Source organism: Bufo bufo, chromosome 9, assembly GCF_905171765.1.
Source record: "Bufo bufo chromosome 9, aBufBuf1.1, whole genome shotgun sequence".
Classification (NCBI taxonomy): Eukaryota; Metazoa; Chordata; class Amphibia; order Anura; family Bufonidae; genus Bufo; species Bufo bufo.
In genome coordinates this window covers 228406034-228466236 of record NC_053397.1, presented here as the reverse complement: position 1 = coordinate 228466236, position 60203 = coordinate 228406034, and the positions used below count along the sequence as shown (strand labels likewise).

The window sequence follows — 60203 nt, the reverse complement described above, 5'->3', positions numbered from 1 at the left end:
CCACATAATACCACCATACAGTGCTCTAATAATACCACCATACAGTGCTCTAATAATACCACCATACAGTGCCCACATAATAGCACCATACAGTGCCCACATAATAGCACCATACAGTGCCCACATAATACCACCATACAGTGCCCACATAATAGCACCATACAGTGCCCACATAATACCACCATACAGTGCTCTAATAATACCACCATACAGTGCCCACATAATAGCACCATACAGTGCCCACATAATAGCACCATACAGTGCCCACATAATACCACCATACAGTGCCCACATAATAGCACCATACAGTGCCCACATAATACCACCATACAGTGCTCTAATAATACCACCATGCAGTGCTCTAATAATACCACCATACAGTGCTCTAATAATACCACCATACGGTGCTCTAATAATACCACCATGCAGTGTTCTAATAATACCACCATGCAGTGCTCTAATAATACCACCATGCAGTGCTCTAATAATACCACCATGCAGTGCTCTAATAATACCACCATACAGTGCTCTAAATACCACCATACAGTGCTCTAATAATACCACCATGCAGTGCTCTAATAATACCACCATGCAGTGCTCTAATAATACCACCATGCAGTGCTCTAATAATACCACCATACAGTGCTCTAAATACCACCATACAGTGCTCTAATAATACCACCATGCAGTGCTCTAATAATACCACCATGCAGTGCTCTAATAATACCACCATACAGTGCTCTAATAATGCCACCATACAGTGCTCTAATAATACCACCATGCAGTGCTCTAATAATACCACCATACAGTGCCCACATAATAGCACCATACAGTGCTCTAATACCACCATACAGTGCTCTAATAATACCACCATACAGTGCTCTAATAATACCACCATACAGTGCTCTAATAATACCACCATGCAGTGCTCTAATAATACCACCATGCAGTGCTCTAATAATACCACCATACAGTGCCCACATAATAGCACCATACAGTGCCCAAATAATACCACCATACAGTGCTCTAATAATACCACCATACAGTGCTCTAATAATACCACCATACAGTGCTCTAATAATACCACCATGCAGTGCTCTAATAATACCACCATGCAGTGCTCTAATAATACCACCATACAGTGCCCACACAATAGCACCATACAGTGCCCAAATAATACCACCATACAGTGCTCTAATAATACCACCATGCAGTGCTCTAATAATACCACCATACAGTGCTCTAATAATACCACCATGCAGTGCTCTAATAATACCACCATGCAGTGCTCTAATAATACCACCATGCAGTGCTCTAATAATACCACCATACAGTGCCCACATAATAGCACCATACAGTGCCCACATAATAGCACCATACAGTGCTCTAAATACCACCATACAGTGCTCTAATAATACCACCATACAGTGCTCTAATAATACCACCACACAGTGCCCAAATAATACCACCATACAGTGCTCTAATAATACCACCATACAGTGCTCTAATAATACCACCATGCAGAGCTCTAATAATACCACCATGCAGTGCTCTAATAATACCACCATATAGTGCTCTAAATACCACCATACAGTGCTCTAATAATACCACCATACAGTGCTCTAATAATACCACCATACAGTGCTCTAATAATACCACCATACAGTGCTCTAATAATACCACCATGCAGTGCTCTAATAATACCACCATACAGTGCTCTAAATACCACCATACAGTGCTCTAATAATACCACCATACAGTGCTCTAATAATACCACCATACAGTGCCCACATAATAGCACCATACAGTGCCCACATAATAGCACCATACAGTGCTCTAAATACCACCATACAGTGCTCTAATAATACCACCATACAGTGCCCACATAATACCACCATACAGTGCTCTAATAATACTACCATGCAGTGCTCTAATAATACCACCATGCAGTGCTCTAATAATACCACCATACAGTGCTCTAATAATACCACCATACAGTGCTCTAATAATACTACCATGCAGTGCTCTAATAATACCACCATACAGTGCTCTAATAATACCACCATGCAGTGCTCTAATAATACCACCATACAGTGCTCTAATAATACCACCATACAGTGCTCTAATAATACCACCATGCAGTGCTCTAATAATACCACCATGCAGTGCTCTAATAATACCACCATGCAGTGCTCTAAATACCACCATACAGTGCTCTAATAATACCACCATGCAGTGCTCTAATAATACCACCATGCAGTGCTCTAATAATACCACCATGCAGTGCTCTAATAATACCACCATACAGTGCTCTAAATACCACCATACAGTGCTCTCATAATACCACCATACAGTGCTCTAATAATACCACCATGCAGTGCTCTAATAATACCACCATACAGTGCTCTAAATACCACCATACAGTGCTCTAATAATACCACCATACAGTGCTCTAAATACCACCATACAGTGCTCTAATAATACCACCATACAGTGCTCTAATAATACCACCATACAGTGCTCTAATAATACCACCATGCAGTGCTCTAATAATACCACCATGCAGTGCTCTAATAATACCACCATACAGTGCTCTAATAATACCACCATGCAGTGCTCTAATAATACCACCATACAGTGCTCTAATAATACCACCATACAGTGCTCTAATAATACCACCATACAGTGCTCTAATAATACCACCATGCAGTGCTCTAATAATACCACCATACAGTGCTCTAATAATACCACCATACAGTGCCCACACAATAGCACCATACAGTGCCCAAATAATACCACCATACAGTGCTCTAATAATACCACCATACAGTGCTCTAATAATACCACCATACAGTCCTCTAATAATACCACCATACAGTGCTCTAATAATACCACCATACAGTGCTCTAATAATACCACCATACAGTGCTCTAATAATACCACCATACAGTGCTCTAATAATACCACCATACAGTGCTCTAATAATACCACCATACAGTGCTCTAAATACCACCATACAGTGCTCTAATAATACCACCATACAGTGCTCTAATAATACCACCATGCAGTGCTCTAATAATACCACCATGCAGTGCTCTAATAATACCACCATGCAGTGCTCTAATAATACCACCATACAGTGCTCTAAATACCACCATACAGTGCTCTAATAATACCACCACACAGTGCTCTAATAATACCACCATACAGTGCTCTAATAATACCACCATGCAGTGCTCTAATAATACCACCATACAGTGCTCTAATAATACCACCATACAGTGCTCTAATAATACCACCATACAGTGCTCTAATAATACCACCATACAGTGCTCTAATAATACCACCATACAGTGCTCTAATAATACCACCATACAGTGCTCTAATAATACCACCATACAGTGCTCTAATAATACCACCATGCAGTGCTCTAATAATACCACCATGCAGTGCTCTAATAATACCACCATACAGTGCTCTAATAATACGAGCAAGTACCTGGATAATACATCCATACTGTACCCAAAGAACAGCTCAATACATTACTCAATTAATACCAAATTACTCACTGAAATAATACCACTATACGGTGCCCATATAACAGCTCCATACAGCTGTAGGAAATATTACTGCCATACTGGGCCCTAAAAATACCACCATGTCCAAATAACAGCTCACACATTGCCCTAATATTATCACCATAGGGTATCCTGCACACATTATTTCGTCACACAGTACCTATGTAAAAAATACCACTATACCATTAGAGTCCTTCCTCCTTTAACAGGTCGAAGAACCCTAAGGCCGACCCGACCCTCCCCATTGCCCTGACCACCGGAGTAACATCTAGCACCTCTGTCCCCAATACGGAGATGAGGTCACCTGTGGGGCCCCCTCATTGTAGTATAAATACATCTCCCCTATCCTATAGCGTGGGGCTCACTGGGAGCAGGATCCAGCCCACCCCCTGAAAGGAGGGATCTTCTTGGTCCTCAGTCATCCCAGTGTCGTCGTCCCCCCCACCAGGGACACCGCGTCCGGAAACTGATCCCCCCCCCCCATCCCGCGTGGGATCGGTAGTGTTTGCGTCATGTCCTTCACTTTTGGTTCTACAAATATTGAAAACCATCAGAGATATGCAAATCCCCAGAGAACATGTATATGGGGGACGGTCCCCAGTATCAGGACACTGTTATGGGGGGCACTGTGGATGTCACTGTTATGGGGGCACTGTGGATGTCACTGTTATGGGGGCACTGTGGAGGTCAGTGTTATGGGGGCACTGTGGAGGTCACTGTTATGGGGGGCACTGTGGAGGTCACTGTTATGGGGGGCACTGTGGAGGTCACTGTTATGGGGGGGCACTGTGGAGGTCACTGTTATGGGGGGCACTGTGGATGTCACTGTTATGGGGGCACTGTGGATGTCATTGTTATGGGGGCGCTGTGGAGGTCACTGTTATGGGGGCGCTGTGGAGGTCACTGTTATGGGGGCGCTGTGGAGGTCACTGTTATGGGGGGCACTGTGGATGTCACTGTTATGGGGCACTGTGGATGTCACTGTTATGGGGGCGCTGTGGAGGTCACTGTTATGGGGGCGCTGTGGAGGTCACTGTTATGGGGGGCACTGTGGAGGTCACTGTTATGGGGGCGCTGTGGAGGTCACTGTTATGGGGCACTGTGGAGGTCACTGTTATGGGGGGAACTGTGGAGGTCACTGTTATGGGGCGCTGTGGAGGTCACTGTTATGGGGGCACTGTGGAGGTCACTGTTATGAGAGCACTGTGGATGTCACTGTTATAGGGGCACTGTGGAGGTTACTGTTATGGGGCGCTGTGGAGGTCACTGTTATGGGGGCGCTGTGGAGGTCACTGTTATGGGGGCGCTGTGGAGGTCACTGTTATGGGGGCGCTGTGGAGGTCACTGTTATGGGGGCGCTGTGGAGGTCACTGTTATGGGGGGCACTGTGGATGTCACTGTTATGGGGCGCTGTGGATGTCACTGTTATGGGGGGCGCTGTGGATGTCACTGTTATGGGGCACTGTGGATGTCACTGTTATGGGGGCACTGTGGATGTCACTGTTATGGGGGCGCTGTGGAGGTCACTGTTATGGGGGCGCTGTGGAGGTCACTGTTATGGGGGGCACTGTGGAGGTCACTGTTATGGGGCACTGTGGAGGTCACTGTTATGGGGGGCACTGTGGAGGTCACTGTTATGGGGCGCTGTGGAGGTCACTGTTATGGGGGCACTGTGGAGGTCACTGTTATGGGGGCACTGTGGATGTCACTGTTATGGGGGCGCTGTGGAGGTCACTGTTATGGGGGCACTGTGGAGGTCACTGTTATGGGGGCACTGTGGAGGTCACTGTTATGGGGGGCACTGTGGAGGTCACTGTTATGGGGGGCACTGTGGATGTCACTGTTATGGGGCACTGTGGATGTCACTGTTATGGGGGCACTGTGGATGTCACTGTTATGGGGGCGCTGTGGAGGTCACTGTTATGGGGGCGCTGTGGAGGTCACTGTTATGGGGGGCACTGTGGAGGTCACTGTTATGGGGCACTGTGGAGGTCACTGTTATGGGGGGCACTGTGGAGGTCACTGTTATGGGGCGCTGTGGAGGTCACTGTTATGGGGGCACTGTGGAGGTCACTGTTATGAGAGCACTGTGGATGTCACTGTTATAGGGGCACTGTGGAGGTCACTGTTATGGGGCGCTGTGGAGGTCACTGTTAGGGGGGGGGCGCTGTGGAGGTCACTGTTATGGGGCGCTGTGGAGGTCACTGTTATGGGGGCGCTGTGGAGGTCACTGTTATGGGGGCGCTGTGGAGGTCACTGTTATGGGGCACTGTGGAGGTCACTGTTATGGGGGGCACTGTGGAGGTTACTGTTATGGGGGCACTGTGGAGGTCACTGTTATGGGGGGCGCTGTGGAGGTCACTGTTATGGGGGCGCTGTGGATGTCACTGTTATGGGGGATCTGTGAAGGTCACTGTTATGGGGGCGCTGTGGATGTCACTCTTATGGGGCACTGTGGAGGTCACTGTTATGGGGCACTGTGGAGGTCACTGTTATGGGGGCGCTGTGGAGGTCACTGTTATGGGGGCGCTGTGGAGGTCACTGTTATGGAGGCGGTGTGGAGGTCCCTGTTATGGGGGCACTGTGGAGGTCACTGTATGGGGGGCACTGTGGAGGTCACTGTTATGGGGCACTGTGGAGGTCACTGTTATGGGGGCGCTGTGGAGGTCACTGTTATGGGGGCACTGTGGAGGTCACTGTTATGGGGGCGCTGTGGAGGTCACTGTTATAGGGGCGCTGTGGAGGTCACTGTTATGGGGCGCTGTGGAGGTCACTGTTATGGGGGCGCTGTGGAGGTCACTGTTATGGGGGCACTGTGGAGGTCACTGTTATGGGGGCACTGCGGATGTCACTGTTATGGGGGCGCTGTGGAGGTCACTGTTATGGGGGCGTTGCGGATGTCACTGTTATGGGGGTGCTGCGGATGTCACTGTTATGGGGGCGCTGCGGATGTCACTGTTATGGGGGCACTGTGGAGGTCACTGTTATGGGGCACTGTGGAGGTCACTGTTATGGGAGCACTGTGGATGTCACTGTTATGGGGGCACTGTGGAGGTCACTGTTATGGGAGCACTGTGGATGTCACTGTTATGGGGGCGCTGTGGAGGTCACTGTTATGGGGGCGCTGTGGAGGTCACTGTTATGGGGCACTGTGGAGGTCACTGTTATGGGGGGCACTGTGGAGGTCACTGTTATAGGGCGCTGTGGAGGTCACTGTTATGGGGGCGCTGTGGAGGTCACTGTTATGGAGGGGATCTGTGGATGTCACTGTTATGGGGGCTCTGTGGATGTCACTGTTATGGGGGCGTTGCGGATGTCACTGTTATGGGGGCGCTGCAGAGGTCACTGTTATGGGGGCGCTGCGGAGGTCACTGTTATGGGGTGCTGCGGATGTCACTGTTATGGGGGCACTGTGGAGGTCACTGTTATGGGGGCACTGTGGAGGTCACTGTTATGGGAGCGCTGTGGAGGTCACTGTTATGGGGGCACTGTGGAGGTCACTGTTATGGGGGGCACTGTGGAGGTCACTGTTATGGGAGCACTGTGGAGGTCACTGTTATGGGGGGCACTGTGGAGGTCACTGTTATGGGGGCACTGTGGAGGTCACTGTTATGGGGGCGCTGTGGAGGTCACTGTTATGGGGGCGCTGTGGATGTCACTGTTATGGGGGCAATGTGGATGTCACTGTTATGGGGGGCACTGCAGATGTCACTGTTATGGAGCGCTGTGGATGTTACTGTTATGGGGCGCTGTGGAGGTCACTGTTATGGGGGCAATGTGGATGTCACTGTTATGGAGGAGCACTGTGGATGTTACTATTATGAGGCTCTAGGGGTGTCACTGTTTAGGAAGCGCTGTTTTCAGTGGAGTGGGGTATTATCATACATGTAATAATGGTGGCCCCTGAAATCTGACACTCTGGGACTTCGTGTCCTCCGGAGCAGACGGTCAGCAGCTTTATGACTTATGACCCCTGACACAATCACCAAGTGTAAAGAGGACAAGGAAAGCAAACAGACAGAGGATTATAAATTGTGGGGGCTGAGACCAGCTGACAATCCACACTGCAAGCTAAGGTAAGAGGGGACAGACCACCACAGGCTGCCGTCAGTCTGCAGATCCCTATTCACTACAATATACAAAACGCAGGGATCATGGGGGGAGAGGGCTCTGAGATTCCTGTCACTCATCCACTGACGAACACTGCCCCCTATCCAGTCTGAAATGGCTGATAACAGGGAGACTGCACAGGACAAGGAGAGATGACCGTGTACAGGTACTTCTCCGACAAATGTCGACTTATATATTAAGGAAGTGCATTATAAAGATAGGGATAAGAGGGTATATACAGGAGAGGAGGGGGATAATATACAGGACAAGATGGTATATACATGAGAGGAGGGGGATAATATACAGGACAAGAGGGTATATACAGGAGAGGAGGGGGGATAATATACAGGAGAAGAGGGTATGTACAGGAGAGGAGGGGGATAATATACAAGACAAGAGGGTATATACAGGAGAGGAGGGGGATAATATACAGGACAAGAGGGTATATACAGGAGAGGAGGGGATAATATACAGGACAAGAGGGTATATACAGGAGAGGAGGGGGATAATATACAGGACAAGAGGGTATATACAGGAGAGGAGGGGGATTATATACAGGACAAGATGGTATATACAGGAGAGGAGGGGGATAATATACAGGACAAGAGGGTATATACAGGAAAGGAGGGGGATAATATACAGGACAAGAGGGTATATACAGGAGAGGAGGGGATAATACACAGGACAAGAGGGTATATACAGGAGAGGAGGGGGATAATATACAGGACAAGAGGGTATATACAGGAGAGGAGGGGATAATACACAGGACAAGAGGGTATATACATGAGAGGGGGGGATAATATACAGGACAAGAGGGTATATACAGGAGAGGAGGGGGATAATATACAGGACAAGAGGGTATATACAGGAGAGGAGGGGATAATACACAGGACAAGAGGGTATATACAGGAGAGGAGGGGGATAATATACAGGACAAGAGGGTATATACAGGAGAGGAGGGGGATAATATACAGGACAAGAGGGTATATACAGGAGAGGAGGGGATAATACACAGGACAAGAGGGTATATACAGGAGAGGAGGAGATAATACACAGGACAAGAGGGTATATACAGGAGAAGAGGGGGATAATATACAGGACAAGAGGGTATATACAGGAGAGGAGGGGATAATACACAGGACAAGAGGGTATATACAGGAGAAGAGGGGGATAATATACAGGACAAGAGGGTATATACAGGAGAGGAGGGGGATAATATACAGAATTTCAATGGCGCCAATAAAGTAGTGGGGAAAATAAATGTTGTGGCAGTCCAAACAGATGCTTATTATTCCCTTCTGTTAGCTGTAGATTTACTGTGCGTCAGTATTACAGGTCACTGTTACCATCAGGCCTAATTTATCGCCGTGGACTTTACCATGCAGTGCGCTCAGATTCAAGTAGTGAATGACAGAGGGGGAGGAGAGCAGCAGCAGTGGCAATAGTGTCCCCATGACAGAGTGTGGGGGGGCAGCAGTGACAATAGTGGCCCCATGACAGAGTGTGGGGGGGGGGGGGGGCAGCAGTGACAATAGTGGCTGCATGACAGAGTGTGAGGGGGCAGCAGTGGCAGTGACGAGCGTGGCTTGTCAGATTGCTTGCCTGTGTGTTCTGTCTCTTCCTTGCCTTCCCCTCCCTGTTTCCTGGTCATGGTGTGGTCAGTGGTCACTAGGTGCTATATATTCCTGCTAGCTGTGGGCCTGGGTGTCTGTCTCCAGCCTTCCTGGGTGCAGGAGATTTGCACCTGACCTGGTTCTGTGTCTTGTCTGTGACGGTGACCGCCATGTGTTGTTCCGCATAGGTTCCAGACCTCTGCCTGTCTGTGCAGCTCTGCCAGTGACTGCCATGTGTCTTTCCGCATGGGTTCCAGACCTCTGCCTGTCTGTGCAGCTCTGCCAGTGACCGCCATGTGTTGTTCCGCATAGGTTCCAGACCTCTGCCTGTCTGTGCAGCTCTGCCAGTGACTGCCATGTGTCTTTCCGCATGGGTTCCAGACCTCTGCCTGTCTGTGCAGCTCTGCCAGTGACTGCCATGTGTCTTTCCGCATGGGGTCCAGGCATCTGCTTGTCTGGTTCCATTTCTTGTCTGTGACCGCCATGTGTCGACCCGCATGGGTCCAGACTTCTGCCTGTCATTGTCTTTTGGTAGGGCTGTCAGTTCGCCCATGGACTAAATCTGCATGGGGAACAGACAACTGCTAGTCCTGACTGCGCCTTCAGTGAGAGGGCTCCTGGGTTCTCCAGAAAGAGGGTATCTAGTCATGTGTCGTTCCTCATGGGGTCCAGGCATCTACTTGTCTGCCTGTTTGAGCAGCTCGGCCTGTGACCACCATGTGTCGTTCCGCATGGGGTCCAGGCAGCTGCTTGTGTGCTGGTTCCTGTTTGTCTTGTCTGTATTGTGTCCTGTGTGGTTATGTTCGGGTTCCAGTCCTTATTTTGTGTGGACCGATGGTGCAAGCACCGTCAGTCTCTACAGGTAAGTGGCCAAGTGCACTGGGACCATCCTGGAGGTGTGACCAGTGAGCCCTCGGCTAAGTTCATCCCCACCATCAGGGACTCTGTGAAGAACAGGGCTCACTGGGTCTCTGCCCTTTAGGTTTGGTCCCATGTTAATCCGGTGCACTTGGTCTAGTGGTATTACCTGCCACTGGTCCCTTACCTGCTGACCCACTTTCCGTCTGTTCTCTGTAAGTATAGAATTGGTGTTAGTCCTTGCCTTGTCAGATTGCTTGCCTCGTGTTTGTCTGAGATGTTCTCGTGGTCAGTAGGACCCTCGCTAGAACTAGCATGCTAGTGCTGGGTATCCCACCAGTCATTGCAGTGGAATGTGAGCGCAGAGGGCCTCTTCCCAGTCAGAACTTTCTGAGGACGGGCAATGGCGCTCGTAGGCAGTGACCAACCAACTACAGAGCAAGTCTCTATATGGTTGTCCATTTTTGCATCCCTCTCAGGTCTAACAAAATGCTCTCATTTTTGACCAATAGTGAGGAAGCAGAGCAGCTCCTCCCCGGTGTGGCACCGTTCGCCCATGTTGACCAGGTATAGAACTGCGTGACAACGCCGTGTTCTGCATAGGTGGTATACTGGAGGACCACTGTGAACTGTTCCTACATTGGAGGCTGAGGACAAGGTGGAGGATGAGGAGGCAGGTGAGGACATTGGCGCCAGAATCACAGCTTGAGAACGCAGGGGTGGCAGTGCCATCAGTTGGCCAAGTTGCTGGTGTGCCTGGTCTGGAATGTACCTAGTAGGCTGTGAATGAAATATATTGACCTTGACCATAGTTACAGCTCCACATGTCAGCGCTGCCGTGAACTGTACCAGACGCTGACAGGCTCAAGGACTGGCCCACCTTCTGTTCTATATGTGTGTGCAGCGCTGGTACTGCCTTATTGGCAAAGAAGTGACGGCTTGGGACTCTCCACCTCGGCTCGGCACAAGCCATCAGTTCTCTGAAAGGTGCAGAGTCCACCACATGGAAAGGGAGGGACTGCAGCACCAGCAACTTGGCCAGGAGCACCTTCAGCTTCTGCGCCGTTGGATGCGTGCGCGCAGACTGCTGTCTTTTTGCAGTTGCCTCTGTAATCGATTGCTGGTGAAACGAGTGACGAGGAGGAGCAAAAGATGACATTGAGGTCAATGGGAAGAAAAGACAGCTTCCTTCTGCTGACTCCTGGAGAGGGGGTGCGGGCCGGTGGGAGATAGAGCGGTGCTGCATCAGGCTGTAAAACTAAACGCGTGACACGGTTTTCTCAGACCACTTCATGGTGATGCACACACGGCTGTTGTGCCAACATCGGCACCCTGGCCGCGGCTCACGTTCTGCCCACACATCCTGAATACTACCACGCTAACGTCCCCCAGCGACTTGGTGAAAAGTTCTCACACTGGCAAGCATGGCTTTTTTCCCTCCAACACTATGTGATGCCTGCCTGCCGCTGCTTTTATGAACCCGTGCACTGCTAGTTTGTTCTTCACAGATAGTCTTCCGAGTTGCAGAAGGTGTAATCTCCCACTGATTCCACCCTGCTGTCTCGCAGGCACGCTGCCACCCTGCTGTCTTGCAGGCACGCTGCCACCCTGCTGTCTCGCAGGCACGCTGCCACCCTCGTCCTCCGATGATGATAATGTCCCCTTTTCATCCGGCTCCCACGTGCGATCGGCTACATCAGTGTTGCACACCTAGAGGACTCCTCCAAGTCTGTGATGGCCTGTAGCTGCTGACTGTCCTCACTAAGCTTGTCCTCGCTGAATATAATACTTCCCAAGCAGAAAATGAAAGAGGCAGCTTGAGGACAGGTGGGGCACAGAGGTGGCAGCATCAGTGGGGGTACCTCACAAGTACAGGTATTTAGCTCCTATAAGTAAAACAGATGAAAGGTCCTCCTGCAGTGTTCATATGCTCTACCTACAATCTCCCTGCACTGTCCCTGCAGTCTCTCTGCACTGTCCCTGCAGTCTCCCTACACTGTCCCTGCAGTCTCCCTGCACTGTCCCTGCAGTCTCCCTGCACTGTCCCTGCAGTCTCCCTGCAGTCTCCCTGCACTGTCCCTGCAGTCTCCCTGCACTGTCCCTGCAGTCTCCCTGCACTGTCCCTGCAGTCTCCCTGCACTGTCCCTGCAGTCTCCCTGCACTGTCCCTGCAGTCTCTCTGCACTGTCCCTGCAGTCTCCCTACACTGTCCCTGCAGTCTCCCTGCACTGTCCCTGCAGTCTCCCTGCACTGTCCCTGCAGTCTCCCTGCACTGTCCCTGCAGTCTCCCTGCACTGTCCCTGCAGTCTCCCTGCACTGTCCCTGCACTGTCCCTGCAGTCTCCCTGCACTGTCCCTGCAGTCTCCCTGCACTGTCCCTGCAGTCTCCCTGCACTGTCCCTGCAGTCTCCCTGCACTGTCCCTGCAGTCTCCCTGCACTGTCCCTGCAGTCTCCCTGCACTGTCCCTGCAGTCTCCCTGCACTGTCCCTGCAGTCTCCCTGCACTGTCCCTGCAGTCTCCCTATCCAATATTCTTCTATTAACAGCTTTCTGAAACACTGTCCCTAGCGTTTGTCACATCTCTCCCTATTCTCAACTCACAGGACAATGTTGGAGCCCATGTGGGATGAGGCTCTTATAGGGGACGGCTATCTGCTGATTGGCTGGCTGCATGGCATTATGGGGGATCTCGTGTACTTTCACTGTGTAACACATGCAACTGCCATTTTAGAAAAAAAATGATTCATTACCACGAAGAGTAAGGAAATTTGGGATTTGTGACGAATTGAATTTTTCCTAAACTTCGGATTAAATTCCACTTCGGAGGCTTTGATTGGCTCCGCACTTATAATAATGCAGGGACAAGCAGTATAATAGATATAGCGGTTATACACCCGACGCTGTAGCCACGAGAAGCAGGAGAGGCACGGCATGCTTATGGGAAGGAAAGGTGCCTGCTGCTGCCCCTCGGATCCGGGAGCTGTGAGTAGCAGTAGAATTATTGGGGGAGATGGTGTGTGTCCAGATACAGACTGGCCATAGACCCGGTGGGCCGCCCGAGTCCTCCTCACACCCGCTGTCCAGGTACATAACGATCTCAGCATCAGGTAGTAATGCACCGGGTCGGCACCGCAGGTCCCTCCTGAACTCAACTGCATCAGCCTCCGGATGGTGATAGCGGAGACCGCTATGTGGGTCTGCTGGGGCGGTATTTTGTGCTGCAGGTATTGCTGGCCCCTTCTGTCAATCTGGACCTTTTTTAGAGCATGGGGCCATATTTAGTTTCATATAAGTTCCCAGTCGGCCCCCGCCTGTATCGCAGCCCTGGCACCCCACTTCTGCTACACCGGCGCCTCGTGTCCCGCACCGCCCAGTAATAGACTCGCTTCTTTTCTGCAGGATAAACATGAAGGCCGTGATCATCCTCGTGGCCCTCAGCTTCCTGTCTGCCGTTTTGTGTCACCATGGAGGATGTCTGCATGGAAAATATCACAAAGTGGCCCCGGGACCCGAGCCCAACATGCAAGAGTGTCAGCTGTACTCTAAATGTAAGTGTTCAAAGCACAAAGATTAAATAATACCGCCATACAGTGCTCCAATAATACCGCCATATGGTCCTCTAATACCACCATACAGTGCTCCAATAATACCACCATACAGTGCTCCAATATTACCGCCATACGGTCCTCTAATAATACCGCCATACAGTGCTCAAATATTATACCATACGGTCATCTAATAATACCGCCATACTGTCCTCTAATAATACCACTATACAGTACTCTAATAATACCGCCTTACGGCCCTCTAATAATACCACCATATGGTCCCCTAATAATACCATCATACAGTGCTCTAATAATACAGCCATATGGTCCCCTAATAATACCACCATACAGTGCTCTAATAATACCGCCATATGGTCCTCTAATAATACCACCATATGGTCCCCTAATAATACCACCATACGGTCCTCTAATAATACCAATGTGCGATGCTCTAATAATACCACCATACGTTCCTCTAATAATACCACCATACGGTCCTCTAATAATACCAATGTGCGATGCTCTAATAATACCACCATACGTTCCTCTAATAATACCGCCATACGGTGCTCTAATAATACCACCATATGGTCCTCTAATAATACCGCCATACAGTCCTCTAATAATACCAATGTGTGATGCTCTAATAATACCACCATACGTTCCTCTAATAATACCAATGTGCGATGCTCTAATAATACCACCATACGTTCCTCTAATAATACCCCCCTACAGTCCTCTAATAATACCACCATGCAGTGCTCTAATAATACCACCATACAGTGCTCTAATAATACCACCATACGTTCCTCTAATAATACCACCATACAGTGCTCTAATAATACCACCATACGTTCCTCTAATAATACAGCCTTACGGTCCTCTAATAATACCGCCATACGGTCCTCTAATAATACCGCCATACGGTCCTCTAATAATACCACCATACAGTGCTCTAATAATACCCCCCTACGGTCCTCTAATAATACCGCCTTACGTTCCTCTAATAATACTACCATACAGTCCTCTAATAATACCTCCATACGGTCCTCTAATAATACCACCATACAGTGCTCTAATAATACCACCATACAGTGCTCTAATAATACTACCATACGGTCCACTGATAATACTGCCATACAGTCCTCTAATAATACCGCCTTACGTTCCTCTAATAATACTACCATACAGTCCTCTAATAATACCACCATACGTTCCTCTAATAATACAGCCTTACGGTCCTCTAATAATATCGGCATACGGTCCTCTAATAATACCGCCTTACGGTCCTCTAATAATACCACCATACGGTCCTCTAATAATACCACCATACGGTCCTCTAATAATACCACCATACGTTCCTCTAATAATACAGCCTTACGGTCCTCTAATAATACCGCCATACGGTCCTCTAATAATACGGCCTTACGGTCCTCTAATAATACCACCATACGGTCCTCTAATAATACAGCCTTACGGTCCTCTAATAATACCGCCATACGGTCCTCTAATAATACCACCATACGGTCCTCTAATAATACCACCATACAGTGCTCTAATAATACCACCATACGTTCCTCTAATAATACAGCCTTACGGTCCTCTAATAATACCGCCATACGGTCCTCTAATAATACCGCCTTACGGTCCTCTAATAATACCACTATATGGTCCTCTAATAATACCACCATACAATGCTCTAATAATACTACCATACGGTCCTCTAATAATACCGCCATACGGTCCTCTAATAATACCGCCATACGGTCCTCTAATAAAACCACCATACAGTGCTCTAATACCACCATACAGTGCTCTAATAATACTACCATACGGTCCTCTAATAATACCGCCATACGGTCCTCTAATAATACCACCATACAGTGCTCTAATAATACTACCATACGGCCCTCTAATAATACCGCCATACGGTCCTCTAATAATACCACCATACAGTGCTCTAATAATACCACCATACAGTGCTCTAATAATACTACCATACGGTCCTCTAATAATACCGCCATACGGTCCTCTAATAATACCACCATACAGTGCTCTAATAATACTACCATACGGTCCTCTAATAATACCGCCATACGGTCCTCTAATAATACCACCATACAGTGCTCTAATAATACTACCATACGGTCCTCTAATAATACCGCCATACGGTCCTCTAATAATACCGCCATACGGTGCTCTAATATTATACCACACTAGGGTATACAATGTAGTCCCATGGAGCAGTGTGTATGTATATGTCACGTCTGTACTATATGGAGTGATACACCGATTCCTCTCTATCGCGCAGCCGCCTGTTGTCCCGCCAACTTCACAGAGAAACTTTCTGCATCTCCTCTGATCCAGGTGGATAATCATTACTGGAACCGATGTGGGAACCTCAGCAAGATGTAAGTGTCACTCCACATTCATACAACGCAGGTGAATTGTGGCCCCTCATGGGCGGGTCTTATCTGCCAAAATAAACCTGGGCTGCCCTGAGCGATGCTCTGCAGATCTGCAGTGCCTCAATCAGGTCACCTCTCTTCAATGCCTCATGCCCCAGATGTCCAGACTGAACGCCACAATGTGGAGGACATGATCTGAGAGGCTGAGGGGCCAGAACCTAAGATGGAGGTCAGCGGCCGGTCCAGCACCCTGTGATCCTAGGAAGGGGGGGTTCTGACCCCACATCAAGGACTCTGTTCTCTTGAATATAATTTATTTCCCGCCAGTGTCAGGCACATGCACCGGCCGCGCGGCCTTTCTCTTCCCAGGATGTTAGGACACGTGACAGTCTGTGGGTTTCCTTTTTCCAGGACGGTAGGACACGTGACGGTCTGAGGTCAGAAAGATGGACGCCATATGGTCCTGATTATAAGAGAACACAAGATCAGATTTTCTAATAGTGCCGCACTTTACACTGTCTACGAATACGGATCACGGCCTTCATATCAGACAAATTGTAAATCATGTGGCAGCTTTATACTGAAATTCTATCCGTGCACCAAAAAACTGTCCTATAACACCTGTAAATTGGACGACAGCAGGACACTGAGGACCGGGGACGGTGGGGAGAGTGCAACAGCAGGACACTGAGGACCGTGGACGGTGGGGAGAGTGCAACAGCAGGACACTGAGGACCGGGGGGAGAGTACAACAGCAGGACACTGAGGACCGGGGACAGTGGGGAGAGTGCAACAGCAGGACACTGAGGACCGGGGGGAGAGTACAACAGCAGGACACTGAGGACCGGGGACAGTGGGGAGAGTGCAACAGCAGGACACTGAGGACCGGGGACAGAAGGGAGAGGATGACAGCAGGACACTGAGGACCGGGGGGAGAGTACAACAGCAGGACACTGAGGACCGGGGACGGTGGGGAGAGTGCAACAGCAGGACACTGAGGACCGTGGACGGTGGGGAGAGTGCAACAGCAGGACACTGAGGACCGGGGGGAGAGTACAACAGCAGGACACTGAGGACCGGGGACAGTGGGGAGAGTGCAACAGCAGGACACTGAGGACCGGGGACAGAAGGGAGAGGATGACAGCAGGACACTGAGGACCGGGGGGAGAGTACAACAGCAGGACACTGAGGACCGGGGACGGTGGGGAGAGTACAACAGCAGGACACTGAGGACCGGGGGGAGAGTACAACAGCAGGACACTGAGGACCGGGGACAGTGGGGAGAGTGCAACAGCAGGACACTGAGGACCGGGGACAGAAGGGAGAGGATGACAGCAGGACACTGAGGACCGGGGGGAGAGTACAACAGCAGGACACTGAGGACCGGGGGCAGAAGGGAGAGGATGACAGCAGGACACTGAGGACCGGGGGCAGAAGGGAGAGGATGACAGCAGGACACTGAGGACCGGGGGCAGAAGGGAGAGGATGACAGCAGGACACTGAGGACCGGGGGCAGAGGGGTGAGGACAACAGCAGGACACTGAGGACCGGGGGCAGAAAGGAGAGGATGACAGCAGGACACTGAGGACCAGGGGCAGTGGGGAGAGTACAACAGCAGGACACTGAGGACCGGGGACGGTGGGGAGAGTACAACAGCAGGACACTGAGGACCAGGGACGGTGGGGAGAGTACAACAGCAGGACACTGAGGACCGGGGACGGTGGGGAGAGTGCAACAGCAGGACACTGAGGACCGAGGGCGGTAGGGAGAGTGCAACAGCAGGACACTGAGGACCGGGGGCAGTGGGGAGAGTACAACAGCAGGACACTGAGGACCGGGGACGGTGGGGAGAGTACAACAGCAGGACACTGAGGACCGGGGACGGTGGGGAGAGTACAACAGCAGGACACTGAGGACCGGGGGGAGAGTACAACAGCAGGACACTGAGGACCGGGGACGGTGGGGAGAGTACAACAGCAGGACACTGAGGACCGGGGACAGAAGGGAGAGGATAACAGCAGGACAATGAGGACCGGGGACGGTGGGGACAGTGCAACAGCAGGACACTGAGGACCGGGGACGGTGGGAAGAGTACAACAGCAGGACACTGAGGACCGGGGACTGTGGGGAGAGTACAACAGCAGGACACTGAGGACCGGGGACGGTGGGGAGAGTGCAACAGCAGGACACTGAGGACCGGGGACGGTGGGGAGAGTGCAACAGCAGGACACTGAGGACCGTGGACGGTGGGGAGAGTACAACAGCCGGACACTGAGGACCGGGGGGAGAGTACAACAGCAGGACACTGAGGACCGGGGACGGTGGGGAGAGTGCAACAGCAGGACACTGAGGACCGGGGACAGAAGGGAGAGGATGACAGCAGGACACTGAGGACCGGGGACGGTGGGGAGAGTGCAACAGCAGGACACTGAGGATCGGGGACAGAAGGGAGAGGATGACAGCAGGACACTGAGGACCGGGGACGGTGGGGAGAGTGCAACAGCAGGACACTGAGGACCGGGGACAGAAGGGAGAGGATGACAGCAGGACAATGAGGACCGGGGACGGTGGGGACAGTGCAACAGCAGGACACTGAGGACCGGGGACGGTGGGAAGAGTACAACAGCAGGACACTGAGGACCGGGGACTGTGGGGAGAGTACAACAGCAGGACACTGAGGACCGGGGACGGTGGGGAGAGTGCAACAGCAGGACACTGAGGACCGGGGGCAGTGGGGAGAGTACAACAGCAGGACACTGAGGACCAGGGACGGTGGGGAGAGTACAACAGCAGGACACTGAGGACCGGGGACGGTGGGGAGAGTACAACAGCAGGACACTGAGGACCGGGGGGAGAGTACAACAGCAGGACACTGAGGACCGGGGGCGGTGGGGAGAGTGCAACAGCAGGACACTGAGGACCGGGGGCAGTGGGGAGAGTACAACAGCAGGACACTGAGGACCGGGGACGGTGGGGAGAGTACAACAGCAGGACACTGAGGACCGGGGACGGTGGGGAGAGTACAACAGCAGGACACTGAGGACCGGGGACGGTGGGGACAGTGCAACAGCAGGACACTGAGGACCGGGGACAGAAGGGAGAGGACGACAGCAGGACACTGAGGACCGGGGACGGTGGGGAGAGTGCAACAGCAGGACACTAAGGACCGGGGACAGAAGGGAGAGGATGACAGCAGGACAATGAGGACCGGGGACGGTGGGGACAGTGCAACAGCAGGACACTGAGGACCGGCGACAGTGGGAAGAGTACAACAGCAGGACACTGAGGACCGGGGACAGAAGGGAGAGGATGACAGCAGGACAATGAGGACCGGGGACGGTGGGGACAGTGCAACAGCAGGACACTGAGGACCGGCGACAGTGGGAAGAGTACAACAGCAGGACACTGAGGACCGGGGCAGCGGTTTCAGTGGCTCAGGTCTCTTCTGCTCAGCCCCCCATTATCTGATGGTCAGATTGGGACACGCATCTCCTCCAGTAGAGAAGTCCCAACACTGAGACGTCTCTCAGCCATAATGTGAGAATAATAAGGAGTTTTTTCAGAAATACTGCCCCCCCCCCTTTCTTGCTTGTTGAATTGTAAGCGACAAGCAGGTTCCTGTTCACACAAGAGGGTTTTGCGGTGGGAGGAAGGAAGGGATCGCGGTGGACCAGCGAATTATCATTTGGCATTTCATGCATCTCGTGCATGTTTATGTCAGACTGATTGTGAGCGGTGATTTGGGTGATTATCGGCCAATGTATCAGACCCTCAGAACTAGAGATACATATCAGCTCATGGGGGTCCGACTGCTGGGGCTCCCCCAGACATTCCTGGAAAGAGGGTCCCAAGTCCTCTGTCTAAATGTCCCACATGCCGGTTCTATGGAAGTGTGGACAGCCAAACACTGACCCCTCATTGTTGGGGGTCCCTGCAGTCCCCCGGCGTCTATGACCGATGTAGGTGAGATAAGTGACTGTATTCTGAGTGCAGGTGGCCATGAAAGGGTTAAGTGCGGATCTCCAGCACAGCAGGCAGGATTACACCCCCCATCAGATATTACTGAGGGGTGTCCATGCTTCCCCCAGAGGATTGCTTGGGGTTTCCCTGTGCACTGGAAGCCATTGATACCGCGATGTGCAGAAGCAGTTATATTTCTGGTCTTGCCTCAGCTAGCACTGCTGCAGCCAATAACCGCCAGCGGGTGCGATTCACCACACGCAGAAAACGCAGCCACCCCTGCCCCGAGGTTGTCTTCTGCCAATACAGCATGAGGCAGCTATTATAATAAGATACCGCATGTAACTGCCAGAAAGTATCGTAACCCAGACCATAGGCTGAAGAGCTTACAATCTACCATAACATATCAGCTCCAAATATGACCGCTGATACTGCCCGCTGGTCCCTCGTTACAGTGTATCATTCAGGGATGAGCCAGACCCCAGGAACAGGATGGTGGCTCCAAGGCCACAGAGACATGAGGGATTAGAGATATCAGTAGCATCTGGACCACAGAGAAATTGGCACCTGCTCTAAAGCAGTCAAATGAGGGGCAGAATACGTGGTAGGGGAGTCAAAGGTGGGACCCCCTGCTTCATCCAAGGAGAACTTAGATGATTGAGTTCCTAGAATTACAGGTAACAATGCAATTATGTGCACACAGGCCTAGAGTCAATTCTGTTTGACTGCAGCCACCACTAGAGGGAGCTCCCTACATACAGATTATATACAGCCACCACTAGAGGGAGCTCACTACATACAGATTATACAGCCACCACTAGAGGGAGCTCCCTACATACAGATTATATACAGCCACCACTAGAGGGAGCTCACTACATACAGATTATACAGCCACCACTAGAGGGAGCTCACTACATACAGATTATACAGCCACCACTAGAGGGAGCTCACTACATACAGATTATACAGCCACCACTAGAGGGAGCTCAGTACATAGAGATTATACAGCCACCACTAGAGGAGCTCACTACATACAGATTATACAGCCACCACTAGAGGGAGCTCACTACATACAGATTATACAGTCACCACTAGAGGGAGCTCACTGCATACAGATTATACAGCCACCACTAGAGGGAGCTCACTACATACAGATTATACAGCCACCACTAGGGGGAGCTCACTACATGCAGATTATACAGTCACCACTAGAGGGAGCTCACTACATACAGATAATACAGTCACCACTAGAGGGAGCTCACTACATACAGATTATACAGCCACCACTAGAGGGAGCTCACTACATACAGATTATACAGGCACCACTAGAGGGAGCTCACTACATACAGATTATACAGCCACCACTAGGGGGAGCTCACTACATGCAGTTTTAACAGTCACCACTAGAGGGAGCTCACTACATACAGATAATACAGTCACCACTAGAGGGAGCTCACTACATACAGATTATACAGCCACCACTAGGGGGAGCTCACTACATGCAGATTATACAGCCACCACTAGGGGGAGCTCACTACATACAGATTATACAGCCACCACTAGAGGGAGCTCACTACATACAGATTATACAGCCATCACTAGAGGGAGCTCACTACATACAGATTATACAGCCACCACTAGAGGGAGCTCACTACATACCGATTATACAGTCACTACTAGAGGGAGCTCACTACATACAGATTATACAGCCACCACTAGGGGGAGCTCACTACATGCAGATTATACAGCCACCACTAGGGGGAGCTCACTACATACAGATTATACAGTCACCACTAGAGGGAGGTCACTGCATACAGATTATACAGCCACCACTAGAGGGAACTCACTGAATACAGATTATACAGCCACCACTAGAGGGAGCTCACTACATACAGATTATACAGCCACCACTAGAGGGAGCTCACTACATGCAGATTATACAGCCACCACTAGGGGGATCTCACTGCATACAGATTATACAGTCACCAGTAGAGGGAGCTCACTACATACAGATTATATAGCCACCACTAGAGGGAGTGCACTACATACAGATTATACAGCCATCACTAGGGGGAGCTCACTGCATACAGATTATACAGCCACCACTAGAGGGAGCTCACTACATACAGATTATACAGCCACCACTAGGGGGAGCTCACTACATGCATATTATACAGTCACCACTAGAGGGAGCTCACTACATACAGATAATACAGTCACCACTAGAGGGAGCTCACTACATACAGATTATACAGCCACCACTAGAGGGAGCTCACTACATACAGATTATACAGCCACCACTAGAGGGAGCTCACTACATACAGATTATACAGCCACCACTAGGGGGAGCTCACTACATGCAGTTTTAACAGTCACCACTAGAGGGAGCTCACTACATACAGATAATACAGTCACCACTAGAGGGAGCTCACTACATACAGATTATACAGCCACCACTAGGGGGAGCTCACTACATGCAGATTATACAGCCACCACTAGGGGGAGCTCACTACATACAGATTATACAGCCACCACTAGAGGGAGCTCACTACATACAGATTATACAGCCATCACTAGAGGGAGCTCACTACATACAGATTATACAGCCACCACTAGAGGGAGCTCACTACATACAGATTATACAGTCACCACTAGAGGGAGCTCACTACATACAGATTATACAGCCACCACTAGGGGGAGCTCACTACATGCAGATTATACAGCCACCACTAGGGGGAGCTCACTACATACAGATTATACAGTCACCACTAGAGGGAGCTCACTACATACAGATTATACAGTCACCACTAGAGGGAGCTCACTATATACAGATTATACAGCCACCACTAGAGGGAGCTCCCTACATACAGATTATACAGCCACCACTAGGGGGAGCTCACTACATGCAGATTATACAGCCACCACTAGGGGGAGCTCACTACATACAGATTATACAGTCACCACTAGAGGGAGCTCACAACATACAGATTATACAACCACCACTAGAGGGAGCTCACTACATACAGATTATACAGCCACCACTAGAGGGAGCTCACTACATACAGATTATACAGCCACCACTAGGGGGAGCTCACTACATACAGATTATACAGCCACCACTAGAGGGAGCTCACTACATACAGATTATACAGACACCACTAGAGGGAGCTCACTACATACAGATTATACAGCCACCACTAGAGGGAGCTCACTGCATACAGATTATACAGCCACCACTAGAGGGAGCTCACTACATACAGATTATACAGCCACCACTAGAGGGAGCTCACTACATACAGATCATACAGCCATCACTAGAGGGAGCTCACTACATACAGATTATACAGCCACCACTAGAGGGAGCTCACTACATACAGATTATACAGCCACCACTAGGGGGAGCTCACTACATACAGATTATACAGTCACCACTAGAGGGAGCTCACTACATACAGATTATACAGCCACCACTAGGGGGAGCTCACTACATACAGATTATACAGCCACCACTAGAGGGAGCTCACTACATGCAGATTATACAGCCACCACTAGAGGGAGCTCACTACATACAGATTATACAACCACCACTAGAGGGAGATCACTACATACAGATTATACAGCCACCACTAGGGGGAGCTCACTACATGCAGATTATACAGCCACCACTAGGGGGAGCTCACTACATACAGATTATACAGTCACCACTAGAGGGAGCTCACTACATACAGATTATACAACCACCACTAGAGGGAGCTCACTACATACAGATTATACAGCCACCACTAGAGGGAGCTCACTACATACAGATTATACAGCCACCACTAGGGGGAGCTCACTACATACAGATTATACAGCCACCACTAGGGGGAGCTCACTACATGCAGATTATACAGCCACCACTAGGGGGAGCTCACTACATACAGATTATACAGCCACCACTAGAGGGAGCTCACTACATACAGATTATACAGCCATCACTAGAGGGAGCTCACTACATACAGATTATACAGCCACCACTAGAGGGAGCTCACTACATACAGATTATACAGTCACCACTAGAGGGAGCTCACTACATACAGATTATACAGCCACCACTAGGGGGAGCTCACTACATGCAGATTATACAGCCACCACTAGGGGGAGCTCACTACATACAGATTATACAGTCACCACTAGAGGGAGCTCACTACATACAGATTATACAGTCACCACTAGAGGGAGCTCACTATATACAGATTATACAGCCACCACTAGAGGGATCTCCCTACATACAGATTATACAGCCACCACTAGGGGGAGCTCACTACATGCAGATTATACAGCCACCACTAGGGGGAGCTCACTACATACAGATTATACAGTCACCACTAGAGGGAGCTCACTACATACAGATTATACAACCACCACTAGAGGGAGCTCACTACATACAGATTATACAACCACCACTAGAGGGAGCTCACTACATACAGATTATACAGCCACCACTAGAGGGAGCTCACTACATACAGATTATACAGCCACCACTAGAGGGAGCTCACTACATACAGATTATACAGTCACCACTAGAGGGAGCTCACTGAATACAGATTATACAGCCACCACTAGAGGGAGCTCACTACATACAGATTATACAGCCACCACTAGAGGGAGCTCACTACATACAGATTATACAGCCACCACTAGGGGGAGCTCACTACATACAGATTATACAGTTACCACTAGAGGGAGCTCACTACATACAGATTATACAGCCACCACTAGAAGGAGCTCACTACATACAGATTATACAGCCACCACTAGAGGGAGCTCACTACATACAGATTATACAGCCACCACTAGAGGGAGCTCACTACATACAGATTATACAGCCACCACTAGGGGGAGTTTACTACATACAGATTATACAGCCACCACTAGAGGGAGCTCACTACATACAGATTATACAGTCACCACTAGAGGGAGCTCAGTACATACAGATTATACAGCCACCACTAGGGGGAGCTCACTACATACAGATTATACAGTCACCACTAGAGGGAGCTCACTACATAAAGATTATACAGTCACCACTAGAGGGAGCTCACTACATACAGATTATACAGTCACCACTAGAGGGAGCTCACTACTTACAGATTATACAGTCAGCACTAGAGGGAGCTCACTACATACGGATCATACAGCCACCACTAGAGGGAGCTCACTACATACAGATTATACAGCCACCACTAGAGGGAGCTCACTACATACAGATCATACAGTCACCACTAGAGGGAGCTCACTACATAAAGATTATACAGTCACCACTAGAGGGAGCTCACTACATACAGATTATACAGTCAGCACTAGAGGGAGCTCACTACATACAGATTATACAGCCACCACTAGAGGGAGCTCACTACATACAGATTATACAGCCACCACTAGGGGGAGCTCACTACATACAGATTATATAACCACCACTAGAGGGAGCTCACTACATACAGATTATACAGCCACCACTAGAGGGAGCTCACTACATACAGATTATACAGCCACCACTAGAGGGAGCTCACTACATACAGATTATACAGCCACCACTAGGGGGAGCTCACTACATACAGATTATATAACCACCACTAGAGGGAGCTCACTACATACAGATTATACAGCCACCACTAGGGGGAGCTCACTACATACAGATTATATAACCACCACTAGAGGGAGCTCACTACATACAGATTATATAACCACCACTAGAGGGAGCTCACTACATACAGATTATACAGCCACCACTAGAGGGAGCTCACTACATACAGATCATACAGCCATCACTAGAGGGAGCTCACTACATACAGATCATACAGCCATCACTAGAGGGAGCTCACTACATACAGATTATACAGCCACCACTAGGGGGAGCTCACTACATACAGATTATACAGTCACCACTAGAGGGAGCTCACTACATACAGATTATACAGCCACCACTAGAGGGAGCTCACTACATACAGATTATACAGCCACCACTAGAGGGAGCTCACTACATGCAGATTATACAGCCACCACTAGGGGGATCTCACTGCATACAGATTATACAGTCACCAGTAGAGGGAGCTCACTACATACAGATTATATAGCCACCACTAGAGGGAGTGCACTACATACAGATTATACAGCCATCACTAGGGGGAGCTCACTGCATACAGATTATACAGCCACCACTAGAGGGAGCTCACTACATACAGATTATACAGCCACCACTAGGGGGAGCTCACTACATGCATATTATACAGTCACCACTAGAGGGAGCTCACTACATACAGATAATACAGTCACCACTAGAGGGAGCTCACTACATACAGATTATACAGCCACCACTAGAGGGAGCTCACTACATACAGATTATACAGCCACCACTAGAGGGAGCTCACTACATACAGATTATACAGCCACCACTAGGGGGAGCTCACTACATGCAGTTTTAACAGTCACCACTAGAGGGAGCTCACTACATACAGATAATACAGTCACCACTAGAGGGAGCTCACTACATACAGATTATACAGCCACCACTAGGGGGAGCTCACTACATGCAGATTATACAGCCACCACTAGGGGGAGCTCACTACATACAGATTATACAGCCACCACTAGAGGGAGCTCACTACATACAGATTATACAGCCATCACTAGAGGGAGCTCACTACATACAGATTATACAGCCACCACTAGAGGGAGCTCACTACATACAGATTATACAGTCACCACTAGAGGGAGCTCACTACATACAGATTATACAGCCACCACTAGGGGGAGCTCACTACATGCAGATTATACAGCCACCACTAGGGGGAGCTCACTACATACAGATTATACAGTCACCACTAGAGGGAGCTCACTACATACAGATTATACAGTCACCACTAGAGGGAGCTCACTATATACAGATTATACAGCCACCACTAGAGGGAGCTCCCTACATACAGATTATACAGCCACCACTAGGGGGAGCTCACTACATGCAGATTATACAGCCACCACTAGGGGGAGCTCACTACATACAGATTATACAGTCACCACTAGAGGGAGCTCACAACATACAGATTATACAACCACCACTAGAGGGAGCTCACTACATACAGATTATACAGCCACCACTAGAGGGAGCTCACTACATACAGATTATACAGCCACCACTAGGGGGAGCTCACTACATACAGATTATACAGCCACCACTAGAGGGAGCTCACTACATACAGATTATACAGCCACCACTAGGGGGAGCTCACTACATACAGATTATATAACCACCACTAGAGGGAGCTCACTACATACAGATTATACAGCCACCACTAGAGGGAGCTCACTACATACAGATTATACAGCCACCACTAGAGGGAGCTCACTACATACAGATTATACAGCCACCACTAGGGGGAGCTCACTACATACAGATTATATAACCACCACTAGAGGGAGCTCACTACATACAGATTATACAGCCACCACTAGGGGGAGCTCACTACATACAGATTATATAACCACCACTAGAGGGAGCTCACTACATACAGATTATATAACCACCACTAGAGGGAGCTCACTACATACAGATTATACAGCCACCACTAGAGGGAGCTCACTACATACAGATCATACAGCCATCACTAGAGGGAGCTCACTACATACAGATCATACAGCCATCACTAGAGGGAGCTCACTACATACAGATTATACAGCCACCACTAGGGGGAGCTCACTACATACAGATTATACAGTCACCACTAGAGGGAGCTCACTACATACAGATTATACAGCCACCACTAGGGGGAGCTCACTACATACAGATTATACAGCCACCACTAGAGGGAGCTCACTACATGCAGATTATACAGCCACCACTAGAGGGAGCTCACTACATACAGATTATACAACCACCACTAGAGGGAGATCACTACATACAGATTATACAGCCACCACTAGGGGGAGCTCACTACATGCAGATTATACAGCCACCACTAGGGGGAGCTCTGACCTTTATAAAGATATATTATGACAGAATTTTGGAACCATTTGGTTTTCTGACTCTACTGAACTGAAGCACAAAGAGGGACACTTATCAGGACTGCTGTCCCCATGTCTTGATCGCTCTTATTAGTTGCATCTCTGGCCGTCTGTGGTCTGTCACAGGCTCTAGGTATAATTTATACCAGTTTCTGGTGTCATTTGCAGTAAGTCTGGCGGCCCTGCTCAGCCCCTCCACCTTAAGTCACACATCATTGTGCAGATGCAGCGTTTGCCATCATTTTTGTCTTTTTAAAGCAGCAGCAGCCGGGGAAAGACATCTGTAAATGTCCCAGTGTCTTCAAGGAAAGCTGCAGGACTCCTCACTACACGATGACGACGCCTCATCTTCAGTCCGGACGCCGTCCCTTTAATTACGGTTCTGTGTTTTCAGGTGTGAGGCTTACATGAAGAAGGTGGAGTGCTTCTACCAGTGCTCCCCGGACACCCACCACTGGATGAACCCTAACATTTCATCTGCCATGCAGGGCGTGCCCCTGTGTCAGTCCTTCTGTGATGGCTGGTAAGTGCTCGGGGAATTACCTTTAAATCAGGGACCATCATCACAAGATGAGGGTCCGGCTCCGCCTCTGACCTAGAGGAGTCCGGGTCTGTATTCTACCAGGCAGGAGAGAGTCAAAGGGGTGGGGCTTGACAAGGGGTGGGGCTTGAGCAATCCCATTCTCAGCAGTCACATGACAGGCTGATGTAAGAGGGCAGGGAGGATCTATAAGTGACTTACTCCCATCGTATATATGTCCCCCCTCCCCCTCCAGGCGGTATGTGCCGTACGTATCTGGAGGACAGGGTCCAAGACCCTCATCACTAGCACTGATTCATCTGTGATGTCATCTCTATCGCTCTCAGGTTCGAAGCGTGTCGCTCGGATCGCGTCTGCGTGCGCAACTTTCTCACTGACTGGAGGGTAGATGAGACTGGGAACCACTGCAGGAATGACTGCATCCCGTATGACCAGGTAAGTCATGGGGGACCCCCGACCACCAGCTCACTGCCATCACCGGATAATATAGGGCACACCAAGCTATAAATGAGGGCATCAATAAGCGCATAAGCAGAAGAAGCAAAGTCCATCCGAAAAACCCACCAAAGAAAAATTTCTTCTACAGAGATTGAAAAAAATACACTGAACAAAAATATAAACCCAACACTTTCGGTTTTGCTCCCATTACAGAAAAGACCCATTACTCTCAAATATGGTTCACAAATCCGTCTGAATCTGTGTCAGTGAGCGCTTCTCCTCTGCCGAGATAATCCATCCACCTCACAGGTGCGGCAGATCAAGGCGCTGATTAGACAGCAGGAATATTAGACTGCCCACAATGAAAGGCCACTCTGAAATGTGCACAGTTTTGCCTTACTGGGGGGGGTCAGAAAACCAGTCAGTATCTGGTGTGGCCTCCATTTGCCTCACGCAGTGGAGCCCATCTCCGTGGCATAGAGTTGATCAGGTTGCTGATTGTGGCCTGTGGAATGTTGTCCGCTCCTCTTCTGTGCGAAGTTGCAGAATATCGGCAGGAACTGGAACACGCTGTTGTAGACGCCGATCCAGAGCGTCCCAAACCTGCTCAATGGGTGACATGTCCGGTGAGTATGCTGCCATGTCCGGTGAGTATGCTGCCATGTCCGGTGAGTATGCTGCCATGTCCGGTGAGTATGCTGCCATGTCCGGTGAGTGTGCTGCCATGTCCGGTGAGTATGCTGCCATGTCCGGTGAGTGTGCTGCCATGTCCGGTGAGTGTGCTGCCAGGCAAGAACTGGGATGTTTTCAGCTCCAGGAATTGTGTCCAGATCCCTGCAATATGGGGCCGTGCATTATCAGGCTGCAACATGAGTAGATGGTCGTGGATGAACGGCACAACAATGGGCCCCAGGATCTGGTCACGGGATATCTGTGCATTCAGAATGCCATCAATAAAATGCCCCTGTGTTCGTTGTCCATAACATACGCCTGCCCATACCATAACCCCACCGCCACCATGGGCCACTCCATCCACAACATTGACGTCAGCAAACCGCTCCTCCACAGGACGCCACACACGCTGTCTGCTATCTGCCCCGAACAGTGAAAACCGGGACTCATCCGTGAACAGAACGCCTCTCCAACGTGCCAGACGCCATCGAATGTGAGCATTTGCCCACTCAAGTCGGTTACGATGACGAACTGCAGTCAGGTCCAGACCCCGATGAGGATGACGAGCATGCGGATGAGCTTCCCTGAGACGGTTTCTGACAGTTTGTGCAGAAATTCTTTGGTTATGTAAACCGATTGTTGCTGCAGCCGTCCGGGTGGCTGGTCTCAGACGATCATGGAGGTGAACATGCTGGATGTGGAGGTCCTGGGCTGGTTACACGTGGTCTGCGGTTGTGAGGCCGGTTGGATGTACTGCCAAATTCTCTGAAACGCCTTTGGAGACGGCTTTTGGTAGAGAATGAACATTAATTGCACGAGCAACAGCTCTGGTAGACAGTCCTGCAGTCAGCATGCCAGGTGCACGCTCCCTCAAACGTTGCGACATCTGTGGCATTGTGCTGTGTGGTCAAACTGCACATTTCAGAGTGGCTTTTCATTGTGGGCAGTCTAAGGCACACCTGTGCAATATTCATGCTGTCTAATCAGCGCCTTGATATGCCACACCTGTGAGGTGGGATGGATTATCTCGGTAAAGGAGAAGCGCTCACTGACACAGATCCAGATGGATTTGTGAACAGTATCTGAGAGTAATGGGTCTTCTGTGTCTGTAGAAAATGTTTCAGGTCTTGGAGTTCAGCTCATGCAAAATGGGGGCAAAACCAAAAGTGCTGTGTTTATATTTTTGTTCAGTGTATTTATACTTTATTTAATTCATACAGTAATTATAAAAATATTTAAAAAAAATTCAATTATTGTAGAAAGGGGGCACACCTCAGTTAATACCCTATAATGGCTGCGGGGGGGGGGGGGGGGGTTCTCGCAGAGGGTGCCGTGCCATCTAAGGCCCCGCCGCAGCAGATGCAGAACGGTGACCCCTCTCTGATTGCTGGAGCGGGCACAGGCCTGGGTGTGATACAGCTGCCATGAGTGGGCACCAGGTCTGGTCACTGCTATAGACGGGGCACTGTGTGGCAGACACAGCTGTGAGACCTGGTCCAGACCCCCATCTGACTCACTACAGCACCCATCATCCTTTCTATTCCCAGAGGAAGCCCGAGAGATTGTGCTGCATGAGTCAAGTCCACTGAAGATATGACTGTCCCCACCCGGAATATTCCAAGTGTCTGGCGCGTTCCCGCAGCGCCCCCGATCTCATTCCTTAACCCTTACTCACTGCTGGCCGGCTTCCCTCCCCCACTGCTCCACTCTCCTGATCTTACCGGCTGAGGAGACTCCACACTGGATCACCAGCAACAGCTTAGAGAGCAATTGCCCCAAATTAAAACAGAAATCTGGGTGGCAGCCAATATGACAACAGCGAAAGATCGGGAGCCGCTTCCACCGGAAAGATCGGGAGACGCTTCCACCTGGAAGATCGGGAGCCGCTTCCAACGGGAAGATGGGGAGACGCTTCCACCTGGAAGATCGGGAGCCGCTTCCATCGGGAAGATCGGGAGCCGCTTCCATCGGGAAGATCGGGAGACGCTTCCACCTGGAAGATCGGGAGCCGCTTCCACCGGAAAGATCGGGAGACGCTTCCACCTGGAAGATCGGGAGCCGCTTCCAACGGGAAGATGGGGAGCCGCTTCCATCGGGAAGATCGGGAGCCGCTTCCATCGGGAAGATCGGGAGACGCTTCCACCTGGAAGATCGGGAGCCGCTTCCACCGGGAAGATCGGGAGCCGCTTCCATCGCGAAGATCGGGAGCCGCTTCCAACGGGAAGATGGGGAGCCGCTTCCATCGGGAAGATCGGGAGCCGCTTCCACCTGGAAGATCGGGAGCCGCTTCCATCGCGAAGATCAGGAGCCGCTTCCACCGGGAAGATCGGGAGCCGCTTCCATCGCGAAGATCGGGAGCCGCTTCTGCCATGAAGACAGCAGCAGATTTCTGGGCACATTGGTCACCGCCTTGGGGAACCTGCCCGATGCCAGCAGGGCCTACATCAGATGAGGCTTTGGAAGCTGCTCTGGCTCCCTGTCATCTCCCCACACCCCAGTGTATAGAGGGGTGTCACCCCGGGTCTGCAGCTCCTCTGCACTGCGGGATCCTGTTCAGCTTCTTCTGTCAGTTATGTCCGGGCTAACTGCTAGGCGGAAGCTTCCGGCACATCACCGGATCTCCGGAAAATTCCCTTGCCCTGTGCAATTCAGTGTGAGAAGCTCCGATGCTCCGCTCCTTCATGGTGAATGAGTGCAGATCGGGTCTGGACCGGACAACCCCTTTAAGATTTCAATCTTCGTCCCCCCCAATGTTTCCATCGCTCCTCAGCCCGTCTTGGCCGCACCTCTCATGTCATAACATTGGGATCTGTTTGTACTGCAGCGGCCGGTGCCAGCGGATTACCGAGTGATCTCTCGCCAGAAGACCCCAGACCCTCGACTCCCCTGCACCAACATCCTATGGAGAGCAGCTGCAAAGCGTCAGATACACAGTGATAGATCCTGCAGATTATTACACCAATGACCTCCCTAGAGATCTGCAGAACATTGTCCCCTCTACCTCCTGACAGCTGCGCAATTGTGGACAGGTATAGGCATTTTCTATATAGCGCCGGCCATGTGCGGTCCACAAAAAGCGACACGCTCGTCCATCGGGTGATCCTGTCGCTCATGCGGGCTCCACCGATCACGGCTTCTGGGCAGCGGGTTGTGTCGTCTAAACAGCGATCTGCCGCCCAGAAACCATGAATCTGTATGAGGACGAGGGATCACTATAGAGACCACATGTCCTCGTACTGTGGAGGAGATCGCTGCATGTAAATGTGTCTCCTCCACTGACGAGCAGGAGATTGTCAGGAAGGAGCGCTTCTGTATGAGGACGAGCAATGGCATTAGTGATCACTGCTCCCTGTACTGTGGAGGAGATCGCTGCATGTAAATGTGTCTCCTCCACTGACGAGCAGGAGATTGTCGGGAAGGAGCGCTTCTGTATGTGGACGAGCGATGGCATTAGTGATCACTGCTCCCTGTACTGTGGAGGAGATCGCTGCATGTAAATGTGTCTCCTCCACTGACGAGCAGGAGATTGTCGGGAAGGAGCGCTTCTGTATGTGGACGAGCGATGGCATTAGTGATCACTGCTCCCTGTACTGTGGAGGAGATCGCTGCATGTAAATGTGCCTCCTCCACTGACGAGCAGGAGATTGTCGGGAAGGAGCGCTTCTGTATGAGGACGAGCGATGGCATTAGTGATCACTGCTCCCTATACTGTGGAGGAGATCGCTGCATGTAAATGTGTCTCCTCCACTGACGAGCAGGAGATTGTCGGGAAGGAGCGCTTCTGTATGTGGACGAGCGATGGCATTAGTGATCACTGCTCCCTGTACTGTGGAGGAGATCACTGCATGTAAATGTGCCTCCTCCACTGACGAGCAGGAGATTGTCGGGAAGGAGCGCTTCTGTATGAGGACGAGCGATGGCATTAGTGATCACTGCTCCCTATACTGTGGAGGAGATCGCTGCATGTAAATGTGTCTCCTCCACTGACGAGCAGGAGATTGTCGGGAAGGAGCGCTTCTGTATGTGGACGAGCAATGGCATTAGTGATCACTGCTCCCTGTACTGTGGAGGAGATCGCTGCATGTAAATGTGTCTCCTCCACTGACGAGCAGGAGATTGTCGGGAAGGAGCGCTTCTGTATGTGGACGAGCGATGGCATTAGTGATCACTGCTCCCTGTACTGTGGAGGAGATCACTGCATGTAAATGTGTCTCCTCCACTGAAGAGCAGGCGATTGTCAGGAAGGAGCGCTTCTGTATGTGGACCAGCAATGGCATTAGTGATCACTGCTCCTTATACTGTGGAGGAGATCGCTGCATGTAACCGTGTCTCCTCCACTGACGAGCAGGTGATTGTCGGGAAGGAGCGCTTCTGTATGAGGATGAGCGATGGCATTAGTGATCACTGCTCCCTGTACTGTGGAGGAGATCACTGCATGTAAATGTGTCTCCTCCACTGACGAGCAGACGATTGTCGGGAAGGAGCGCTTCTGTATGAGGACGAGCGATGGCATTAGTGATCACTGCTCCATATACTGTGGAGGAGATCGCTGCATGTAAATGTGTCTCCTCCACTGACGAGCAGGCGATTGTCGGGAAGGAGCGCTTCTGTATGGGGACGAGCGATGGCATTAGTGATCACTGCTCCCTGTACTGTGGAGGAGATCACTGCATGTAAATGTGTCTCCTCCACTGACGAGCAGACGATTGTCGGGAAGGAGCGCTTCTGTATGAGGACGAGCGATGGCATTAGTGATCACTGCTCCCTGTACTGTGGAGGAGATCGCTGCATGTAAATGTGTCTCCTCCACTGACGAGCAGGCGATTGTCGGGAAGGAGCGCTTCTGTATGAGGATGAGCGATGGCATTAGTGATCACTGCTCCCTGTACTGTGGAGGAGATCGCTGCATGTAAATGTGTCTCCTCCACTGACGAGCAGGCGATTGTCGGGAAGGAGCGCTTCTGTATGAGGATGAGCGATGGCATTAGTGATCACTGCTCCCTGTACTGTGGAGGAGATCGCTGCATGTAAATGTGTCTCCTCCACTGACGAGCAGGCGATTGTCAGGAAGGAGCGCTTCTGTATGAGGATGAGCGATGGCATTACTGATCACTGCTCCCTATACTGTGGAGGAGATCGCTGCATGTAAATGTGTCTCCTCCACTGACGAGCAGGCGATTGTCGGGAAGGAGCGCTTCTGTATGAGGATGAGCGATGGCGTTAGTGATCACTGCTCCCTGTACTGTGGAGGAGATCGCTGCATGTAAATGTGTCTCCTCCACTGACGAGCAGGAGATTGTCGGGAAGGAGCGCTTCTGTATGAGGACGAGCGATGGCATTAGTGATCACTGCTCCCTGTACTGTGGAGGAGATCGCTGCATGTAAATGTGTCTCCTCCACTGACGAGCAGGCGATTGTCAGGAAGGAGCGCTTCTGTATGAGGATGAGCGATGGCATTACTGATCACTGCTCCCTATACTGTGGAGGAGATCGCTGCATGTAAATGTGTCTCCTCCACTGACGAGCAGGCGATTGTCGGGAAGGAGCGCTTCTGTATGAGGATGAGCGATGGCGTTAGTGATCACTGCTCCCTGTACTGTGGAGGAGATCGCTGCATGTAAATGTGTCTCCTCCACTGACGAGCAGGCGATTGTCGGGAAGGAGCGCTTCTGTATGTGGACGAGCGATGGCATTAGTGATCACTGCTCCCTGTACTGTGGAGGAGATCGCTGCATGTAAATGTGTCTCCTCCACTGACGAGCAGGCGATTGTCAGGAAGGAGCGCTTCTGTATGAGGATGAGCGATGGCGTTAGTGATCACTGCTCCCTGTACTGTGGAGGAGATCGCTGCATGTAAATGTGTCTCCTCCACTGACGAGCAGGCGATTGTCGGGAAGGAGCGCTTCTGTATGTGGACGAGCGATGGCATTAGTGATCACTGCTCCCTGTACTGTGGAGGAGATCGCTGCATGTAAATGTGTCTCCTCCACTGACGAGCAGGCGATTGTCAGGAAGGAGCGCTTCTGTATGAGGACGAGCGATGGCATTAGTGATCACTGCTCCCTGTACTGTGGAGGAGAATCAGCAGCCTTCCCAACAATCGGCCGCTCAGTCGGCCCGTGTAAATCCTGTTAAAATTCCAGTCGTGTGACAATATTTAGTTGCACAGCCAGTTTTCTGCTGTGTTCGACAGCTCGGCGGGACGGGGACATGTCCGGGGCCGGAAATAGGCGCAAATGTTGGCGAAAAACTGCTCCAGCCAGGGGCTATGAGGCGGGGACCGTAAGAGCCTCGTTATAAATTAGCCAAATCTTCTGGCAGCGCAAGGGAGAATCCATGAGCGGCGTAACAAGCCAATCTTAGTAAATGACCCCCACCGAGCAGTGCCCTCTGGGTGTCCTCTTCACATTACAGAGGGGAATGTCTGTATGGAGCGTCCACGGTCTGTCCCTCACCTGTAGTAGACAGCAGGACGCTGATGGCGACCCCCCCCCCATCAGGGGTCCCGGGGCAGCTGCACAGGTTGCACACAAGATGTGGGCCCCCGGTAACATGCTTGTAATGTACACGGGCCCCTCCATCCTCTCCACTAATGACTGTCTGTCCTCTCCAGATGTACATGAACAGCACCGACCTATGTCAGAACATCGCTGGCGGTTCGTTTGTGGTCAGCGCCTCTCCGTGCCAGTGCCTGGACATGACCCCGACTGACCAGAAGGTCATCAAGTATATTCTGAAGAACACGCATTCGGAGGAGAGCGAGGAGGAGAGCGAGGAGGAGAAGGCTTGCAAACTGCGGCTGCAACGGGCCCCAGGCAAGAAGAAGCCATGAAGAGGATGACTGAGCAGAGGTATAGAACGCGTCATCCCTCATGTATCACTACTCCTGTCTGGAGCACCAATCAGAGCTTCCAGTGCTTGGGTTGTCCCATTGCAACAACATATCCCTTAGGCCTCATGCACATGACCGGATTTGTATCCCTGTCCAATCAACATTTATGGGTCCACAAAAAGATACGTCCAATTCTCGGCCACAAAAAGTGAAGGGGAAGTGCGAGGGTCCACTTCAGTGCAAGGGAGGAGGGAGGGCCCACTACTGTGCAGGGGAGGAGGGAGGGCCCACTACTGTGCAGGGGAGGAGCGAGGGCCCACTACTGTGCAGGGGAGGAGGGAGGGCCCACTACTGTGCAGGGGAGGAGCGAGGGCCCACTACTGTGCAGGGGAGGAGCGAGGGCCCACTTCAGTGCAAGGGAGGAGGGAGGGCCCATTACAGTGCAGGGGAGGAGGGAGGGCCCACTACTGTGCAGGGGAGGAGGGAGGGCCCACTACTGTGCAGGGGAGGAGGGAGGGCCCACTACTGTGCAGGGGAGGAGCGAGGGCCCACTACTGTGCAGGGGAGGAGCGAGGGCCCACTACTGTGCAGGGGAGGAGCGAGGGCCCACTACTGTGCAGGGGAGGAGCGAGGGCCCACTACTGTGCAGAGGAGGAGTGAGGGCCCACTACTGTGCAGGGGAGGAGTGAGGGCCCACTACTGTGCAGGGGAGGAGGGAGGGTCCACTTCAGTGCAAGGGAGGGCCCATTACAGTGCAGGGGAGGAGGGAGGGCCCACTACTGTGCAGGGGAGGAGCGAGGGCCCACTACTGTGCAGGGGAGGAGCGAGGGCCCACTACTGTGCAGGGGAGGAGGGAGGACCCACTACTGTGCAGGGGAGGAGCGAGGGCCCACTACTGTGCAGGGGAGGAGCGAGGGCCCACTACTGTGCAGGGGAGGAGCGAGGGCCCACTACTGTGCAGAGGAGGAGCGAGGGCCCACTACTGTGCAGGGGAGGAGCGAGGGCCCACTACTGTGCAGGGGAGGAGCGAGGGCCCACTACTGTGCAGGGGAGGAGCGAGGGCCCACTACTGTGCAGAGGAGGAGTGAGGGCCCACTACAGTGCACAGGAGGAGCGAGGGCCCACTACTGTGCAGGGGAGGAGGGAGGGCCCACTACTGTGCAGGGGAGGAGGGAGGGTCCACTTCAGTGCAAGGGAGGAGGGAGGGCCCATTACAGTGCAGGGGAGGAGGGAGGGCCCACTACTGTGCAAGGGAGGAGCGAGGGCCCACTACTGTGCAGAGGAGGAGGGAGGACCCACTACTGTGCAGAGGAGGAGTGAGGGCCCACTACTGTGCAGGGGAGGAGCGAGGGCCCACTACTGTGCAGGGGAGGAGCGAGGGCCCACTACTGTGCAGAGGAGGAGTGAGGGCCCACTACTGTGCAGGGGAGGAGGGAGGGCCCACTACTGTGCAGGGGAGGAGGGAGGGTCCACTTCAGTGCAAGGGAGGAGGGAGGGCCCATTACAGTGCAGGGGAGGAGGGAGGGCCCACTACTGTGCAGGGGAGGAGCGAGGGCCCACTACTGTGCAGAGGAGGAGTGAGGGCCCACTACTGTGCAGAGGAGGAGGGAGGACCCACTACTGTGCAGAGGAGGAGTGAGGGCCCACTACTGTGCAGAGGAGGAGCGAGGGCCCACTACTGTGCAGAGGAGGAGGGAGGACCCACTACTGTGCAGAGGAGGAGTGAGGGCCCACTACTGTGCAGAGGAGGAGGGAGGACCCACTACTGTGCAGAGGAGGAGTGAGGGCCCACTACTGTGCAGAGGAGGAGCGAGGGCCCACTACTGTGCAGAGGAGGAGGGAGGACCCACTACTGTGCAGAGGAGGAGTGAGGGCCCACTACTGTGCAGGGGAGGAGGGAGGACCCACTACTGTGCAGGGGAGGAGGGAGGGCCCACTACTGTGCAGGGGAAGAGTGAGGGTCCACTTCAGTGCAGGGGAGGAGGGAGGGCCCATTACAGGGCAGGAGAGGAGGGAGGGCCCACTACTGTGCAGGGGAATTGCGAGGGTCCACTACAGTGCAGGGGAGGAGGGAGGGCCCACTACAGTGCAGGGGAAGTGCGAGGGTCCACTACAGTGCAGGGGAGGAGGGAGGGCCCACTACTGTGCAGGGGAAGTGCGAGGGTTCACTACAGTGCAGGGGAGGAGGGAGGGCCCATTACAGTGCAGGGGAGGAGGGAGGGCCCACTACTGTGAAGGGGAAGTGCGAGGGCCCATTACAGTGCAAGGGAGGAGCGAGGGCCCACTACTGTGCAGGGGAAGTGCGAGGGTCCACTACAGTGCAGGGGAGGAGGGAGGGCCCACTACAGTGCAGGGGAGGAGGGAGGGCCCACTACTGTGAAGGGGAAGTGCGAGGGCCCATTACAGTGCAAGGGAGGAGGGAGGGCCCACTACAGTGCAGGGGAGGAGCGAGGGCCCACTACAGTGCTCGGAAGGAGCGAGGGCCCACTACTGTGCAGGGGAAGTGCGAGGGTCCACTACTGTGCAGGGGAGGAGTAGGAGCCCACTTCAGTGCCCGGGAGGAGCGAGGGCCCACTACTGTACAGGGGAGGAGCGAGGGCCCACTACTGTGCAGGGGAGGAGCGAGGGCCCACTACTGTGCAGAGGAGGAGGGAGGACCCACTACTGTGCAGAGGAGGAGTGAGGGCCCACTACTGTGCAGAGGAGGAGGAGGGAGGACCCACTACTGTGCAGAGGAGGAGTGAGGGCCCACTACTGTGCAGGGGAGGAGGGAGGACCCACTACTGTGCAGGGGAGGAGGGAGGGCCCACTACTGTGCAGGGGAAGAGTGAGGGTCCACTTCAGTGCAGGGGAGGAGGGAGGGCCCATTACAGGGCAGGGGAGGAGGGAGGGCCCACTACTGTGCAGGGGAATTGCGAGGGTCCACTACAGTGCAGGGGAGGAGGGAGGGCCCACTACTGTGCAGGGGAGGAGGGAGGGCCTACTACAGTGCAGGGGAAGTGCGAGGGTCCACTACAGTGCAGGGGAAGTGCGAGGGTCCACTACAGTGCCCGGGAGGAGGGAGGGCCCACTACTGTGCAGGGGAGGAGGGAGGGCCCACTACTGTGAAGGGGAAGTGCGAGGGTTCACTACAGTGCAGGGGAGGAGGGAGGGCCCATTACAGTGCAGGGGAGGAGGGAGGGCCCACTACTGTGAAGGGGAAGTGCGAGGGTCCACTACAGTGCAGGGGAGGAGGGAGGGCCCACTACTGTGCAGGGAAGGAGGGAGGGTCCACTACTGTGCAGGGGAGCAGGGAGGGCCCACTACTGTGCAGGGGAGGAGGGAGGGCCCATTACAGTGCCCGGGAGGAGGGAGGGCCCACTACTGTGAAGGGGAAGTGCGAGGGCCATTACAGTGCAAGGGAGGAGCGAGGGCCCACTACTGTGCAGGGGAAGTGCGAGGGTCCACTACAGTGCAGGGGAGGAGGGAGGGCCCACTACAGTGCAGGGGAGGAGGGAGGGCCCACTACTGTGCAGGGGAGGAGCGAGGGCCCACTACTATGCAGGGGAAGTGCGAGGGTTCACTACAGTGCAGGGGAGGAGGGAGGGCCCATTACAGTGCAGGGGAGGAGGGAGGGCCCACTACTGTGAAGGGGAAGTGCGAGGGCCCATTACAGTGCAAGGGAGGGCCCACTACAGTGCAGGGGAGGAGCGAGGGCCCACTACAGTGCTCGGAAGGAGCGAGGGCCCACTACTGTGCAGGGGAAGTGCGAGGGTCCACTACTGTGCAGGGGAGGAGTAGGAGCCCACTTCAGTGCCCGGGAGGAGCGAGGGCCCACTACTGTGCAGGGGAGGAGCGAGGGCCCACTTCAGTGCCCGGGAGGAGCGAGGGCCCACTACTGTGCAGGGGAGGAGCGAGGGCCCACTACTGTGCAGGGGAGGAGCGAGGGCCCACTACTGTGCAGAGGAGGAGCGAGGGCCCACTACTGTGCAGGGGAGGAGCGAGGGCCCACTACTGTGCAGGGGAGGAGCGAGGGCCCACTACTGTGCAGAGGAGGAGCGAGGGCCCACTACAGTGCACGGGAGGAGCGAGGGCCCACTACTGTGCAGGGGAGGAGCGAGGGCCCACTACTGTGCAGGGGAGGAGCGAGGGCCCACTACTGTGCAGGGGAGGAGCGAGGGCCCACTACTGTGCAGGGGAGGAGCGAGGGCCCACTACAGTGCACGGGAGGAGCGAGGGCCCACTACAGTGCACGGGAGGAGCGAGGGTCCACTACTGTGCAGGGGAGGAGCGAGGGCCCACTACTGTGCAGGGGAGGAGCGAGGGCCCACTACTGTGCAGGGGAGGAGCGAGGGCCCACTACTGTGCAGGGGAGGAGCGAGGGCCCACTACTGTGCAGGGGAGGAGCGAGGGCCCACTACTGTGCAGGGGAGGAGCGAGGGCCACTACTGTGCAGGGGAGGAGCGAGGGCCCACTACTGTGCAGAGGAGGAGCGAGGGCCCACTACTGTGCAGGGGAGGAGCGAGGGCCCACTACTGTGCAGGGGAGGAGCGAGGGCCCACTACTGTGCAGAGGAGGAGCGAGGGCCCACTACAGTGCACGGGAGGAGCGAGGGCCCACTACTGTGCAGGGGAGGAGCGAGGGCCCACTACTGTGCAGGGGAGGAGCGAGGGCCCACTACTGTGCAGGGGAGGAGCGAGGGCCCACTACTGTGCAGGGGAGGAGCGAGGGCCCACTACAGTGCACGGGAGGAGCGAGGGTCCACTACTGTGCAGGGGAGGAGCGAGGGCCCACTACTGTGCAGGGGAGGAGCGAGGGCCCACTACTGTGCAGGGGAGGAGCGAGGGCCCACTACAGTGCACAGGAGGAGCGAGGGCCCACTACAGTGCACAGGAGGAGCGAGGGCCCACTACAGTGCACGGGAGGAGCGAGGGTCCTCTACAGTGAAGAGGCAATGTGAGGGTCCACTACAGTGCACGAGAAGAGTAAGGGGCCACTACAGTGCACAGGAGAAACAAGGGCCCACAACGGTGCAGGGGAAGAGCGAGAGTCCACTAAAGTGGGGAGGAAGGGCGAGGGTCAACTACATTGGGGGAGAGTCCATTACAGTGGGAGGGGGAGTATATCCTATACTTGGCAAAGACAGGAAGATCTGAATGTTTGTTCTTTCTGAAGGATCTTCCAGGAGCCCGAGCAACATGGCTGCATACACATGAAATATCCAAGAGCTGAAATCCATCAACCTTCTCACCCAGACACCCGAACCCCTCAGCAAGAAGGGAAGATGCATCTGTCATAGAGTCCATCATCCATCTGTTCCACAACCAGGAGACGAGTTGGTGTGAGTGAGCCCCCGGCTTCTGTCCTCAATAAACAGCGCCCCCTTCTGACCAAACTGTGCACTGTGTCGTCTCATTTACACTGAACCCTCTGTAACCACATCACCAGCGCAAATCTCTCTGTCCTGGCTTTGTTACAATGTATCAGTCTGCAGTCCAGAGGATTGTCTACACTGGATACAACTGTAGCAAACCCTCAGCTCATTAAGCAAACAGTGGGAATTAAAATACAAAGGTCCCCAATGAGACCATGTCAGGAGGCGCGCGCCTCTTCAGGGATTTGGTGGATTCTGGTCTCTGTGCCAGTTATGACTAACGTAGATTTACGCCATTTTCCCTTACTCCAGGGGACGAAATCTAACTGGGAGACCGCGCCCACTTGTCTGGTCACTAATTCAAAAGTAAGGGAAATAATTGGTAGTTTTCCACGTACGGCACTTCTGAGGGTCATTTCCGCTAGAATTTTGTTGTAAATCAATCGTAACTAAACGGAGATCATCAGAAACCTCCCCAGAACGGTTTGGAGCAGGCAGTGAGGTCCTCGGGGGTGGAGTCACTAAGGAGCATGTGGTGTCAGTGGAGGAATGAACGGATCTCTGTAGGAAATCATATAGTCACGTTTATGCTGAGCTGCAGAAAATCGGAAGCTGAGCAAAAACCCTACATTTGGCATTGTGCTTTCCAAAAGTTTTTACGGTGGGTGTGGTTTACCAGTGGAGGTGTGGCCTAAAACATTTAGACAGATATATTAATCCTAATGCCAAAACATTTGGTGCAAATCTACACTTGCTTTCAGTGAATAGTCATCCTAATAAATCTGCTGTTTGTGCCCATTATACATCTGGGAACGTCTCCCCCTTAGTGCTTCCATTCATCAACACTTTTCAGAGACCTCTGCTTGCTGTCAGTAAACATTCTTATTTACGTGCAGAGGCTGAAAATATTTACCGCCCTACTGTCAGGGACTGCGCGTGCGCTCACACATGTGCTTATAATGCACAACCCCAGAAACCAGCCTGAGCCTCAATGTCAGGGCTCAGCAAATATTACAGGCCTGTAGTGCCACCTACTGTCCATGAGGAAGCACTGCAGGAAATCTACACCCTACTGCTCCTATCGGAAGGGAGATGACATTACTGAACATGTGACAACGGGAAAAACTAAGAGAAAAACACAAAAATAGATATTTTCCTGCAATGCTGACCCTGAAAAAGGAGAAAAGCCATGAAGCGAAAGTCAAATGTCCTAATCCACGGAAAGAATCCGAAAATCCAAATGTGACTAAAATTACAGGATCAGCGTCTGATCTCCAGAAATCCAGAAACTGGTAAATCCCAGGATTAGCGCCTGATCTCCAGAAATCCAGAAACTGGTAAATCCCAGGATCAGCGCCTGATCTCCAGAAATCCAGTAACTGGTAAATCCCAGGATTAGCGCCTGATCTCCAGAAATCCAGTAACTGGTAAATCCTCGGATCAGCACCTGATCTCCAGAAATCCAGTAACTGGTAGATCACAGGATCAGCACCTGATCTCCAGAAATCCAGTATCTGGTAAATCCCAGGGTCAGCGCCTGATCTCCAGAAATCCAGTATCTGGTAAATCCCAGGGTCAGCGCCTGATCTCCAGAAATCCAGTATCTGGTAAATCCCAGGATCAGCGCCTGATCTCCAGAAATCCAGTATCTGGTAAATCCCAGGATTAGCGCCTGATCTCCAGAAATCCAGTATCTGGTAAATCCCAGGGTCAGCGCCTGATCTCCAGAAATCCAGAAACTGGTAAATCCCAGGATCAGCACCTGATCTCCAGAAATCCAGTATCTGGTAAATCCCAGGGTCAGCGCTGATCTCCAGAAATCCAGTAACTGGTAGATCACAGGATCAGCACCTGATCTCCAGAAATCCAGTAACTGGTAAATCCCAGGATTAGCGCCTGATCTCCAGAAATCCAGTATCTGGTAAATCCTCGGATCAGAGCCTGATCTCCAGAAATCCAGTATCTGGTAAATCCCAGGATCAGCACCTGATCTCCAGAAATCCAGTAACTGGTAAATCCCAGGATCAGCACCTGATCTCCAGAAATCCAGTAACTGGTAAATCCCAGGATTAGCGCCTGATCTCCAGAAATCCAGTATCTGGTAAATCCCAGGGTCAGCGCTGATCTCCAGAAATCCAGTATCTGGTAAATCACAGGATCAGCACCTGATCTCCAGAAATCCAGTAACTGGTAAATCCTCGGATCAGCGCCTGATCTCCAGAAATCCAGTATCTGGTAAATCCCAGGGTCAGCGCTGATCTCCAGAAATCCAGTAACTGGTAAATCCCAGGATCAGCACCTGATCTCCAGAAATCCAGTATCTGGTAAATCCCAGGGTCAGCGCCTGATCTCCAGAAATCCAGTATCTGGTAAATCCTCGGATCAGCGCCTGATCTCCAGAAATCCAGTAACTGGTAAATCCCAGGATCAGCGCCTGATCTCCAGAAATCCAGTATCTGGTAAATCCCAGGATCAGCGCCTGATCTCCAGAAATCCAGTATCTGGTAAATCCCAGGGTCAGCGCCTGATCTCCAGAAATCCAGTAACTGGTAAATCCCAGGATCAGCACCTGATCTCCAGAAATCCAGTATCTGGTAAATCCCAGGATCAGCGCTGATCTCCAGAAATCCAGTATCTGGTAAATCCTCGGATCAGCACCTGATCTCCAGAAATCCAGTAACTGGTAAATCCCAGGGTCAGCGCCTGATCTCCAGAAATCCAGTAACTGGTAAATCCCAGGATCAGCACCTGATCTCCAGAAATCCAGTATCTGGTAAATCCTCGGATCAGTGCTGATCTCCAGAAATCCAGTTTCTGGTAAATCCCAGGGTCAGCACCTGATCTCCAGAAATCCAGTAACTGGTAAATCCCAGGATCAGCGCCTGATCTCCAGAAATCCAGTAACTGGTAAATCCCAGGATCAGCACCTGATCTCCAGAAATCCAGTAACTGGTAAATCCCAGGATCAGCGCTGATCTCCAGAAATCCAGTAACTGGTAAATCCCAGGATCAGCACCTGATCTCCAGAAATCCAGTAACTGGTAAATCCCAGGATCAGCGCTGATCTCCAGAAATCCAGTAACTGGTAAATCCCAGGATCAGCACCTGATCTCCAGAAATCCAGTATCTGGTAAATCCCAGGATCAGCACCTGATCTCCAGAAATCCAGTAACTGGTAAATCCCAGGATCAGCGATGATCTCCAGAAATCCAGTATCTGGTAAATCCCAGGATCAACACCTGATCTCCAGAAATCCAGTAACTGGTAAATCCCAGGATCAGCACCTGATCTCCAGAAATCCAGTAACTGGTAAATCCTCGGATCAGCGCCTGATCTCCAGAAATCCAGTATCTGGTAAATTCCAGGATCAGCACCTGATCTCCAGAAATCCAGTATCTGGTAAATCCCAGGATCAGCACCTGATCTCCAGAAATCCAGTATCTGGTAAATCACAGGATCCGCGCTGATCTCCAGAAATCCAGTATCTGGTAAATCCTTGGATCAGCACTGATCTCCAGGAATCCAGTAACTGGTAAATCACAGGATCAGCGCCTGATCTCCAGAAATCCAGTATCTGGTAAATCCTCTGATCAGCACCTGATCTCCAGAAATCCAGTAACTGGTAAATCCCAGGATCAGCACCTGATCTCCAGAAATCCAGTATCTGGTAAATCCCAGGATCAGCACCTGATCTCCAGAAATCCAGTATCTGGTAAATCCCAGGGTCAGCGCCTGATCTCCAGAAATCCAGTATCTGGTAAATCACAGGATCAGCGCCTGATCTCCAGAAATCCAGTATCTGGTAAATCCCAGGGTCAGCGCCTGATCTCCAGAAATCCAGTATCTGGTAAATCACAGGATCAGCGCCTGATCTCCAGAAATCCAGTATCTGGTAAATCCCAGGATCAGCGCCTGATCTCCAGAAATCCAGTATCTGGTAAATCACAGGATCAGCGCCTGATCTCCAGAAATCCAGTAACTGGTAAATCCCAGGGTCAGCGCTGATCTCCAGAAATCCAGTAACTGGTAAATCCCAGGATCAGCACCTGATCTCCAGAAATCCAGTATCTGGTAAATCCCAGGGTCAGCGCTGATCTCCAGAAATCCAGTAACTGGTAAATCCCAGGATCAGCGCCTGATCTCCAGAAATCCAGTATCTGGTAAATCCCAGGATCAGCACCTGATCTCCAGAAATCCAGTATCTGGTAAATCCCAGGGTCAGCGCCTGATCTCCAGAAATCCAGAAACTGGTAAATCCCAGGATTAGCGCCTGATCTCCAGAAATCCAGTATCTGGTAAATCCTCGGATCAGCACCTGATCTCCAGAAATCCAGTAACTGGTAAATCCCAGGGTCAGCACCTGATCTCCAGAAATCCAGTAACTGGTAAATCCTCGGATCAGCACCTGATCTCCAGAAATCCAGTATCTGGTAAATCCTCGGATCAGCACCTGATCTCCAGAAATCCAGTAACTGGTAAATCCTCGGATCAGCGCCTGATCTCCAGAAATCCAGTATCTGGTAAATCCCAGGATCAGCACCTGATCTCCAGAAATCCAGTATCTGGTAAATCCTCGGATCAGCGCTGATCTCCAGAAATCCAGTATCTGGTAAATCCCAGGATCAGCGCCTGATCTCCAGAAATCCAGTATCTGGTAAATCCCAGGATCAGCACCTGATCTCCAGAAATCCAGTATCTGGTAAATCCCAGGATCAGCGCCTGATCTCCAGAAATCCAGTAACTGGTAAATCCCAGGATCAGCACCTGATCTCCAGAAATCCAGTATCTGGTAAATCCTCGGATCAGCGCCTGATCTCCAGAAATCCAGTAACTGGTAAATCCCAGGATCAGCGCCTGATCTCCAGAAATCCAGTATCTGGTAAATCCCAGGATCAGCACCTGATCTCCAGAAATCCAGTATCTGGTAAATCCCAGGATCAGCGCCTGATCTCCAGAAATCCAGTAACTGGTAAATCCCAGGATCAGCACCTGATCTCCAGAAATCCAGTATCTGGTAAATCCTTGGATCAGCGCCTGATCTCCAGAAATCCAGTAACTGGTAAATCTCCTATTACTAACTGAAGAAAAACATCCAGCCCCTCGTGCAGCTTTCCACGGAGGATATCGACGAGTGAAATCAAATTTTTATTGCATTTCATCAATTGTGAAAAATATATATTTTCCAGTTGGATTTCATTTGATTTCTGCAGCCGGGATGTATTCCACTACATAGCAAGATGCAGAATACCGCTCTCTATCAAACCAGTCAGAAAGGCCTTATGTTCACTAATCTAATGTTCTGGACTTTCATGAAGAGAAACCGCCGCTAGTCACCGTCAGTGTATCTACCTCCTATAGACGGCGGTGCGGCCTGTGATCACTGTCAGTGTATCTACCCCCTATAGACGGCGGTGCGGCCTGTGATCGCTGTCAGTGTATCTACCTCCTATAGACGGCAGTGCGGCCTGTGATCACTGTCAGTGTATCTACCTCCTCCTATAGACGGCGGTGCGGCCTGTGATCACTGTCAGTGTATCTACCTCCTATAGACGGCGGTGCGGCCTGTGATCACTGTCAGTGTATCTACCCCCTATAGACGGCGGTGCGGCCTGTGATCGCTGTCAGTGTATCTACCTCCTATAGACGGCGGTGCGGCCTGTGATCACTGTCAGTGTATCTACCTCCTATAGATGGCGGTGCGGCCTGTGATCACTGTCAGTGTATCTACCTCCTATAGACGGCGGTGCGGCCTGTGATCACTGTCAGTGTATCTACCTCCTCCTATAGACGGCGGTGCGGCCTGTGATCACTGTCAGTGTATCTACCCCCTATAGACGGCGGTGCGGCCTGTGATCACTGTCAGTGTATCTACCTCCTATAGACGGCGGTGCGGCCTGTGATCGCTGTCAGTGTATCTACCTCCTCCTATAGACGGCGGTGCGGCCTGTGATCACTGTCAGTGTATCTACCTCCTATAGACGGCGGTGCGACCTGTGGTCACTGTCAGTGTATCTACCTCCTATAGACGGCGGTGCGGCCTGTGATCACTGTCAGTGTATCTACCTCCTATAGACAGCGGTGCGGCCTGTGGTCGCTGTCAGTGTATCTACCTCCTATAGACAGCGGTGCGGCCTGTGATCACTGTCAGTGTATCTACCTCCTATAGATGGCGGTGCGGCCTGTGATCACTGTCAGTGTATCTACCTCCTATAGACGGCGGTGCGGCCTGTGATCGCTGTCAGTGTATCTACCTCCTATAGACGGCGGTGCGGCCTGTGATCACTGTCAGTGTATCTACCTCCTATAGACAGCGGTGCGGCCTGTGGTCGCTGTCAGTGTATCTACCTCCTATAGACAGCGGTGCGGCCTGTGATCACTGTCAGTGTATCTACCTCCTATAGACAGCGGTGCGGCCTGTGATCACTGTCAGTGTATCTACCTCCTATAGACGGCGGTGCGGCCTGTGATCACCTGTCAGTGTATCTACCTCCTATAGACGGCGGTGCGGCCTGTGATCACTGTCAGTGTATCTACCTCCTATAGACGGCGGTGCGGCCTGTGGTCACTGTCAGTGTATCTACCTCCTATAGACGGCGGTGCGGCCTGTGATCACTGTCAGTGTATCTACCTCCTATAGACGGCGGTGCGGCCTGTGATCACTGTCAGTGTATCTACCTCCCTATAGACGGCGGTGCGGCCTGTGATCACTGTCAGTGTATCTACCTCCTATAGACGGCGGTGCGGCCTGTGGTCACTGTCAGTGTATCTACCTCCTATAGACGGCGGTGCGGCCTGTGATCACTGTCAGTGTATCTACCTCCTATAGACAGCGGTGCGGCCTGTGATCACTGTCAGTGTATCTACCTCCTATAGACGGCGGTGCGGCCTGTGATCACTGTCAGTGTATCTACCTCCTATAGACGGCGGTGCGGCCTGTGATCACTGTCAGTGTATCTACCTCCTATAGACGGCGGTGCGGCCTGTGATCGCTGTCAGTGTATCTACCTCCTATAGACTGGCGGTGCGGCCTGTGATCACTGTCAGTGTATCTACCTCCTATAGACAGGCGGTGCGGCCTGTGATCACTGTCAGTGTATCTACCTCCTATAGACAGCGGTGCGGCCTGTGATCGCTGTCAGTGTATCTACCTCCTATAGACAGCGGTGCGGCCTGTGGATCACTGTCAGTGTATCTACCTCCTATAGACAGCGGTGCGGCCTGTGATCACTGTCAGTGTATCTACCTCCTATAGACAGCGGTGCGGCCTGTGATCAGCTGTCAGTGTATCTACCTCCTATAGACGGCGGTGCGGCCTGTGATCACTGTCAGTGTATCTACCTCCTATAGACGGCGGTGCGGCCTGTGATCACTGTCAGTGTATCTACCTCCTATAGACGGCGGTGCGGCCTGTGGTCACTGTCAGTGTATCTACCTCCTATAGACGGCGGTGTGACCTGTGATCACTGTCAGTGTATCTACCTCCTATAGACGGCGGTGCGGCCTGTGATCACTATCAGTGTATCTACCTCCTATAGACAGCGGTGCGGCCTGTGATCACTGTCAGTGTATCTACCTCCTATAGACGGCGGTGCGGCCTGTGATCGCTGTCAGTGTATCTACCTCCTATAGACGGCGGTGCGGCCTGTGATCACTGTCAGTGTATCTACCCCCTATAGATGGCGGTGCGGCCTGTGATCACTGTCAGTGTATCTACCTCCTATAGACGGCGGTGCGGCCTGTGGTCACTGTCAGTGTATCTACCTCCTATAGACAGCGGTGCGGCCTGTGATCACTGTCAGTGTATCTACCTCCTATAGACGGCGGTGCGGCCTGTGATCACTGTCAGTGTATCTACCCCCTATAGACGGCGGTGCGGCCTGTGATCACTGTCAGTGTATCTACCTCCTATAGACGGCGGTGCGGCCTGTGATCGATGTCAGTGTATCTACCTCCTATAGACGGCGGTGCGGCCTGTGATCGCTGTCAGTGTATCTACCTCCTATAGACGGCGGTGCGGTCTGTGATCACTGTCAGTGTATCTACCTCCTATAGACGGCGGTGCGGCCTGTGATCGCTGTCAGTGTATCTACCTCCTATAGACGGCGGTGTGGCCTGTGATCGCTGTCAGTGTATCTACCTCCTATAGACAGCGGTGCGGCCTGTGATCACTGTCAGTGTATCTACCTCCTATAGACAGCGGTGCGGCCTGTGATCACTGTCAGTGTATCTACCTCCTATAGACGGCGGTGCGGCCTGTGATCACTGTCAGTGTATCTACCTCCTATAGACGGCGGTGCGGCCTGTGATCGCTGTCAGTGTATCTACCTCCTATAGACGGCGGTGCGGCCTGTGGTCACTGTCAGTGTATCTACCTCCTATAGACGGCGGTGCGGCCTGTGATCGCTGTCAGTGTATCTACCTCCTATAGACGGCGGTGCGGCCTGTGATCACTGTCAGTGTATCTACCTCCTATAGACGGCGGTGCGGCCTGTGGTCACTGTCAGTGTATCTACCTCCTCCTATAGACGGCGGTGCGGCCTGTGATCACTGTCAGTGTATCTACCTCCTATAGACGGCGGTGCGGCCTGTGATCACTGTCAGTGTATCTACCTCCTATAGACAGCGGTGCGGCCTGTGATCGCTGTCAGTGTATCTACCTCCTATAGACGGCAGTGCGGCCTGTGATCACTGTCAGTGTATCTACCTCCTATAGACGGCGGTGCGGTCTGTGGTCACTGTCAGTGTATCTACCTCCTATAGACGGCGGTGCGGCCTGTGATCGCTGTCAGTGTATCTACCTCCTATAGACGGCGGTGCGGCCTGTGATCACTGTCAGTGTATCTACCCCCTATAGACGGCGGTGCGGTCTGTGATCGCTGTCAGTGTATCTACCTCCTATAGACAGCGGTGCGGCCTGTGATCACTGTCAGTGTATCTACCTCCTATAGACGGCAGTGCGGCCTGTGATCACTGTCAGTGTATCTACCTCCTATAGACGGCGGTGCGGCCTGTGATCACTGTCAGTGTATCTACCTCCTATAGACAGCGGTGCGGCCTGTGATCACTGTCAGTGTATCTACCTCCTATAGACGGCGGTGCGGCCTGTGGTCACAGTCAGTGTATCTACCCCCTATAGACGGCGGTGCGGCCTGTGATCACTGTCAGTGTATCTACCTCCTATAGACGGCGGTGCGGCCTGTGATCACCGTCAGTGTATCTACCTCCTATAGACAGCGGTGCGGCCTGTGATCACTGTCAGTGTATCTACCCCCTATAGACGGCGGTGCGGCCTGTGATCACTGTCAGTGTATCTACCCCCTATAGACGGCGGTGCGGCCTGTGATCACTGTCAGTGTATCTACCTCCTATAGTCAGCGGTGCGGCCTGTGATCACTGTCAGTGTATCTACCTCCTATAGACGGCGGTGCGGCCTGTGATCACTGTCAGTGTATCTCCCTCCTATAGACGGCGGTGCGGCCTGTGATCACTGTCAGTGTATCTACCTCCTATAGTCAGCGGTGCGGCCTGTGATCACTGTCAGTGTATCTACCTCCTATAGACGGCGGTGCGGCCTGTGATCACTGTCAGTGTATCTACCCCCTATAGACGGCGGTGCGGTCTGTGATCGCTGTCAGTGTATCTACCCCCTATAGACGGCGGTGCGGCCTGTGATCACTGTCAGTGTATCTACCTCCTATAGACGGCGGTGCGGCCTGTGATCACTGTCAGTGTATCTACCCCCTATAGACGGCGGTGCGGTCTGTGATCGCTGTCAGTGTATCTACCTCCTATAGACAGCGGTGCGGCCTGTGATCACTGTCAGTGTATCTACCCCCTATAGACGGCGGTGCGGCCTGTGATCACTGTCAGTGTATCTACCCCCTATAGACGGCGGTGCGGCCTGTGATCACTGTCAGTGTATCTACCTCCTATAGTCAGCGGTGCGGCCTGTGATCACTGTCAGTGTATCTACCCCCTATAGACGGCGGTGCGGTCTGTGATCGCTGTCAGTGTATCTACCTCCTATAGACGGCGGTGCGGCCTGTGATCACTGTCAGTGTATCTACCCCCTATAGACGGCGGTGCGGCCTGTGGTCACTGTCAGTGTATCTACCTCCTATAGTCAGCGGTGCGGCCTGTGATCACTGTCAGTGTATCTACCTCCTATAGTCAGCGGTGCGGCCTGTGATCACTGTCAGTGTATCTACCCCCTATAGACGGCGGTGCGGCCTGTGATCACTGTCAGTGTATCTACCCCCTATAGATGGCGGTGCGGCCTGTGGTCACTGTCAGTGTATCTACCTCCTATAGACAGCGGTGCGGCCTGTGATCACTGTCAGTGTATCTACCCCCTATAGACGGCGGTGCGGCCTGTGATCACTGTCAGTGTATCTACCTCCTATAGACGGCGGTGCGGCCTGTGATCACTGTCAGTGTATCTACCTCCTATAGACGGCAGTGCGGCCTGTGATCACTGTCAGTGTATCTACCTCCTATAGACGGCGGTGCGGCCTGTGATCACTGTCAGTGTATCTACCCCCTATAGACGGCGGTGCGGCCTGTGATCGCTGTCAGTGTATCTACCTCCTATAGACGGCGGTGCGGCCTGTGATCACTGTCAGTGTATCTACCTCCTATAGACGGCGGTGCGGCCTGTGATCGCTGTCAGTGTATCTACCTCCTATAGACGGCGGTGCGGCCTGTGATCACTGTCAGTGTATCTACCTCCTATAGACGGCGGTGCGGCCTGTGATCACTGTCAGTGTATCTACCTCCTATAGACAGCGGTGCGGCCTGTGGTCGCTGTCAGTGTATCTACCTCCTATAGACGGCGGTGCGGCCTGTGATCACTGTCAGTGTATCTACCTCCTATAGACGGCGGTGCGACCTGTGATCACTGTCAGTGTATCTACCTCCTATAGACGGCGGTGCGGCCTGTGATCACTGTCAGTGTATCTACCTCCTATAGACGGCGGTGCGGCCTGTGATCACTGTCAGTGTATCTACCTCCTATAGACGGCGGTGCGGCCTGTGATCACTGTCAGTGTATCTACCCCCTATAGACGGCGGTGCGGCCTGTGATCGCTGTCAGTGTATCTACCTCCTATAGACGGCGGTGCGGCCTGTGATCACTGTCAGTGTATCTACCTCCTATAGACGGCGGTGCGGCCTGTGATCACTGTCAGTGTATCTACCTCCTATAGACAGCGGTGCGGCCTGTGATCACTGTCAGTGTATCTACCTCCTATAGACAGCAGTGCGGCCTGTGATCACCGTCAGTGTATCTACCTCCTATAGACGGCGGTGCGGCCTGTGATCACTGTCAGTGTATCTACCTCCTATAGACGGCGGTGCAGCCTGTGATCACTGTCAGTGTATCTACCTCCTATAGACGGCGGTGCGGCCTGTGATCACTGTAAGTGTATCTACCTCCTATAGACGGCGGTGCGGCCTGTGATCACTGTCAGTGTATCTACCTCCTATAGACGGCGGTGCGGCCTGTGATCGCTGTCAGTGTATCTACCTCCTATAGACGGCGGTGCGGCCTGTGATCACTGTCAGTGTATCTACCTCCTATAGACGGCGGTGCGGCCTGTGATCACTGTCAGTGTATCTACCTCCTATAGACGGCGGTGCGGCCTGTGATCACTGTCAGTGTATCTACCTCCTATAGACGGCGGTGCGGCCTGTGATCACTGTAAGTGTATCTACCTCCTATAGACGGCGGTGCGGCCTGTGATCACTGTCAGTGTATCTACCTCCTATAGACGGCGGTGCGGCCTGTGATCGCTGTCAGTGTATCTACCTCCTATAGACGGCGGTGCGGCCTGTGATCACTGTCAGTGTATCTACCTCCTATAGACGGCGGTGCGGCCTGTGATCACTGTCAGTGTATCTACCTCCTATAGACGGCGGTGCGGCCTGTGATCGCTGTCAGTGTATCTACCTCCTATAGACGGCGGTGCGGTCTGTGGTCACTGTCAGTGTATCTACCTCCTATAGACGGCGGTGCGGCCTGTGATCGCTGTCAGTGTATCTACCTCCTATAGACGGCGGTGCGGTCTGTGATCACTGTCAGTGTATCTACCTCCTATAGACGGCGGTGCGGCCTGTGATCGCTGTCAGTGTATCTACCTCCTATAGACAGCGGTGCGGCCTGTGATCACTGTCAGTGTATCTACCTCCTATAGACGGCGGTGCGGTCTGTGGTCACTGTCAGTGTATCTACCTCCTATAGACGGCAGTGCGGCCTGTGATCACTGTCAGTGTATCTACCTCCTATAGACGGCGGTGCGGCCTGTGATCGCTGTCAGTGTATCTACCTCCTATAGACAGCGGTGCGGCCTGTGATCACTGTCAGTGTATCTACCTCCTATAGACGGCGGTGCGGCCTGTGATCACTGTCAGTGTATCTACCTCCTATAGACAGCGGTGCGGCCTGTGATCGCTGTCAGTGTATCTACCTCCTATAGACGGCGGTGCGGCCTGTGATCACTGTCAGTGTATCTACCTCCTATAGACGGCAGTGCGGCCTGTGATCGCTGTCAGTGTATCTACCTCCTATAGACGGCGGTGCGGTCTGTGATCGCTGTCAGTGTATCTACCTCCTATAGACGGCAGTGCGGCCTGTGATCACTGTCAGTGTATCTACCTCCTATAGATGGCGGTGCGGCCTGTGATCACTGTCAGTGTATCTACCTCCTATAGACGGCAGTGCGGCCTGTGATCGCTGTCAGTGTATCTACCTCCTATAGACGGCGGTGCGGCCTGTGATCACTGTCAGTGTATCTACCTCCTATAGACGGCAGTGCGGCCTGTGATCACTGTCAGTGTATCTACCTCCTATAGATGGCGGTGCGGCCTGTGATCACTGTCAGTGTATCTACCTCCTATAGACGGCAGTGCGGCCTGTGATCACTGTCAGCGTATCTACCTCCTATAGACGGCGGTGCGGCCTGTGATCGCTGTCAGTGTATCTACCTCCTATAGACGGCGGTGCGGCCTGTGATCACTGTCAGTGTATCTACCTCCTATAGACGGCGGTGCGGCCTGTGATCGCTGTCAGTGTATCTACCTCCTATAGACGGCGGTGCGGCCTGTGATCACTGTCAGTGTATCTACCTCCTATAGACGGCGGTGCGGCCTGTGATCACTGTCAGTGTATCTACCTCCTATAGACGGCGGTGCGGCCTGTGATCACTGTCAGTGTATCTACCCCCTATAGACGGCGGTGCGGCCTGTGGTCGCTGTCAGTGTATCTACCTCCTATAGACAGCGGTGCGGCCTGTGATCGCTGTCAGTGTATCTACCTCCTATAGACGGCGGTGCGGCCTGTGATCACTGTCAGTGTATCTACCTCCTATAGACGGCGGTGCGGCCTGTGATCACCGTCAGTGTATCTACCTCCTATAGACAGCGGTGCGGCCTGTGATCGCTGTCAGTGTATCTACCTCCTATAGACAGCGGTGCGGCCTGTGATCGCTGTCAGTGTATCTACCTCCTATAGACGGCGGTGCGGCCTGTGATCACTGTCAGTGTATCTACCTCCTATAGATGGCGGTGCGGCCTGTGATCACTGTCAGTGTATCTACCTCCTATAGACGGCGGTGCGGCCTGTGATCACTGTAAGTGTATCTACCTCCTATAGACGGCGGTGCGGCCTGTGATCACTGTCAGTGTATCTACCTCCTATAGACGGCGGTGCGGCCTGTGATCGCTGTCAGTGTATCTACCTCCTATAGATGGCGGTGCGGCCTGTGATCACTGTCAGTGTATCTACCTCCTATAGACGGCAGTGCGGCCTGTGATCACTGTAAGTGTATCTACCTCCTATAGACGGCGGTGCGGCCTGTGATCACTGTCAGTGTATCTACCTCCTATAGACGGCGGTGCGGCCTGTGATCACTGTCAGTGTATCTACCTCCTATAGACGGCGGTGCGGCCTGTGATCACTGTCAGTGTATCTACCTCCTATAGACGGCGGTGCGGCCTGTGATCACTGTCAGTGTATCTACCTCCTATAGACAGCGGTGCGGCCTGTGATCACTGTCAGTGTATCTACCTCCTATAGACGGCGGTGCGGTCTGTGATCGCTGTCAGTGTATCTACCTCCTATAGACGGCGGTGTGACCTGTGATCACTGTCAGTGTATCTACCTCCTATAGACGGCGGTGCGGCCTGTGATCACTGTCAGTGTATCTACCTCCTATAGACGGCGGTGCGGCCTGTGATCACTGTCAGTGTATCTACCTCCTATAGACGGCGGTGCGGCCTGTGATCACTGTCAGTGTATCTACCTCCTATAGACGGCGGTGCGGCCTGTGATCACTGTCAGTGTATCTACCCCCTATAGACGGCGGTGCGGCCTGTGATCGCTGTCAGTGTATCTACCTCCTATAGACGGCGGTGCGGCCTGTGATCACTGTCAGTGTATCTACCTCCTATAGACGGCGGTGCGGCCTGTGATCACTGTCAGTGTATCTACCTCCTATAGACGGCGGTGCGGCCTGTGATCACTGTCAGTGTATCTACCTCCTATAGACGGCGGTGCGGCCTGTGATCACTGTCAGTGTATCTACCTCCTATAGACGGCGGTGCGGCCTGTGATCACTGTCAGTGTATCTACCTCCTATAGACGGCGGTGCGGCCTGTGATCACTGTCAGTGTATCTACCCCCTATAGACGGCGGTGCGGCCTGTGATCACTGTCAGTGTATCTACCCCCTATAGACGGCGGTGCGGCCTGTGGTCACTGTCAGTGTATCTACCCCCTATAGACGGCGGTGCGGCCTGTGATCGCTGTCAGTGTATCTACCCCCTATAGACGGCGGTGCGGCCTGTGATCGCTGTCAGTGTATCTACCTCCTATAGACGGCGGTGCGGCCTGTGATCACTGTCAGTGTATCTACCTCCTATAGACGGCGGTGCGGCCTGTGATCGCTGTCAGTGTATCTACCCCCTATAGACGGCGGTGCGGCCTGTGATCGCTGTCAGTGTATCTACCTCCTATAGACGGCGGTGCGGTCTGTGATCGCTGTCAGTGTATCTACCTCCTATAGACGGCGGTGCGGCCTGTGATCACTGTCAGTGTATCTACCCCCTATAGACGGCGGTGCGGCCTGTGATCACTGTCAGTGTATCTACCTCCTATAGACGGCGGTGCGGCCTGTGATCACTGTAAGTGTATCTACCTCCTATAGACGGCGGTGCGGCCTGTGATCACTGTCAGTGTATCTACCTCCTATAGACGGCGGTGCGGCCTGTGATCACTGTAAGTGTATCTACCTCCTATAGACGGCGGTGCGGCCTGTGATCACTGTCAGTGTATCTACCTCCTATAGACGGCGGTGCGGCCTGTGATCACTGTCAGTGTATCTACCTCCTATAGACGGCGGTGCGGCCTGTGATCACTGTAAGTGTATCTACCTCCTATAGACGGCGGTGCGGCCTGTGATCACTGTCAGTGTATCTACCTCCTATAGACGGCGGTGCGGCCTGTGATCGCTGTCAGTGTATCTACCTCCTATAGACGGCGGTGCGGCCTGTGATCACTGTCAGTGTATCTACCTCCTATAGACGGCGGTGCGGCCTGTGATCACTGTCAGTGTATCTACCTCCTATAGACGGCGGTGCGGCCTGTGATCGCTGTCAGTGTATCTACCTCCTATAGACGGCGGTGCGGTCTGTGGTCACTGTCAGTGTATCTACCTCCTATAGACGGCGGTGCGGCCTGTGATCGCTGTCAGTGTATCTACCTCCTATAGACGGCGGTGCGGTCTGTGATCACTGTCAGTGTATCTACCTCCTATAGACGGCGGTGCGGCCTGTGATCACTGTCAGTGTATCTACCTCCTATAGACAGCGGTGCGGCCTGTGATCGCTGTCAGTGTATCTACCTCCTATAGACAGCGGTGCGGCCTGTGATCACTGTCAGTGTATCTACCTCCTATAGACGGCGGTGCGGTCTGTGATCGCTGTCAGTGTATCTACCTCCTATAGACAGCGGTGCGGCCTGTGATCGCTGTCAGTGTATCTACCTCCTATAGACAGCGGTGCGGCCTGTGATCACTGTCAGTGTATCTACCTCCTATAGACGGCGGTGCGGTCTGTGGTCACTGTCAGTGTATCTACCTCCTATAGACGGCGGTGCGGCCTGTGATCGCTGTCAGTGTATCTACCTCCTATAGACGGCAGTGCGGCCTGTGATCACTGTCAGTGTATCTACCTCCTATAGACGGCGGTGCGGCCTGTGATCGCTGTCAGTGTATCTACCTCCTATAGACAGCGGTGCGGCCTGTGATCGCTGTCAGTGTATCTACCTCCTATAGACAGCGGTGCGGCCTGTGATCGCTGTCAGTGTATCTACCTCCTATAGACGGCGGTGCGGTCTGTGGTCACTGTCAGTGTATCTACCTCCTATAGACGGCGGTGCGGCCTGTGATCGCTGTCAGTGTATCTACCTCCTATAGACGGCAGTGCGGCCTGTGATCACTGTCAGTGTATCTACCTCCTATAGACGGCGGTGCGGCCTGTGATCGCTGTCAGTGTATCTACCTCCTATAGACAGCGGTGCGGCCTGTGATCACTGTCAGTGTATCTACCTCCTATAGACGGCGGTGCGGCCTGTGATCGCTGTCAGTGTATCTACCTCCTATAGACAGCGGTGCGGCCTGTGATCACTGTCAGTGTATCTACCTCCTATAGACGGCGGTGCGGCCTGTGATCACTGTCAGTGTATCTACCTCCTATAGACAGCGGTGCGGCCTGTGATCACTGTCAGTGTATCTACCTCCTATAGACAGCGGTGCGGCCTGTGATCGCTGTCAGTGTATCTACCCCCTATAGACGGCGGTGCGGCCTGTGATCGCTGTCAGTGTATCTACCTCCTATAGACGGCGGTGCGGCCTGTGATCACTGTCAGTGTATCTACCTCCTATAGACGGTAGGTGCGGCCTGTGATCACTGTCAGTGTATCTACCTCCTATAGACGGCGGTGCGGCCTGTGATCGCTGTCAGTGTATCTACCTCCTATAGACGGCGGTGCGGCCTGTGATCACTGTCAGTGTATCTACCTCCTATAGACGGCAGTGCGGCCTGTGATCACTGTCAGTGTATCTACCTCCTATAGATGGCGGTGCGGCCTGTGATCACTGTCAGTGTATCTACCTCCTATAGACGGCAGTGCGGCCTGTGATCACTGTCAGTGTATCTACCTCCTATAGATGGCGGTGCGGCCTGTGATCGCTGTCAGCGTATCTACCTCCTATAGACGGCGGTGCGGCCTGTGATCTCTGTCAGTGTATCTACCTCCTATAGACGGCGGTGCGGCCTGTGATCGCTGTCAGTGTATCTACCTCCTATAGACGGCGGTGCGGCCTGTGATCACTGTCAGTGTATCTACCTCCTATAGACGGCGGTGCGGCCTGTGATCACTGTCAGTGTATCTACCTCCTATAGACGGCGGTGCGGCCTGTGATCACTGTCAGTGTATCTACCTCCTATAGACGGCGGTGCGGCCTGTGATCGCTGTCAGTGTATCTACCTCCTATAGACGGCGGTGCGGCCTGTGATCGCTGTCAGTGTATCTACCTCCTATAGACGGCGGTGCGGCCTGTGATCACTGTCAGTGTATCTACCTCCTATAGACGGCGGTGCGGCCTGTGATCACTGTCAGTGTATCTACCTCCTATAGACGGCGGTGCGGCCTGTGATCACTGTCAGTGTATCTACCTCCTATAGACGGCGGTGCGGCCTGTGATCACTGTCAGTGTATCTACCTCCTATAGACGGCGGTGCGGCCTGTGATCACTGTCAGTGTATCTACCTCCTATAGACGGCGGTGCGGCCTGTGATCACTGTCAGTGTATCTACCTCCTATAGACGGCGGTGCGGCCTGTGATCACTGTCAGTGTATCTACCTCCTATAGACGGCGGTGCGGCCTGTGATCACTGTCAGTGTATCTACCTCCTATAGACGGCGGTGCGGCCTGTGATCACTGTCAGTGTATCTACCTCCTATAGACGGCGGTGCGGCCTGTGATCACTGTAAGTGTATCTACCTCCTATAGACGGCGGTGCGGCCTGTGATCACTGTCAGTGTATCTACCTCCTATAGACGGCGGTGCGGCCTGTGATCACTGTCAGTGTATCTACCTCCTATAGACGGCGGTGCGGCCTGTGATCACTGTCAGTGTATCTACCTCCTATAGACGGCGGTGCGGCCTGTGATCACTGTCAGTGTATCTACCTCCTATA

General features: G+C 52.5%; 2 protein-coding genes across 6 annotated transcripts; both read left to right on the top strand.

The window, feature by feature from the left end:
* Positions 1–7529: 7529 nt before the first annotated feature.
* Positions 7530–41970, top strand: LOC120978924 (riboflavin-binding protein-like). Of its 3 annotated transcripts, none has more exons than XM_040407363.1 (7): positions 7530–7654; positions 13557–13705; positions 16017–16116; positions 28508–28636; positions 28981–29089; positions 36378–36615; positions 41751–41970. In XM_040407363.1, exons 1-6 carry the CDS (start codon positions 7545–7547, stop codon positions 36594–36596), a joined length of 816 nt encoding a protein of 271 aa, XP_040263297.1. In that variant the 5' UTR covers positions 7530–7544; the 3' UTR covers positions 36597–36615; positions 41751–41970. The 3 variants fall into 3 exon arrangements, with proteins under 3 accessions (XP_040263297.1, XP_040263296.1, XP_040263298.1); XM_040407362.1 differs by having other exon boundaries at positions 36378–36638; XM_040407364.1 differs by lacking the exon at positions 7530–7654 and adding an exon at positions 7826–7854 and having other exon boundaries at positions 36378–36638.
* LOC120978925 lies at positions 31118–32783 on the top strand. 3 transcript variants are annotated; one of them, XR_005774210.1, is made up of 4 exons: positions 31118–31958; positions 31993–32112; positions 32474–32686; positions 32757–32777. XR_005774210.1 is itself a non-coding variant. In XM_040407365.1 (2 exons), exons 1-2 carry the CDS (start codon positions 31574–31576, stop codon positions 32562–32564), a joined length of 630 nt encoding a protein of 209 aa, XP_040263299.1. In that variant the 5' UTR covers positions 31118–31573; the 3' UTR covers positions 32565–32783. The 3 variants fall into 3 exon arrangements, 1 of the variants encoding a protein (XP_040263299.1); XR_005774211.1 differs by having other exon boundaries at positions 31118–32112; XM_040407365.1 differs by having other exon boundaries at positions 31118–32112; positions 32474–32783.
* Positions 41971–60203: the final 18233 nt, after the last annotated feature.

What these genes read in the sequence shown, in the direction of transcription:
- LOC120978924 (XM_040407363.1), top strand. Translation starts at nt 7,545, where the DNA reads ATGACCCCTGACACAATCACCAAGTGTAAAGAGGACAAGGAAAGCAAA. An exon ending in AATCCACACTGCAAGCTAAG is followed by an intron (nt 7,655 to 13,556) that starts GTAAGAGGGGAC and finishes TCTTTTCTGCAG; the next exon opens with GATAAACATGAAGGCCGTGA. An exon ending in CAGTCCTTCTGTGATGGCTG is followed by an intron (nt 28,637 to 28,980) that starts GTAAGTGCTCGG and finishes TATCGCTCTCAG; the next exon opens with GTTCGAAGCGTGTCGCTCGG.
- LOC120978925 (XM_040407365.1), top strand. Translation starts at nt 31,574, where the DNA reads ATGACAACAGCGAAAGATCGGGAGCCGCTTCCACCGGAAAGATCGGGA. An exon ending in GGGAGCCGCTTCCATCGCGA is followed by an intron (nt 32,113 to 32,473) that starts AGATCGGGAGCC and finishes GATCGGGTCTGG; the next exon opens with ACCGGACAACCCCTTTAAGA.